The following is a 72089-nucleotide window of genomic DNA, read 5'->3' on the forward strand; positions in this document are numbered from 1 at the left end:
AAGTGCAAAACACTTTCAAGCAAAAACTTAAAGCACAAAACAATGTTTTCCATCACGTCCGCGTGATGGAAAATTTCAGTCCTTTTTCAGGCATTAAGGTGCAACAATACAAAAATAATTGGACAACAATATGTCATGGCATGTAGAAAAACTAGATAACAAATAACAAAATGCGTCTCATACACTCATGGTACAAAGATACAAAGCATTTAGACACTTTATTATTTTTAACACACAAATATTTTGGACATGATTCAAAAGTATACATAGACAGGATTAGTTAAGAAAACAAACTATAGAAGATTTGACCTAGAGAGAACCGTCCATACACGAAAAAGGGGAAACAGTACAACAGAATACATATAAGCACACATCACATTGGACTAAAATGACTGGCAGAATCACTACTCAATATTAAAACAACAGGGAAAGGGAAGGAAAACTACCCTGGGACTTAAATAGTCCCCAGGGTGGATAGTACTCCCCTAGGTTCCAAGTAAGGAAGGATAGAAACCAGGCCCAATGCCAGCCAAGGCATAGGGAAGGGAGTACACCCGACCAAACTTTAATGGGATAATTTAAACTCTATCATATGATGAACAAAACTTAGAATAACCCTGACTAAATTTGTATCTTTATCCTTCGTGGAGACAAACAAACTTATAACACTTTATGGGTGGACAGGGATACACAAAGCACAAAACATCATTAGAAAACCAGGGTGTCACTTCAAAGTCTTAACCAGTTAAATGTGTTGGGATGAGACTAAGAGGTGTCAACATAGTAGAATCATCTACTCTAGTATCGTCAATGCTTTTATGTACGGACTTACCAATGTATGTCAGATCATCATAGACAATTATCCGGATCACCGGTACGAGCGTTTAGAAAAGAAGAATTTATGTGGAGAGACAAGGCTGTTTAGTACATTATATAGTACATGTATGACAGGCCAATTTTAAGCAACAATACGAGCCCTGTGACTTTAACTATATATTTCTGTTCAGGAAATGTATTTAAAATTATCATATGAAGCAGCAGGGGGGGCGAATCCTACAAAATACTTTTCCGAAATACCCCTTCCGCGGAAACTATTCCCGATAGAGGGCTTATTTCGACGAAATAACACTTTTATTCAGAAAACGAGACAAAAAAAATGTCCTTGAAAATGCTTTGTATTTCCGCTGATATAACGCGAGTTACTTCAATAAATCCGACTCGTATCCGACATAATTTCCACGGTGAGGTATCATCGAAAAATCAGGTGTAGTTTGCGCCCCCTGCTGCTCTACGAAGACGAAGATTTCCAAGGAAACATTTTTATGTTAACCATACAATGTATCAAGTCCGATACGGTATCGTGTCCGCGGGTCGTGTAAATTTATTGTCACAAATCCATGCGGGGTTCTTTGAGCGCGACTAAAGAAATTTTTGAATTTATTTATGTCCATATCACCGCTACACCATGTCTGATGAATGTTTCTCAGCGTGTGAACATCAACTCCATTAAACACCGCAAGAAGATTACAGTTGTCTCTAATTACTTTAGGAATTTGTGTATAACGCTGAGTAACATAAATCACATCAGTGTTTTTATGACGACCTCGTGAAAATATTCTTGCAGGATTTTTTTGCTTGTCCAGCATCACATCATCATACACTACTAGGTTATTTATTTCCCCGTTAAGGTCTTCCACGGACGGAGCTTCTTCAATATCAGTTATAAATTCAACAACATCCTCGCCGTCTTCACTCAGCACTTTTGCACTCTCATTAAAATCTTTTATAACATCATAACAACGTTGATCATCCACAGACGGAGCTATCAAGTATAGTTTGTCCCATTTCATCCACTTCATTATCATGTTCAGCAACAGCTGTGTTTTACCTGATCCTGACGGTCCTATGATGATCATTCTGATAGAATTTGGTAGCGCGGAATTATGCTTGACTGGTTCTTTCCTTCGCGTCGCAGAAAAATCAGTGATCTCCATTTGTATATAAGGAATAATAATTATGGATCTATATTGTGTGAAGTGTAAGGCACAAACCCCTACGAATGATCTAACAACCATTACAACAAAAAATAACAGACAAGCACTTTCTGGTAAGTGTGCGCGATGTGGCACAAAAAAATTTAGATTTCAAAAAAAAAGCCTGACAAAGTCAGCGGAGGTGACATCGCAGCAACCCTCGGACGACTTCCAGGTACCCCTTGGGCTAAATATCCCGGAGAAAAACATCTCCCAGGATACAATTACTGCGGTCCAGGGACACGACTAGATATCAGACTTGATGAACAATCTAAACCAAAACCGGGAGAGTATCCGATAAACGCTATCGACGCAGCGTGTCACATGCATGATGTTGCTTATCGAAGTAAAGATCTGCAAGACAGGCATATCGCGGATGTGAAATTAATTCATGCACTAAGCGCCATAAAAAATAAATCATTTAAGGAGTCACTCGCTAATTGGTTAATAAGATCAGCGATGAAATCTAAATTAGCATTAGGCGCTGGATAATTAATAACAATGGAAGCGATTTATTATTCCCCGGCCGGATACTGGAGAGGTAATGCAGCAATTAATAAACTCGCCAACGCGGCATCAGTAACACGCGAGGTTGCCAAAAAATGGCTGTCAAAACAAGCAATATGGCAAATCTACTTACCACCACCTCGACAAATCAACTTTGCACATTTTGATGTTAGTACCCCCAATGAAGTTCATCAGGCTGACATACTATTCCTGCCTCATGATACTGTCCGCAGAAAAATATACAAATACGCGCTAACAGTAGTTGATGTTGCCAGTAGATACAAAGAAGCAGAACCGTTAGCGACTAAAACAGCCGCTGAAGTTGCTTCTGCGTTCAAACGAATTTATCAACGAGGACCTCTAAACTGGCCACGATTATTACAAGTTGATCCTGGCAAGGAATTTCAGGGCGCGGTGTCATCACTGACAAAGCAGCATAACGTTACCATACGACGAGGACATACTGAAATTCATCGGGATCAGGCAATTGTTGAGCGATTTAATAGAACACTCGCTGAGAGATTATTCGGATACCAGTACGCGAGGGAATTCATTTACGATACGAGATCTCGTGAATGGGTTGCAAGACTGCCAAACGTGATAGCCGCACTGAATAATGAAATTACCAGAACAACAAACATGAGACCTGTAAATGCAATCACAAAAAAATATATACCCCGCGTCAGTGAACGTGTTTCAACGCAGCCAACGACGCTAGCGTCCCCGTTGCTGGGTAATGTCACCGTTAGGTATTTATACGAACCCGGCGAACTCGAAGGAGGAAAAAAAAGGGCAACTGATCCTATATGGAGTGTTACCACACACAAGATATCCAGCATAACCAGATCAACTGGGAGAAACGCAATCTACAGATTAGATTCAACTGCTCCTCAGCGTGGATTCACACGCGAGCAACTTCAGGTGATTCCCACGGATACACAATTACCACCTCGATCGCTTAAATAACTGCAGCAACACCTCTGCGTCGATTACACTCAAGACAGGTCAGCATTACATTTTTACGCGTATGACCGAGATTGCTGTCTATTCTATCCACGGTAAATTGTCTTGGGTCGTTTTTCGAATACTGCCACAGCAATAAACAATTACAACTCGCACAGTGATTATTCTGACGCTCACGTAACGACAACACAGCGTTGATATCCAGGTTAAACTCTCTATTATTTTTCTTGTCGCTTTGTCGGTAACTGTCTAATTTTTTTCTTATTTGATCTTTTTGCGTTAACTCAACAACGGCTGACTTCGTTGACGTATCTAATACAATTCTTCGTAACTGAGCCATCTTTCTTACTCTGGACACGGCTAAATAAACTAAATTTGACCATTCGATGCGGTCATCAACGATCCAAACAGTTGTATCAGAAATAGTTAATCCTTGTGCTGAATGAATCGTCATAGCATATCCTAGTGTCCACGGTGATTTATTTATTGCTAATGCATCTTCGACCGCATCGACGTTAACTGTTACTATATCATTCAATACTAAATTTTGTTTCTCTGGTTTTCCGGGAATATCAACATCAATATTCTGCAATCGTGTATCATCTGGTCTATAACATAACGGCACTTCCAACGTTGGAAATTTCTGCCGCTGTAACTGAAATAGTCGCCGCTGAAGTGTATCTCTGACTGATTTTCTACTTGCAACAATTAAATCATCTGGTTTCCACGCCGTTAAAAAGTTATCAAATGAAGTCTCTGGAATTATTTCACGCATTATTTCACATTGGACTTTATTGGTTTGTAGCCTAATTAGTTTTTTAAACTCCTTTAATGTGTCATCAAGCGCTCTGATGTCATCACGCATTTCCTCGTAATAATCAACAAACCCTCGTAACCATTCGTGGGGAGATTCGCCGACAAATGGTGGTGGTTGACCATGATCGCCGCACATCACAACTGCGGTATTTTTCGTTAACAACCACGTCAGGAACCGTTGTAATGTATCCAGCGGCACAGTGTCTATTTCATCCCAGATGATTTTCTCCGGGATATACTTCGTTCCCATTCGCGTAGGAGTCCATGTACCGCCGCTGTATTTGAAAAAGCCGTGATAAGTGCAGGCCTTTACTCCGCGTTGTATCATTTCTCTGGCAAGTCTGTGTGTTGGTGTTAGCACGACCAAATCAGAACCGCGGAATAGTTCGATTGCACGAGTTGTCTTACCACAGCCTCCAGGTCCGTTCAAATAAACTGTTCTGTGTCTAGCAATTGGATCGTACACAGAAGGCAACGACAAAGTTGTCCACGACAAGGTTGTTGATTTACGATATTCATCTTTAATTTCAACATCAGCTGATTCACAGTACGCGTGCAACTCTTCCTTTTTTACTCGCCATGTTCCCCATTGATCATCCGATGTTGGTAAATCTAACGCTGTTAAATCGTCTTCGTTAATATAAAACGAATCTGTTGCAACCCTTACCGCGAAGGGAACTCTATTCACCATCGACAATAAATTTATAGAAACATAAGCCAGCATAGAGGATCTCAAATGAGTGTACTGAGCTGAATCGCCGTCGATATAACTAACAACTGTTCCTAATCGTTTTCCAGGCATCCCCGGCAATGATATTATTATATCCTCGCGGCTACAAAATGTATCTTTCGTAGTAGTATCAGCGATAATGAAATTTAATTCTTCTTCATCCATAATTAATCGACTGTGATGTCGTTTATGATCATATGCTCCACCTTGAGTAAATTTACCTATCAATCTTCGGCCGAGATCTTTACAGTTGCGCTCATCATGTTTATACGCCAGTGTGCGTAATTCTTCTTCAGACGCTGTAGGATAATTTAATTTTAAGTCAGAATAACACGCAGTATCAGTTGGAGTTGGTAACCAAACTGAGGTTTGTTTTGAGTAACAAATAATCCCCTCACTGACAACAACAGATGTTAGTATTGTTTTGTCAACCATAAACCGCAACAACGGAAACGGCACCCACTTCCTTTCGTGGAAATGTCTGCCAAACCAAGCATAATTAATAGGATGTAACCGTGTTGCAAATTCGAACGATTCCACGCGAGCAAATCCAGTCAGGTCAAAATCAGGTAAAGGTCCGTTAATAGCTACTCTTGTCATTAAATTTGTGGGATGTCCAAATCGTTTAAAGTATCCAGCGCATTCGCCATAGCCAAGAAAACTTCCTGGATAGCACGCAATCATATCCACCGATACCATATTATCACTAACAAATACACTATTCCATAAACCGCCGTGTCCGTATTCGATGCAACTCTGCTGAACATTCTCGAGAAAACTCTTCATGGTTGGTTTCCAATTATTTTTTTGTCGTGCTATATGTGCGGCAACACTTGGAACAGTAAAACAATTAGTTAGTAATTGATCAACTTGCTCAGTTGAATATTTTTCTGTGAGCGCTTTCATTTCATTTTGTAACTCCGCAGTTCTATATATTTCTCCGTTCGGGGTCACGAACTGGTCATAATCACCAACTTCAGAACTTCTAAACAACCATACCGATACCGGATCGGTTTTACTCATTTGATAAATACAATCAAACATACCCGCGGAATAATACCTTATAACACGATCGCGTGGAAATATTTTAACTGATTCCGTCCAGGCGTGGCTGTTATGATCAATAATTGTTATTGAAGCTCCACTACGGTTGTATTTCGATTTATACAATTCCTCGCCTGTTAGCGATAATACCGTTATAGGAAATCTTAATAATTTTTCTAGCGCGGCAACATCCTTAATTGTGGCCCCTACATCTTTGACTCGATTAGCCCATGTTGTTATTTTATTTTTTCTGATCTCAGTTAGACCATTTCCACGTGCTGCGTTTTTAAAATGTTCCATTACTCGCTCAGCTACACAATTTAACATTACTGATGTTTTCATTGGCGTGAGTTTATCTACACTTGGTTTCTTTATCGGATATATTCCGTAAACGACTGCAGTTACTGGATACGATCTGGCGTAATACGGTATATCAACCCCCGTCAACATTCCTGGTCTAGAATTATTGCTCAACAAAATAGTTTTCCTTTTAATGTCAAGGATAGGATCATTTTTATCACGGATAATCCACGTGTCATCGTCGTTTTCGTTGACCACTTTGACAATAAATTTTATCCGCATGAAATATCTTCTATCGTCGAGATACCCAATTATGTTACGCGCGATTGTATCGTTCATGGTAGTATCAATGATAACGCTCGCGTCGGGGATAATTTTATATGTCGACCACACATGTGCGGCGCCATCACGACGAAACTCTTCCTTGGCATTCTTGATAACACCAAGCAGTTCCTTTAACTCTCTTCGTCGACGATCAGTGGTTAACCGGTCAAGATCGAATCGACCGCCTGCGGGTTTTATTCTGGATAGTCTTTCAAAACTCATTATTATAATTAAGACAAGTATTTAAATAGACAAAAATATTATATATAATGAACGGAAACTCAAAGAGTTTCTCCGGCGATGCTAGCATCGCTCATGCAAAGCATTTCTCATGCAAGTGGATCAAACTAAATTCATCAGAGCCGTGTAACAGACGTTGCAGAGGCGAATACTGTGGACAACATGCTCAACAGGTCCGCGGTGGGAGTCTAGGACCGATACCGTGTATCAGATGCGGCATTGGAGTACGAGGAAAAACTCAATTATGTTCAGCGTGTGGGGGAAAACGCTATCGAGAACTAAAACGGTATTATGATAAAAAAAATCCAGACTCGAACACTCTCTCGGAGCGTGATTACATAAATAAGTTTTCAGGCAAATTATGAATTAGACAAATGATTTGCTTATAGTATAATGAATCAAGAATTTGTTCCACATCCAACTATTCCAAATTATGAGGCAAACCGAGATGGCACGGTGCGACACTGCACGCGAAGACGACCAGTTGGTACAGTTGATAATGCTGGTTATTTAAGATTTACTGCCACGTGCTCAAAGAGGTATTTATGTCATCGTTTCGTCTATGAGGTTTTTAACGGAGTTATCCCTAAGGGTTTTGTCATTGATCACATTAACGGTAACATACTTGATAACTCTATAAACAATCTTCGCGTGGTCACTCAGAGCAAGAACTGCCTACTGGGTAACACAGGGCGTTGTAAAACAGTTGCAAGAAGAGCTATTAAATCTATAAACGCAATTACAGGTGAAGAAATTGTATTCCAGTCAATAAACGCCGCCGGTAGGTATTTCGGTATTTGTTCACCTGTTGTACAGCATGTCGCAACCGGGATCTACAAAACAGCATTTTCAAAGAAGCTCAAACAGAAGATTTCATTCTGTTATATAACTCTTATCGCTGACACAAACGACGATAACTCCTCCGAGAGTGTGTAACGCTTTGCAGAGTTGTCGTTGGGTCAGAGGATTTGCTCCCCCTAAGAAAGCCACCTTGATAAAATATTTTATCGAGTTCATAACATGTAATCATTTATTTACCGTAGAATATATATTTTTTTACAAACAATATCCTCGTTTTACTGAATATATCCGACTGTTTTGCTCTTCTGTGCTTGTTATATGACCGCGCTTAAGAAAACATACAATTAAAATATTTTAAACAAGTCCCGCCCACTGCTAGAGCGAATTTCCAACTCGCAAGTAACAGTTGGGTTATATACGAAATCGCTCCCTAAGACCTTTGGGTCGATCGAAAGTCAGCACGCGCAAGCAAAACCATAAATTAAATCCGCCAATGGCGGGTGTTTTTACACCATCCAATGGTCGATTCAATGGATGGTTTTGCTCTGCTGCTGACCGTAGAAAATGACCCCCCTGTGTATGTTTGTGTCGTCATAGGATAAGTTAGGATAAGATTACATGTTCATTGTGCCTTTGCCTGCTATGACACTCGAATCAGAGGTTAAAGGTTGTTCTGTGTTGTATCGTCCCTCCCGAGCTTCTAGACCGTTATTTGACGATCTAGAAGTTCCTCATGGGGTGAGTGACCCCCAAAAATAAACAGATAGATGGATGCATAAAGCTCTACGTCACCTGGGTGCCCACCAATAGAAACATTCAGAAAGAGTGTTGGCCAAAAATAAACGGTAACATGAGGTGCCTAAGGGAAAAATCACAACACGAAGGTCTAATATAAGACCAAGAAAAAAAAATCCTAACAAAGGACTCATGAAAAAACCGTAGGCCGGTGAAGAGTACCCAGTAAGTGATAACCGCTCATCATCTATCTGTTTATTTTTGTTTTTGGTGATGCTAGCACGAGAAACTCTTCGAGTTTCCACGCTCATGCAAAGCATTTCTCTGGCGATGCTAGCATCGCTCATGCATTTAAAAATATAAAAATATATAATAATATGAATCACGAAAATATAAATACCATACTTGTTGAAATTAAAGAATTACAACAGCGAGGTTTTAATATTTTACTAGACACTGAAACAATTATGTCAGATTTTGAATCCTTGAATGAGCTATCACAATCGGGGAAGAACAATCTCCCCGCGTGTTATAGGTTCATTAAGGGTTTGCAAGATCGCATTTACAGATCACTTGCCACGATAACTGAAAATCAGGTATCTGAATTTATTCCACTGTGCCGTGCAGTTGAGAAGATTCGTCTTGTATTGTCAAGCGAGTATGAGACTCGAAAATTAATTAGCACCAGGGTGAGACGGTTAAAAGGTTATATAAAGAATCTAGACACGGAAATGCCTTGCATTTCTGACGAAAATACTAGTATTTGTGACTACGAGGCCGACAAGGAAGTATAAACCGCCGCGTGTGACTCACAGCACAAAGTGAAAGTAGAACCTGAGAAACGCTAGCCCCCCCCGGAAACTCTTTGAGTTTCTCGAGTGTAAAGCACATTTCCACGGTAAAAAAAAAGTGTATTATTTTTTTTGCCTGAGCGTGGAAACTCTTCGAGTTTCTCATGCTAGCATCGCCAGAAACTCAAAGCATTTCTCTGGAAGTCCAAAGGACTTCTCAAGGGCGTTTTCAGAGTGTGAAACTCAAAGAGTTTTCGAAATGTTTTACATGAGAAGTCCTTAGACTTCCAGGATTTGCTTAAGCGTTTCAACATCAATACAACAATGAGAATAGTTCATAATCTGTTCTCGTTGACACCAAGCTGTGATCATATGATTTTGCTGTAGCTGTGTTAATTGTGACGACGTCAACAAGAAGTCTTCGTCACCATACACGTCAACGATTATTTTAACGGGGAAATACTGTTCCGGGGGCTGACTCTTTGAGTTTCCAGAAACGCTAGCGTTTCCAAATGCGGTTTTTATTGCCTCGTGAAGAATTTGCTTATCATGAATATGAACTCGTGCGTGAATGTATTCACACATTATATACAACTGTTTTTTTTTAAATGCGTGAGCGATGCTAGCATCGCCAGAGAAACGCTATGCGTGGAAACTCTTCCAGAAATGCTTTGCATTTCCAATTTGGAAACTCGAAGAGTTTCAGGACTTCACCAGTAAGTTCACGGAGACAGTCTCGCCACGCAGGTCCAACAAATCCCCCCGTTGGTCGACGAGTTTGAAATTTATCGTTGACAACCACGGATTATTACACCGCAGATAGACCACATTGATTGGTTCTTGCACAATCAGAAAACCGGGGGGGGGTCTTTTGGTGTGAACGTATACAGGATAAACCCCTGTTGGGCCGTCGTTGTGTCAGCGCTAGCGCTGTAGCTACCGTCGATGACGTCACATACAAGATTGACCGCAATAACATCTGTGATATTTACGATCCCGGGTGAGATGTGTCTGCCATCGGATGCTGTACTGTTGTCGTGTCTTAAAATAACAGGTTGTGGTTTTGTTCGCGTGTACGTGGCAGAAATATCTTCGAAAGATTCCGCGATGAGATCCTGGACTGATTTTCTCAGCGTGTGCGCGTTATATCCAGGAAGTTTAAAATCTGAAATCTTCTCCACGGGAATACCAAATTGGGATGCGAACTTGGATCTTTTTTCGTTTCCGTAATCGCCCTTGAGATTCAGTAGATGCTGAATTATTTTTTGATTTATAATTTCCATCGAGGATGCGAGTTTGTTTAGTTTTTCTGTGGTCGTGATAATTTTATCGCGAGAACTGCTTGTAGAAACGCTAGCGTTTCCAGTTCCAGGACTTGTTAAATCAGAAATATAATCTTGAAAATATACTCGCAACAGTTCTAGCTGTTGTTTATGTGCTTGTTTGATCGGATTAAAAAAATGAGCTTCTATATCTTCTGGAAGGTAAGGATGGTATTTCCCGCCTTCGAAAGCTGCCCCTATTATATCTACGGGAATTCTAGGTGATGTTGAAAACCAGGCTTCTCCTGATTGTAATTGATCTGAAAATAATAAATAATCCCCGACGAGGTCGTGTGGGTCTTGCTTAACGGTCTCGAAATCTGATTTTTGGGGTGGTGGTGGACCCGGTTCGACCTCGGGTCGTTTTTGTGGCCATCCTAATACTGTTCGAAGAGAGCTGCTATAAATATCCACGGCGTATCCCGGTGTTGAGATTTCAATGACCGCAGACAGCGTTGGTTCATGAGCTGTTATAGATATTTTGGCTTCCTTGCCGGTGATTCGTTTTATTTGGTGTTGTATCTCATTATTGATTTCTTCGATCTGATAACTCCCAGTGGGTAGCGTAATTGTATCCCAGTCGAATTCGTCAGAGTCGGCTTTGGTTTTCCACGAAAACACAAACGAATTATTTGGCTGCAGATCACCAAATGATGCCGCTCTGACATTAGGCCAGCTGTGATACGCACTGAGCTTCGACAACGCGATTTCATTCACACGAATTGGAGTTCGAAAATTAATGCTGAATTCTGGTGTCGTCGAGGACACTGAGATCATTGTGGTCCTTACCGGTGTTGTGTTTGTGACTATTTGCTGAAGCAGTTCCTGTGGCGTTGCCATCAGTGACATTATTTATTTGTTTAGTTTTCAAATAGTCATTGTACGCATCTGACATTAGTTTGAATTCAGAATCTGATATCAACGCGGCGTCGCTGGATTGCGCGTCTAACGATGATGATATCAGCGATGATAATTTCTGATATGCGGTCGTGGCTGTATTTAATTTTGTCGTGTAATCGTGTAATTTTGTGTTAGCACACGAGGATATTTTTTTTGCTATGATGCCGAAAACTCCTGCCGTGGTTGTGGTCGCACAAACAGAGATCGTGGCGGCGACTGCAATTACCGGAGTGACCGCTGATAGTATTACTCCCGCGGATGCAACAACGGCAGATACTGAATAAACCGCGATGTCTAACACTGTTATGCGGCGCTTGTATTTTTTTACTTTTTGACTGGTTACTTCGATGACAGTTTTTAACTCAGATTGCCACTCACGGACTTGATTGTATCGATATTGTTGAGCATCTGGCGTCGTTGACATTTATTTAAAAATCGCTGCCGATTTTCAATTACGCGGTAACCAATTGAGGTGTTGAAGCGACGAATTCCAAACAAAACCAGTAAGATGTTGCTGTTAAACTATCGTCCTCGGCTTCAAGCATAAATGTTTCCTCGGTTCCGCTGTTTAGTATTACAGTGCAAACCCCGGAATACTTATCGGTGGAATGTCTCCAAGGATATGTTGTGAAGATTTCAAATTTAGCGGCTGAAAACACAGACAACCTGTAAACACCGGTGGCTGTTGCTGTATATTTGATAGTGCTATTTTGTCGTGACCATGTTGCGAATCCCGATGATACCGTGAATACGATGTTGGTGATATGCCCGGGAGTAACTCCAGTGGGGACTTTAATCAGACTGGTTTTGTTAACGATCTCAGGAATACCCGATACGATATTCTGCTGTGTTTGTTTGATCGTGTCAATGTTGGTTTTGATTTCAGAAAGCTTCATATCGACGACTGGAGGAGGCCCAAAGAACTTATCCACGGTTTCACTAGTTTTTTGAAGGTTTCTTTGGAGTCTTTTAAACCCGTTCACGTGAACATCATACTCTGACCGCAACGTGGCTAGTTTATCATCAACGGTGTCTACGTATTGTTTATTTGCGGCATCTTCGAGACCTTCCGGATTTTTTAGAACGGTTATTTTGTTTCCATTCATGCTAAGTTCGCCTGTCATCGTGTCACCGGCTTTTTTCACACATTTATCAACACCTTTATCAATACTGTCTTTGATGCTTGCGATTGATATGTTCGAGTCCTTGATCCGGCCGCCATCACTAAATGCAACGAAGTTATCCTTGGTAGCTCCAAGAACTTTGCGAATTATATCATTCCACTTAATGTTGCTCGTTCTTAGTTTTCCCTGCTTGTCCTGAAAAATAGCAACTTCATCTGGGTCAACTCCAGCTATATTCAAAAGATTATCGACTTCATCTCGGGTCGCATATTTTGAGAGATCAGCATCTGTGCTTGGTTTGACTTTTCTTGTGAAAGGTCTTCCGTAAATATCCACCATTATTCTTATTGCTGTTTTTCAAATGCGAGCATGAAAATGCTAAGCATTTCTCGATGCGGTATATTCATACACTACTCGATGCGGAGGAGTTGCTGGATTTCTTGAGATTGCATCAAGAACATTTAAAACCTCGTTTCCACAAATGGGCGGATCAACTAATGTTTGTGTTGGTAGCGTCGACTGCCACACTGGAATATTAAAAAATCTGCTGTTGAGAGTGCGAGGCACTCCGCGGACATACCTGAGAAACTCAGTTGGCGGTGCTAAACCGTACGAATCGAAATAGATAATTCCACGTGGATCGATCGCGTAAGCAACCCAGTGAGTTCCAGGACCATCTTTGTTGTCGAGATTGATAATGCCAGTTTCTGGATTATTCGGCCGCGTCGGTAATTGATCTCGCATAAATACTCCTCTGAAATGTTTTATACGCAATTTTTTAACAGCATCGAGTAAATCAAAATTGCTCAACGGCGTTAGAATTTTTTTGGATACCATGATGGTGGAGTTCCTGGTAGTCTTAGCCCTGATCCGCGAGCGGATCTCCCCTTTTTTTTCTTATACCCGTTTCCGGTTGCCTTCTTTAGTGCCATTCCAGCTGCGGTTCCAACTGCACCTAACGCTGCAGCTTTTGCCGCTGCGCCAAGTAATCCTGGAATTGCAGCAGCTAGTATTGGGATGAGGGGAAATATTCCACCGGTTTTAGTCATGTCCTTGATAGCTGCAGCAGAGAAATCAAGGCGGATACCGGTTTTTGCTGTTAGTGCCTTATTAAAATGTTTAATCTGAGTATTAGTCAACGACAGCTTGTTTGGACCACCAGTAATCTGATCTCGTTTTAGTGTTATTGATGTCCCGCACGTGCTTGCGTTCTTTGATTGCAATTTCTTCGTTTGACCGGAAGTCAAGGTGACATTAACATGACTGTATGACATTATATCCTAAGTTTGATTTTAATTGCGTTACATATTCTCGATTGGAGCGTCGATGACCCTCATTCGTCCGCCAACACCTTCAAGCAGCATTGCTTTATCGGAGAGTATGACAGCGATCGCTCTAAAACCAGCAGGCGGGCCGAGGGGAAACTCACCTACACGAGCTTTGAAGTGTATATCAACGACAGATTGTTTTGTTAGATCCAAATGTTCCAGCGAAAAGTAATAAATCGGATACAGCGTTGTAAAATCCAGTTGTGATATCTGCAACCCGGTATCAATATTTTGATCACGTCCCATAAATGTCATCAAACGATGATACGCCCGTGCAACTTCATTTCGCTCATAATCTATCAGTATATCCTCGGATGGTTCCTGATGCCCGTTTATTCGCAGCGAAACCTCAGAGACACCAAGTTTGTCAAATATCATATTACTCTGTAGTTGGGAAGACAACCTCGCATTTTGCTGGAGTGCAACAAAAATATGTCGCGGCGCTGATATTCCCTGTTGTGATGCTATGTGCCACGTGAACTGCCCAGCACCGGCACCTTGAATGGAATCTGTTGATGTTGTTAACCACGATATCAGTGATTTACCACCTGTGTCCATGAAAGAGAGTAATCGTTGCTCTTCAGTGATCGATGGGGACATCACTGGCATCCACAAAGCAAGCTTGAATAATATTACTTTACCGCCAGCAACACCGTCTTCTCGCCAGATAGCGTCAACGTCATCACTTTTTCGGTTAAGTACAACTGTATGATTGGCTCCAAAAATAACCTTTCTGACATGTCTGCAAAATCCAAAGATGTGAGACAGTGGAATTGCGCATGAAAATCTCCTACGTTCACCTGATAACATTAATTTACGCGTAGCAAAACCTAAATTGTAATCTGGACTAGGCCTTAATATTGAAAAATTATCACCTGGCCTGGCCGCAAATCCAGCCGGTTGTGGGTCTAAAGCAGTGCCTCGTGCTGTTTGTACTTGAATAGTAGATCTGTGTTCAGGATGATCAGAATTATCCTTAGCGAACATCATAGTCGGACCAGCTGATCTAGTGTAATCATCTGAGTATCTCGCTAATCCCAGGATTGTTGTAGCAACGTCAACATTATCCTGAATTATTTCAATTTCTCTTCCGTCAATGCTGTATGAAGCACTTTTGAACAGCGCCATGATACCGTTGTTAACAAAACCAACTCGAACATTAGCTCCGTATTCTGTATTAGCGACAACATCTGTTACAAGTTCACCCGTGACTTCAAGAAATGCTTCAGCGGGCAGGAAATATCTACTTGTATCCTGGACTCGTAATTCAATTCGTCCGCGTTGATTAGGTACTGTTGCCTCATAAGAATAATACTGATAATCGCGCACGGACTCATCTTTTAGTGTTGGTGCATCCATGTCGAACGCTGGATCAGATATAGGTTTAAACATTTTATATAAAATTATTGTCTTCTAAAACGAAATCCGCTTCCTGATATCAGGCTTGTATTTATTTGTTCGGGTGTTTGGGTTACAAGCTCTGCAAGTTTTTGATTGGCAGCCTGATTTATTACTTTATTGACGTCCGCGAGCATAAGTTCAGTACTGGCCAGTTTCACCGGTGGCGGTTTTTTTGATCTACGAGTTAACCGTAACAGTCTATCCTTGATTGACGCGAATGCCTTCCCGGCGAGATCACCAACAGATCCAAGGGCTTTATCCTTGACAACATCAATAGCTTTCATCGACAATTGTTTTGCAATCGGTAACACCTTAGGGGCTATTCTTGAAAACAAACCAGTAACTGTATCACCGAGACCATCTCCGTAGGTTGCTCTGTAAACTGGTAATCGCGAGTTCACTACGCGGACTGGTAACACGCTAGCGTGTCTAGGTTGAGAATTGTGCACGATCATTTTATTTAATTATTGTTTCTCTAACTAAATTTGCTAGTCGCTGTGGTAACCGTCTGCGAGTTCATCAATGAGTCCCCGGTAAACGCCGATATCCATGATGCCACGCTGAAATAGTCTCTGACAGATATTTGCGGCCTCGTTTATAATTTCCGGAGAGTTGTTTCCGGCACGTCTTCCTCCGATGAGAACTTCTAGCCGTGATACATCATTGATGATATTATCAGGACAAATAAAATTATTTCCCAGACCACTACCAGTAGCGGCTGGTGCGTCGTGAAATTCTTCCTCTGGAGATTGCGGCCGAAGTTGTGGCTGAGATGATGAAGGTTGTTTTTTCTGCTGCCGAGTTTGTTTCTGCTGCCGAGAAGAAGGTTGCTGTTGTTGCTGTTGTTGCAGAGGTGGAGGAAGTTGATACCCGGCGGGTTGTTTTTGTTCTATTTGTTTTTGTTTTGCTTGTTCTTCTTTTGCTTGTTTTACTAGTATCTTATGAAGGTTTGTTAAATCTTCATGAAAATTTATAAAATCTGGATCATCATCTCTAGCTTGCTTTTTGTTTGTATATATTCGATATATCCATTTGATAATATTAGCATCAGCTGCTTTTTCATGGGTGGGGGTTAAAATTTTAGTTTTATTATATAAACCGTGTAATACTTTTTTAGGTAATTCTTCCCTTTTAGTATTTTTAATTTCTTCGATAAAATCTTCCTTAAATCTTTTAATCAATTCTGCGGTTTCTTTTACTGATTTTGGTTTTTCTTCCCCGGCGGCGACGTCAGTACCTTCAGGTGGAGGTTGAGCCGCAGCTATACCAGTTGGAAGATCTCGTAAAATCTTCTTTGTCTGTTTAGTTCTTCTTGCTATTTTTTCAGCCTGCGTCGCAGTTTGTTTTGATACCGGAAGAAGATCTTCTTTGATGACAGTTGTAACCCGTTCAGTAGCTGCAGTGACGGGTTTAAATAATTCCTCCGCGGATTCTGCAAATACTTCCCGTGCTTGCTGTCTTAATTGTAATTTTTGTCTGACACTATCACGGACAGGAAGAAATTTCTGAATTGCTTCGAGACGTTCTCGAGCTAATCTAGTAGTAAGTGCTTCTCCGATATTTGCCATTATTTATTTGTCAATGATTTAATTCCGCTAACATAAAAATGTTTTTCCTTGGAAATCTTCGACTTCTCACAGCAGCAGGGGGGCGCAAACTACACCTGATTTTTCGATGATACCTCACCGTGGAAATTATGTCGGATACGAGTCGGATTTATTGAAGTAACTCGCGTTATATCAGCGGAAATACAAAGCATTTTCAAGGACATTTTTTTTTTGTCTCGTTTTCTGAATAAAAGTGTTATTTCGTCGAAATAAGCCCTCTATCGGGAATAGTTTCCGCGGAAGGGGTATTTCGGAAAAGTATTTTGTAGGATTCGCCCTCCCTGCTGCTTATGATACAATCTGAAATAAAAGGCAAGTTAAACTTTCTTCCAAAGTATTATTCATCTCATGGCAGAAGTGGCTGCTTCCGCCTGATGGTTTTCTATACAGATTATTTTGTTACAGTAATGGTGAAAATAAGGGTTAATTAGCTGGATTAGATTCATGCGAAGGTCAACCGAGAGTTGTGCGTTGCGTTGGTACGTTACTCTATTTTGAATTGATATGTTCTCAATCTTTTGGCGATTCTGAAGTTATAAAAAACGCGTGACAAAAGTCAAATCGAACGGAGGCTGGGCTCACGCTTGCACTCCTTGTCTTAATTTATAGTAGGGTTACATGGTCATATTCCGACCAGAAGGATAATTTCGACCGTGGATGTACGTCCTGCTATTTACGACAAAGATAAGCAAATTACTTGCTGTGTTCTTTGTTCTTATTTGTGCACATGCGTATGCAAATTAGTAAAGATATTTCCAGACGAAGAGGACATAACGTGGCAAAATGACGTAATCGTCTCAGTATTATCTCTTCCGCGCGATTTCAGAAGCGGCATTCATTAACTTTTTTTTAATTCAGTGCCTTAGTCAGGCATCAATCATCAAAAATTTGTAAAGCTTTCAATAATGTATTAATTATGTTATCGTAGCTTTAAAATAATGATTGGTCTCGCAAAAAAGTAAAAATTGCACCAGTTTTACAACCAGTTAAGACGGCAATTCCAACCAAGAACAGAAGATTAAAGAAAATGAAGAATTATGATTAGTTTGTATTGATCTTTGATGATGAAAAAAAAACATAGGAAAAAATATATAATTAAAAACAATACAAAATTAAAGGTATAAATCTAAATAAAAACGTTAATTCTTTCCAGTTATCTCTTTAACAACATCCACAATTATATATAGCAATATCGCTTTCTACCTGCTATCCCTCTATCTGAAGAAAAGTAAAAACAATTAAATGCTTTTAAATCTGTCAAGATAAACAAATTCTTTTGTATTTTACAGATAAAACATGTGTATGTACAATACATCAGAGGTTGGAATAAGCCACAACACGGTCAGATTTACCCCTGCATATATAGTCATAATAAAATCACTTTTTCAGTAAGATCTCGGATTATATGCCTTTTGAATAGTGAAACTTGTCGATCTCATGTGAATTATCTCAGAGGTCTTAAGATGATCAGATTACCCCACCGATAACGAGATTTCGTGTTGTCCGAGATTTCGTACCTTACAGAAAAAACGTCAGACTCCTGCGCACAGACTTCACAGATCTTTGAAGGTATTTTAGATTAATATAAGATTTGTATTGATTGTCACACAGTGGAAAGTTCAGTACTGATAAACAAATTTAGAGAATATATAGTAAAATTATTTGTGTTTAGGATCTATTTCATTGAACCCTCCATACCATAAGCGACCTCAAGTAGGTCATGTGACTGGTCAGTCTTTGCTACTAATGACAATGTTTGTAGTTCTCCATTATTTCAGGGTACATTGCGTCCTTAATGCAGTTATGATGCTGGGGAAAAGGCTCCAAAACAATCCTGTGTAAGAATCATCATTTAACTCTGAATCGCTTGGATCCAAGAATCAGACTTCAGAATGGAATCAAGACATAAATCTCTGCAAGTCAAAGCAAGAAACGATCAAGGTGAGTCAATCATTGATTGTGCTTGTTGTTGTTTATACAGGTAAATCGCCGATTTTCCAGGACCCTTGGTTCCAAAGCCTTGCCGGACCAACCAAGGTCACGCATCGCCAATATAATGCAGTTTCATCTGCATTATACACCTGCTCTGGACTGGGGTGCTCGTCAACTACACGTTTCTGAAATTTGGCCACATCAGACCGTTTTTCTCCCCACACTTTATGCATGGAAATGCCATGACGTAACCTTTGAAGCCATCCTTCACTATAGTTACACTCGTGTTCTACTCTTTAAGTTCTTTATGAAACAACTGAGCCTGGTCCATTTCTATCCTGCCAGACAAATCCACTCCATCACTCCGACGTCGTCAAAACCATTCCATCATTACTCAGTCATGCTCAGTAATCTTACCATCTTCATAGTTTTTCTAATGTTTATTCACTTCTTGGAATCACTGTCTGAATAGAATTTCTTGTCCCTCTGCTTCTTTATATTGTATTAAGTTGATGAACCAATACTATATGTGTCCCAGTTTTAGCACGGAAACACCACGGTCCAGTTTTTTAATTGTTCTGATTTATCTTCTATTGATATTGACAGGTGCTTACACTTGACACCACCACTGACACCTTAATTTTTCCTAGAAGCCATAGCTAGGGTTAAATGTAAGTAAAATAAGCAAAGAACAGCACAAAATACAAGTATCACCACCAACAACTGCAGTGTAAATAATCCAACTGAGTGGACGCCCAGTGAACTAATTTGGCTCTGTCGAGAATTTCAAGTGCCATCTCGTAATTTTGTCCAGACTAAAAAAGGTGCCAGACTATACATTGCTGGAAAATCAGTGGTGTACCTGTATGATCATATATAATCCCGGTCAAGCACTGAGAACATTTTGTGGACCTGAGTTCTTGAACACTTCTCTTATTTTAAATGTTAACCATTCAGTTATTACACTTACACATCACTAAAAAGCAAATTCATTGTAAATTCAACGAATTTGGTAGTTTAGAAAGCCACTCCATCCCCTACTGCCCTTCCAAAGAAGGAATTTGTGAACCTTATGTAAAATCAAGTCATCAGTTACATAGAATATATGCAAGTAAATGGCTGATTATAAGTTCTGACCTTAAAGGAACCCCATACATTTCCATTTAAAAGGTGTGAAACGCTTCCAACACATTAGCTTCCAGCAGTGAAAATCCATCATCATTAAGTAGATTTGACCAACAAGTTAGTAGTACTTGTAGTGCCAACAGTATTGTCAGAAAATAAACCCAAAAGAGATCCACTTGTTGGTCTAGAAGTAGGTCCTACAACCAAATTTGAAAGCAGGTTTTGACTGATCTGCTGCAATGTAGTTCCTTTTAGAATCGATGGCCATTTTACTTAAGCCAAGTTCAATTGTCAAAATGTTAACTCTGGGTATCAGTATACATGAAGCTGTTAAGCATAAAACCAAACCACAGTTGAATATAGTTCAGCATAACATAATTCCATGCAAGCAGACTGTCATTGATTTAAATTCCAGAAACAGACAAGGAACTGTGGCCACATCTATATTATATTATCATTTCTCCAGAAAAAATTTTGTGCTCACAATTTTTGGCATTGAAACTTCTTTTTGATGTCAAAATGTTTTTCAGCTTCCAACATTAAATTATTTTCAATGATCTCATTGGTAAGTACACATTTGAATGTTGGATGCAAAATTATATTGTTTTAAATGAAATTATAGAAAACACTTTATTGTTGGATGCTGAAAATGTCTTTGTTTATTAGTTGTGTCTTCAATGTTTGATTGTATACGCTCAGTCATGTCCCCATTTTGAATTTTACACACGTAACCACAGGCATGCAATCCTGCACACAAGTGTTGCTTTATTCTAGCTGTGATGTGTAAGATTGATGCTTTGGGGATGGCTTTCTTAAACCTTAAAATCTTTTAACTAAAACATGATGAAATGTTTTTGTTCTGGATAAAACTCACTGAAATTTATAAATCTGGTTGGAAGTTATACATTTAGGTGAAAAAGTGATTGTAGCACCTTTGTTGAACTTGGATTGTATTTTGCAGTAAACCTTTAACATGAAACTATTTTGTAGTAAATGGTTAGTCAAAACTGACATTGTCCATGCAGTTATGATTCACTTGTACTCATCTGTAAAAGGCTTAATGAGGTAGTCATAAATAATAATAGTTTCTGATTTCATTATTTGTTTAACTTTAAGGTAATACATTTTTATTCCTGTTGTCTTCCTTTTCTGATTATTTGTCTGGCTTTATAATTGCCTAGAAGACATTTCCTTTCAATTAATATTGGAAGCAGGTTGTGAGTTTGCTGTTAAAAGGTTAAGTTTATGACAGAAATGAATTCTTTCACTGAATCATAATGCATTTAAAATCAGATGATCATAATTTTTATTCACCAGAGTTTTCATTTATTTCACTACAATTTTTGTGTGCTTAAACTATTCCAAATTTATTTGTAACTATTTTTTTAAACTTTTCAAATTTGTTTCTTCTGAATTTAACTGCCATTTTTTAGTTTTCTAACTGTTCTTGACATGTTTTGTAATTCTTTCAAGAACTATATGTATGGTTTAATTTACTATTTTTCATTGTAGTAGCACTTCTTAATATGTTTATAAACTCATTCAAAAACAGTTCTTGGTCTCTTGTCGTGTTTAAGCTTTTCATGAACTGTTTAAGAACTGTAGTTGAGGAACAGTAACAAAATAAATGCCAAGAACATTTCATATTCAGTTCAACAATCGTCCTGAATAGTCAGTAAAGTTCATGAACAGCTATTATTAATTTGAAGAACTCTATTTTACAGGAGAAGCCCAGTCATTAACTTCCGATCAGGATGAACAAGTTGAAGAAAAGCATGATGAAAACTATCTGGATATAGCGTTAGAGGATCTTCTTATATGGCCTGACAGTCATGATCCTGCTACATGTTCAAGAAATGGCAGAACTTCTGCTAATAACTGTGGATATAACAGGAATGGTAGTAATTCTTTGTGTGGCGTTTATCCTAACCTCAACCCAAGTAAACCTGTGTCAATAGAAACAACCAATCAGCCAACAAAATTTTCAGAAGAATTTACAGATTACATTTCCAGTGATCCAAAAGTCTGTAATTCTGAGAGTGACTTACGTCTGGATAATGCAAACCTTGATTACCAGTATAGTAGTGATTGTGCTAATTCTATTCAAGTAGAGCAGTCTGGAGCATTTTCACTATTTTCTAACAAGTACAATAGTATCAACAAACAAACAGAATCATTATGCATCGATACAAGTAACACTGAGTCAGTACACAGTCACATATCAGGAAAACTGGTAGAGTCTAGACATTTTGAATCTGTTCCATTTAACTCTGAAATAAGCTTGCATTATTCAGCAGAATCCCATTCAGTTCATTCGGAAATATCCAGTGAGTCTGTGTATGCCTCAGTGTATGGATCATCATTGTTGAATGGGGATGGAGAGTCTATAACGTCAGCACAGACACTGTTCAAGTCATTCAGGTCCAACAGTCTTGAAGACACATTTTATTCAGCACAGTCTGAAGTACAAGAAGTCTTACTGCAAAATCAGAGCAAGGCTATGCAAATCGTCCTACCTGAGTCTGAGCCATCCTCATGTTTTTTTCCAGAAGAGTTTGATGCAGTCCTTTCTTATGGCTGTTGCAAGTCTCAGTTTTCATCACAGTCAGAGTCTTCTGATTCTGACATGATACAACAGGGTCCCAATTCAGTCAAGTTAACTTCATCCCCTATCGAATGCACAGAGGAATCCGAATTAGCCATCACCGAAGGTCAAAGAAAATCCAGTTTTTCAACACGCTTGGAATCATGCCAGTCCGACAGTCTAAGAAAGTACCATTCTTTACCAGATTCTGAGGAATGTGGGTTTTATGATCTAGGAGAATTCACTGATTCAACCCAGCCCGATGCTTCCTTGTATGAAAGATCAGAGAAAGCTTTATCTTTCATGCCAAAAGTATTGGTCCAGTCGGACAAAGAAATGGAGTTAATCTCTTTCAGTCATTGTTTATCACCATATAATCAAAGGCAGTCTGAGATTCAGCGAATGATTTCACACCAGGTGTCTAATAAATCAGATAAATCACATGACTTTGCATTCTTTAAAATCACATATACAAATTTATTGCTTAAGGCTAGAGTGACTTGTAATGAGAATGCATCTGATATTGGTAATGAGACCTGCAGATTTAATATGGCCACCACTGAACTTAATGTTGATAAAAAACATTTAATGAGACCAGAGGTATTGTACAAAGGAATACAAAGGCACTTTAATGTGCAGAAAAGAACTCACTATTGGTGTCAAGTGATGCAGTTATATTTTACCTTTATGACAGCTTTATCATTTGGTGTATCATTAAAATGGTTGTTTCAGTTGCGACCTGTAATGTTACAAGCTCTGCACAGATCACAATCCATTCTGATATATCCATTTACCACTTTGAATGAGTTTTTTAACTGTGAAAACAGAGACTGTCCTCCTAGTGCTGAGGAATGCATGTCAGTAGAATGGATGCGATTACAGACTTTCAAGAACTATCCTTGTTCAGCCAAGGGCAGTCCTAGCCGTATTGCCAGAGAAGGATTCTTTTATACAGGACAGGGTACACAGACCAGATGCTTTTCCTGTGGGGTGTCACATGGAGACTGGAATTATTTTGACAATCCCCATGAAGTCCATCGGAGATTGTCTCCCAATTGCCCCTTTTTAAATGGGAGACAAGAAGGGCATAGAAACATCCCCATGAAAACTGGTGGAAGTGGAGATGTTGATGGAGCAGATTGTAACTTAAGTCTGCCCTCATCTGGGTCAGATGCAAGACAGAGTCAGACTGTAGGAAGCAGATCTGAATCTGGAGATTTGTCAAGAGCTTCAAACATTATTGATGAGGATGACACTTTTGGGGTAAGCTCAGGCTTTAAGGTTTTCAATAAAGAATCATAGTATACGAAGAAAATTATTAATTTTTAAAAAACTTCTGTATGTTTATATTTGCATAGAATGCTCTTTGTCCCTAAATTTCTGAAGGTCAGATTTTTACATGACTGCAAGTCATGAAAATATGACCACATGGAAATTTTCTGTCATCATGTGCATGATGGGAGCAATATATGTTAACCTTGAAATGAGTTGATTTGGTTAATAAAAACTTCCAAATACAGAATAAAATGGTATGTTTTTAATTTTAACTCTTGGCAGTAAAGCCAAGCGAGTTTATGGTATGGCTATGTGTCCAGAATGTGTTGTGTGTCATGCAACTTGTAGATCAACATTTGCTATTTTATTAAAAGGAATCCACTGGACTGTATTTCCAACACATTTGATGGAGTCTGTGCATCCTGGCATCAACTTTTAAATTTGAACAGATGATGCTGATTCTTTGTAAAATAAGGCTACTAAGAATGATGTCACAAAAAACACTGTTCATCATTTGACCAAATTTGATAAAAGCGTTCTGGCATTAAGGGCTTTTAAATTTGAACAGATGATGCGGATGCTTTGTAAAATATGGCTATTTAGAATGATGTCACAAAAAACACTCTTTGTCATTTGACCAAATTTGATATAAACATTCTGGCATTAAGGGCTTTTAAATTTGAACAGATGATGCAGATTCTTTGTAAAATATGGCTACTAAGAATGATGTCACAAAAAACCATTCTTCATCATTTGACCAAATTTGATAAAAGCATTCTGGCATTAAGGGCTTTTAAATTTGAACAGATGCTGATTCTTTGTAAAATATGGCTAATTAGAATGGTGTCACAAAAAACACTCTTCGTCATTTGACCAAATTTGATATAAACATTCTGGCATTAAGGGCTTTTAAATTTGAACAGATGATGCAGAGTCTTTGTAAAATATGGCTAATTAGAATGATGTCACAAAAAGCACTCTTTGTCATTGACCAAATTTGATAAAAGCATTCTGGCATTAAGGGCTTTTAAATTTGAACAGATGATGCAGATTCTTTGTAAAATATGGCTATTTAGAATGAAGTCACAGAACACTCTTCATCATTTGACCAAATTTGTTTAAAAGCATTCTGACATTAAGGGCTTTTAAATTTGAACAGATGATGCAGATTCTTTGTAAAATATGGCTATTTAGAATGATGTCACAGAACACTCTTCGTCATTTGACCAAATTTGATAAAAACATTGTGGCATTAAGGGCTTTTAAATTTGAACAGGTGATGTTGATCCTTCATCCAATACATGCATGGATGCTGTTTTCAAATAATAAAGCCCTTCAGTACAATCCAAGGTCATTTAACTGAACTTGTACTACCTCCATGTTGGTTTTGTTTCTTTGATAATGGTTTCTGATTTTGATAAATACAGGCTTCCACCAATGGGAAAGCAGTCTTTCATTTTGAAACCTTGTCTTCAGTATGCCATTCAATGTAAGACCTTCTTCAGGACCCCATCAGTCCATTTAAGTTTTGCCTGCAATGTACAGAGCCAGTCAGAAGATGGATATCTTGCTTGCTCTTGTCATTCATAAAGAGAAGAACAATATTTCTGCTTAGGCTCTGTGGAAAGGATGGGTTATCAACTCAGTCTACAATGAATTAACCATTAGACCATATACGTTTCTTGCACATATTAGCACATGAAGTCAGAACAGCTGCCTAAGCCTGTTTTGCATTAATTTATTTGCCGACTGACATTAGTCAAGTTCCTGAAAGATCTTTCATCTCAAAGGGCTCAGTTTGACATGGTAGGGTCTGTATCAGCATTTTAACAGACTACCCTTCCCAGGTCACTCGGCAGCTTCATAATCCAGGTTGCTAAACAAATTGTCCATCTTTCTTTTTATTAGTCTGTGTGTTTTAGCCTGTATGTCATACAAGAATTGAAAATGCTATAGACACCAGTGCAAGGGCCATGTTCTACCTCTTACCTATTTTCCTTACCAGTCATCATCTGGTAATGTGTGATTGTGATTTTTATCGTAGCTTTAACAATTTGAGTCATATTGTTATGATGTCTGCAGTGTGGCAGTTTATATTGGTGTGGCAGCACATTTAGCATCATATCCAAAGCAGTCACATTGTCCTGACACCAGGTCCTAACACTAATTCTGTTTGCTTTACCAGATGACAACAGGAAATATGATTTTTTGCACATGGTTGACATGGTTGACTCCTCCAAGTAGGTATCAGAATTTTGGTAAATATTAACACCTGGCATAAATAACAGTTGGCAGATCCATAGGTTGCCATACAATTTGAGTTTTTCGTAAAAGTAATTAGATTCATTATAAGCAGTAGTCATCAAACTCTAGTTGCCCATCTGCGCCGTGACTGATATACTAATGATTGCCAAAACTAAAGTTTGGTTGATTCTAGCTGGCAGGCAATGGTTTTGTCTGCCCCAGATATATCTAGCTAGCTCACAAAGTTGGATGACATAATATTACTTATTTCACTGTACATGATTTCAGAATCTTCTTATTGTGCATCCTTATTGATGACATACATGGGAAAATATTTTTTATTTATTTCTAGTATTAACAAAATTGACCAGTCATTTAAGACTATCACTGGTGATGACTTTATGTAGCTACATTAAAAAAGATGGAAAAATGAAAACCTGGTTGGACATTTTAAAAAAATGGGTGGCCATGGTGAGAGGTCACATTATATTTCCACTAGTCATTCCTACTTGGTTCTCACTGTTGATATTGCAGCAACAACACAAGTCAGGATCAGGGGAGACAACTCCAAGAGTGCAGTCCCATCCAGTGGAGGAATCAGCACAATCAGAAGCAGATAACAGGCCCAAGTTTCCAGAACATGCCTCACTTCCCGGTCGGATTGCAACTTTTAGTCATGGGTGGCCTCCATATCTGGATCAGACTCCACAGCAAATGGCTGAAGCAGGATTCTTTTTCACTGGTTATTTAAATTTGCCTTTCTGTCAACTATTTTGCCCACAAAGATTGAAAGATACATTGGTATCAGTTTTCTGAAGCATTTCTGTGGTCAAATTTCTAGCAAAAGTATATAGGTTACTGTGACACACTTATTAAACTCAAGTGATTGCATTGGTCCTGTATTAACCATATTTGCCTGACACTGATGCATTTATGATTATGAAGCTTAATGGTAAGGCTGTTATCTTCAGAAATTTATTCTTTAGAAAAAATAGGTCGCATGCATTTTACAATATCTTGCACTTGTGACTATGTTTCATATTTAGTTCCCCTGGCCTTTAAGACAAATGAGAATGTGGTATCTTCCTGCATCTGTCATCTGTTGTCCATAATCCATTCTGTTCTGTTTGACTTTGTCTTTCTTTGTTGCAATGATGCAGTCAGGTTTGAAAAAAGAATCTTACCAGATTCTTCAAAAGATCGGCATGGAGTTTTAGGTGCAAATGTGGTAAATTCTGACAAGACAGGGAATGATTTTTCAATTTTGACAGAATGTCTGGTAACAGTCACAATGATATTTGTGTTCTCAGTGCATTCTTCAAGTTCATGTTGACAAATATCCTCCGTACTTTACCCAGAACCTATAGGCTGAGTCAGCCTTTTTGTACATATCCCTTGAAACTTCCTCAGTTTGCTTTCTGGATCTTTTATTTAGGATAAAAATATGAATGGTTCACAGTTTGATACTGCAAAGTGATCATTGCATATCTGACTCTTCTTTTTGAACCTTCACTGTCTGCTCTTTTTCTCTTTTGTGAATCCATTTTCTTCCTTTATTTCTTCATTCACTTCATTTCACTAAAAGATCAATTAATAACAGTTGTTACATCTTATGTGTATACATGATGAATTATTATTTATTTTTTCAGTCTACAAGCTGCAAAGTAACAAACTCTTAAAAACTAAATATTACTGCTAACGCTAAATCTGCTACATTCTTAAAAGATAATTATATGCAGGTATGTTAACAGTTGATTAATAATGATGTGGGCATGCCATACCCAGTAGTAATTCTTATCAAATATGATAATATCATTTTATTGCTCAAAATGTGGCATTTTTTCTTTCTTTTTTCAGTTGAATACCATTGCACCAATAGCAGCCCCAATAACCTACAAAATGACTAAAACTAATTCTAAGCATCTTCTTTCTCATAGTCTAATGCAAAATATTGCAAACAAAATGCATAAAGTGTGTGAACTTTCTTAAGTTTTCTAAGGTTCCAGTCCATTGGATTAGACACTCATATTTCTGATTTTATCAAGTATTTTGAATTGCAGAGACCAGTATCTCACATATGCTGAGATGGAATCTCTTGTTTTATACGCTTTGCCAAAAACCCTTATGAACCATGAAGTGAAAATTCCCTTGAGAACCTTACACTTAAAACTGTCCTACTCCCCAAACACATATCTTCACTCGAGTGCTTGATGAACTGGAACAGATTGAACAATTAACATCCCGGAATTTGGTCTTTTCAAGTTTGTGAAAATAATGCTGCACTATTGCTATACTATAGCCACTATTGTTAGTGAATTATAAAAATGCCTTTTCATAAACATTTAATTTAAAAAGTGTTGTCCATCTCATGATCTGGGCTTTGACTTTGAGTCACTTGGTTGCTCAGCTTTATTCCAGGCTTCTGAGTGATGAATTTTTATACCCCTGCAACTGAAGGCAATTATCAAACTTCAAATAAAATGAATCACTCCTGACAATAGGGGAGGGTCAAATAATATTAGTACACAAGATATCAGTGTTGCTGATCTCAGTGTTGCTTCAAAATGACAAGATGGATACTAATATATAACCATCATTCCCAAACTGTCTGTCTAGAGCAGTGGCTCTTATCTGTTTTGGTTAATGACGCAGATTAGGTTTGTGGTGTTAAACTTGCAACCCATCACCTTCCACCCATCAGACACTAAAAAACCATTTGGGTAGGAAATTTCAAATTAAAAGGGTTGATCTCAGCAACCCACTTAAAACAGCAGGGTGACCCAGTTTGGGGCCGAAAGCCATTGGTTAAGAACCACTGGTCTAGATGGGTGTCATCGTTTATAGCATAGGCATTATAATCTTTTTCTTTCATCAAAATTATTGTAAATAAAATCATAACAAAAACTAATTCACTTGTAGATTTGATAAAATTTTATGCTTGCCAATATTTTGTGATTTTAAATATATACACAATGTGTACAACTTCCCAGCTGACTTTGCTTTACATGTAAAATGTTATTGTACAGGTAATCAAGACTACACTAGATGTTTCCAGTGTGGTGGTGGCCTTCGAAACTGGGAGCCAGGTGATAATCCCTGGATTGAACACTGTAGATGGTATCCTACATGTCCTCATGTTGAAAAAGGCAAAGGCCAGAGATTTATCAATGCTGTATTAAAAAAACAGGCTGAACTGGTATGAAAGCACGTTCATTTCTCTTAGGTTGAACATTAAGAATAACAGTATTAAACTATTGCAGAATTAAATGTATGACAGAAATGGAAGTCCACAATGCATTACATTGTAATTGCACAAGTCAACATAAATAACTTACAATAGTCTAAATTGTCTCCTTTTAACTTGCTTATCACATCAGCACAGTCCTGAACATTTACATGAAGATCCATTTCATTCCTGCAGTACGTTTATACCAGTACTATATGGTACTTAAATTATTATTATTTAATTAGGGTTCAACTCTGGAGTTTTGCATTTCTGCAAAGGGTTCACAATTCAAAGAAAAGGTATTTGTCTGATTTTCCACAAGGGTTATCTTTGTTACTAAACAAAAAGAAATGATTGTACATTCTCGAGTAGGTAGAAAGAACCTACAAGTTTCTTGCCAGCATAAATATCCTACATTCTTAAACGCTCTGAATAACAACAATAAAGCAATCAATTTACAGATTCTTATGTTAGCCATTGTGTAATGAGTCATGATCAGATACAGTTCCAGTCGCCAAAAGGCTGGTTCTGACTAGTTTCTGTAATGTGTGAATAGAATGCACAAAAATAGTTTTTACCCAAAACCCTCATTTTGTCAACCTTCTCAATTCAAAAGTGGTAGATTTCTACTATAAAATTGTATGCATGGTAGACATCTTTTAAAATTGTATATTTGTCCTACCGCTGATAGGATCACATGTATGGAAAGTTCTACATCTATAGCAGTATTCGCAGGTGAAGTTATCCATTCCCATTAATTAAAAGATAATTATAAGAAGCATGTTTAAACCAAATAAAGGCCTTTGAATCAGCAAGGCTTAATTCATGTATAAGAATAATTGTTGCATGAAAATTTCTATATTCAGATTCTGATTGTTAAAACTGACATTTCTGTATCAGTTAGGTAATATGTTGGCATTTCTGTATCAGTTAGGTAATAAGTTGACATTTCTGTGTCAGTTAGGTAATAGGTTGGCATTTCTGTATCAGTTAGGTAATAGGTTGGCATTTGTGACTTGTTCCTGGTAAACTTAGAGATAAACTGTGAGAAATTGAGTTGGCTTTTTATTTAACTTGGTTTTCTTTCTTTTCTTCTAGCTATCAACCCAGCGTGCAGAGAGCAGAAGGAAAGCACAGTATGGTATGCATGATAATTTTTTACCCTAGTAATGGAGACATCAAGCATTTGGCTTGTCCAATTGTTGATGTGCATGTTTGTGTGTACATACACATTTTTCCAGTGTTTCCATCTCAGCAGGTCCTTACTAGATTCACCTAACATTTCTAATGTAGTAGCATCACATACTCCCTTTCTATCAATACTGCTGTTGACCCTAGTTGGGCCATGGTTTCAAGATTTATATTGGAACAGGTTTTTGTTAAAAGATTTTTTATCACTACTTGATTTACTTCAAATTTAAATATATTGTCATCACTTACTCTCCTTCTGTCAGTACTATACCTCCCACTTGGTGGGGGGACAAGAGGTCATGCATTATAATGGGGGATGCATTTAAGATTTAGTTAAAATTTTGTTTCACCACCAACATTTACACCTTCATGAATTCACTTCATGTTTGGATCATAACAGTATCATTTACTCCCCCTTTTCTTAGTACCATTCCTCCACCTGGGTTTTATCTTAGTAGGGCCATGGGGTCAAAATTTACATTGGGGACACATTTTAATTCAAGGTTTGGTTCAAAAAAAAAAATATATATATATATATATATATATATTTCCATCAACCCATCCCTAGTACACTCCATGATTGTAGTATAGTATCAACACATACTCATCTTCTCTTAATATTACTCTGAACTCTGGGGGTCCTGAGTGGACCAGTGGTCTAGAGCACTCGCAGTTCTGGATCACTGCTATCTCATCACTGCCTGTGTGTGTTCAAGTCTCCGGCTCCGTTAATGTCGGTATGTGAGAAAGCTTGCCAGTAGCTTCTCGTGGGTTGATAGTTCTTCATGCAGTTTTCCAGGGTTCTTCCTCCACCAGTTATACTGGCCGTCATGTATAGCCCATGTTGTGCTGAAAAATGCGTTAAACACTACAACAGCATCAACTCTGAACTCTGGGTTCTGCCCTCATTTGGTGCAATACGGTTGGCAAGTACACTGGTGACTCAGTTTATTCAAGTTCTTGGTTCAAGTTTTATTCAGCACTTGTTATCTCTGCAAGTCATAGTCCAAGAGAGCTTACTGGTTGGTCTGTTTTCCATCATCGATAGTCTGTTCATCATCCAAGGTTTGTCCATCATCCATGGTCTGACCATCATCTATGGTTCTATTCATCATCCATTGTCTGTCCATCATCCGTGGTCTGTCCCTCTTCTGTGGTCTATTTATCATCTAATGTCTGTTCATCATCCATGATTTGTTGTCCATCATCCATGGTCTATTCATCATCTTTGGTCTGTTGTCCATCACTTCTGGTCTGTTGTCCATCATCCATGGTTTGTCTGTCATTCATGGTCTTTTCATTTTCCATGGTTTGTTGTCTATCATCCATGGCCTGTTGCCCATCATCTATGGTCTGTTGTCCAACATCCATGATCTGTCATTTATCCATGGTCTGTTATCCATCATCCATGGTCTGTCCATCATCCATCAGACCAGTTATTACTAATCCTCTTAAACTACTTGTAGGATTGCCATGAAAATTTACACACATATTCACCCCATGGTCTAACTGGTTCAAAATGAGAATGTTGCCGCTAGAACATTCAATATTGACAATCTTGATATGAGACTACTTATCCAGAATGAATGGTTATATGAAATTGGGATGTTCATTAAAAGGCTTTTTATGATGTCTGGTTGATGAAAATGGTGTTATTTGGACAGCCAATATGACCACCATGACAACCATCTTGAAAATTGTGTTCTCACTAATCTTGAGTGGATGGTCATATCACCTTGGAATTTTTATTAAAAACGTCTTATCATGTCTGGTTGGTCCTAAATGAAAAACATCAGTGCTAAGACATCCAATATGGTCACCACAGGACAAGCTTATGAGCCAGGGCTGTTTCTATAAATGATGCCTTTCATCTCTGAATACATTCCCTATCACATTAATATTACATAGGCATAGCTGCCAACCCTCAGGATTTTGGCGTGAATTTCATGAATTCTCAAATTCTCAAATATTTTAAATCTTTAATAAAATAACCGATTTCCTGTTACGCGCTTGTCGTGATTTTGGCAGTTGCCGAAATGGTCCGGTACTGCTGGCCACGAATTTAGTAAAACTACAGCCGATTGGTACAGTTGGCCCGGTAGCAAGCATTTTAGCCTATTTTAATCTATATGTATAAGAGTAGTTTTACAAATGATTTTGAGAGAAACTGGGACCTAACTGGAATTTTGCTCCATGCATGCTTCATCAACACTGATTTGAATTACTGTTCAGCATCACATCTAAGATCTTGAGAATGGCTTCACCACCAAGGAAAAAGAAATGTATTTCTCAAAACGTAAAGTTCAAATTGGAATATACCTAAAATTGGCAGTGCATTTGCCCATCAAACATTGATATATGTCATGCTTTTTGCACACAGTGTGCCACAAATTTTAGGATTCGGCATGGTGGCAGAGACGATGTGATGAAGCACATCGGTTACAAAAAACACGTAGAGGCTGGGAAAATTAGGAATTCACAGATTTCAGCTGTGGAATATTTTAAGCCATTGACAGAAGACATGCAAGCTACCAACGCTGAAGCATTATTTAATTATTTTTGAGTTTTCTTGTTGAACATAATCTATCTTTATCAGCTGGAGACCATGCTAAACATTTGTTCCTACCAATGTTCCTGGACTCCAGGATTGCTTCCAAATTTTCCTGTGGAAGAACCAAAAGTGCTGAAGCTCCTGTGCATTCCTCACAGCAACAATGACAGTGAAAGAGTATTTTCTCTAGTGAGGAAAACTAAAATATACTTTAGGGCCTCCTTAAGTGCAGAAAAATTTTCTCAAGTCTGCCACAGTATGAAGTCTTGATAAGTAACCACAAGAAAAAGTGAAGTTTATGAATACCATAATAAATAGAAATGCAGATATATTTCTGCAAATATGTAGTGTTTTAGTTTTATTTTGCGATCTTGAGATACTGTAGTATTGATGCTCAGAATAGATGGAGTTATTATCATGGTATTTTTCACAAATTCATGTCCAAATTCACTAATTTTTATCATTATTTTCACTAATTGCGAGACCGCTCAGGTGGCCTAGTGGTTAGAGCGTCCACCTCGGATGCGTGAGGTCGTGGGTTCGATCCCCGACCGAGTCATACCAGAGACTTTCAAAAATGGTACTAACAGCTGCCTCGCTTGGCATTCAGCATTAAGGGGTTAGTGTTACAACTGGTCGGCCTGGTGTCAGGATAATGTGACTGGGTGGGACATCATGCTACATGTCTGCGGTGTGATGCCCCAGTGCTAGACATCACTATAAACTGGTACAGTGCAGACATCGTAGCGATATGACTGAAAAATTGTTAAAGCTACGTTAAAAATCAAAATCACATCACATAACACATCACTAATTGCGAGCCTGGAAGGTTGGCAGCTATGCATAGGTCACATAGGCAAAGGGAAGAAACTCTTACCCATTACTTCCCCATGACCACTGTTAGGTGTAGCAGTTTTATGCTTTCATTTAGTACTATCATGTACCATCCCTCCCATCCCTTCTCCCAGCAGGTGGAATTCACTTGAAGGATGAAGTGTTTCATGTTTTATTTGATTCCCACCAATAGTTTCAGTTATGGTTTGCTGTTGGTTAACTGTCTAATTACAGAAGAAAGGGAAGACTTATTGGCACTATCTGTCTATTTGTTTGTTTGTTTTAAAATTGTGATTATCATGGTTTGTTTGCAAAGATATATTTTAATTTTTAAATCTCTTCCAGTATGAGTAGTGTTATTTTACAGGTTTTATTATGATACTGTTGAAGCAGTTACTTATATATTTTGAGATTTACCTATTGATATCTTTTCAGATGTTTGAAGAGAAGATTATATCACTAATAAGGCAGTTGAAAACTACATCCAAAACCTATTCAGATAACATATGAGTGAAAGTTTTCAGATAGATAAAAACAATTTGTGTAACTTTTGGATAGTGTGGTGAATGTAACACTTTACATTGGTCATCATTATTATTTGCCCAGAGGGTGTGTGGAATGAAATTAAACGTTGTGTAATTTTCTTTTATTGTTGTGGATAATTATTTTTTTTAAATTAGAAACTAGAAACTTATTCAGAAAATAAGAGAATTTTCAAGCATTTCAGTCTGACTTGCACATCAAAGTGGTCATCTTCAAAGTCTTGTTATTGCTACTCTTCCTCTTAAAAAACAGTAATATTGGCCTTAGGGTTTTCACCAACCAAAAGGATTCTTATTATGCCTAGTTTGGTCCAAAATGAAATCAGTGCCACCAGAGCAGACATCTTGAAATATTTATTTTTATACTTGGTACAGACACCCAATATGGCTACCACCAGGCCCATCTTAAAATTCTTGTTTTCTGTATTCCTGGGTGAATGCTTGGTCTTTTCAGTGTTATATTTTCACCAAAATATTTTTTATGATATCTAATTTGTCCTAAGTTGAAATGGCACCAATTTGATATCCAATATAGCCGCCATGGCAGTCAATTGAAAAATCTTGTTATTGCCTGAAGACTCATTATGATGTTTTGTTGGACCTGAAGGATGTTTTATTGGTTGTAAATGAAAATGGTGCCTATCTGACATCCACAGTGGCTAATTTAAAAATGTTGTTATTGGTGAAGAATATCAGATTCAACACCCAGCAGTTAAAAGGAAGAAATGATCTTTTCAGCCAGTACAGTTTCAGTTCCATTGATGGACTTTTATTTAATATGAAACAAAAATGCTCACATGGTGTACATTATGTGATTCATGCAAAATGTGTATACATTCACACATTTGGAAAGTAGTGAAGCACATGAGCTCCTACAAATTAGTTGAAAGTAACATATGAAAATATACTCTATGCAATACACAGTTTTATTTAGCTGTTCACTCTTAAAGTGCTTGTTACAACATAAGACAAGCTGGTAGAAATGGTGAAGAGCTTGTCATAATTTGTATTTTTTCATGAAGAGCTTGTCATAATTTGTATTTTTTCATAACTGATTGGACATCTGGTTTCTTCAGCTTGACATGAGTGGCTGTTAAACTAAATTTCATTGACCCCATAACAAGCATTCTGTGATAAGTTGAACCTTGCATCAGTGAAGTGTTACAAAATGTATATTTATAATATGGCTTATATAGAAGACCACAAATGACTGATTCTCAGCATGGTTCATATTTAGAAGATGATTTTGTTCAGCAGTTACTGACTGATCATAGTGATGAAGGTAATTATATTTCAAGTTAGAAATATATCAGATTATTGGAGATACCAGTGTTGATTTTGAACCCCAAAATGGTGTTAAATTCACATCTGATGTACATGCTGCATGGACGAAAACAAATGGCAAGCTGGTCAACACCTTATTTCTGTGGTATTTTGAAATGAAACGTAGAAAATGCAAACAAACAATAGAAATTAAAATACAGACATTTTAAAAGTAGAGGGTAATTTTTGTTTCTTTTCTCGTCACAATTTTGCATGAGAGATTGTGTGCTACAGAAACCATGTGGTCCTGGCATAAAGATTACAGTAAATCTAATATATAAGAAATTAAAAAGTAAAGATATTTATTTGTCCAAAATAACTCTGAACAAGTAGTCTAGTGCATTAATGGAACAGTAAATCTGGCTATGTCCTAGAATGCTTATTCAGTAAAAATAAACTTTGGCAGAGCTTTCGTTTTCTTCATGATGTTTATATTTTCCAGCTCTTCTAAACAATAAGTATATCAATGTCATTGCAACCTATCAGGAAAGGAAATTCTTTGCTCCTAAAATGCTTCCCTAGTTTTTAAAACTTATATACACTGTAACTTATAAACACATAATTGTGAATTGTTCATTCTCTACACAGTATCATTTATACATTGTTTCCACATCTGTGATACTGTACCAGTGAGATGCATGATGGATCAAATGTCAGTTGCATTCTTGTATATTTTCCTTGGATTGCAATATGGCAACATGGATTGCAATATGGTATGATGGATCAGATGTCAGTTTCACTCTTGTGTAGGGGCCCCAAGTGGCCAAGTGGTCTAAAGAGCTTTCCGTTATGGATTACTGCCATCTCACCTCTTTCTGCATGGGTTCGAGTCTAGGATTCAGCCAATGTGGGTAGGTGAGAAAGCTTGCCAGTAATTTCTCATCTGTCACTGGTTCTTCCCGGGTTCTTCCTCCACTATTAATACTGGCTGCCGTGCATAGCCTATCATGTGCTTAAAAATGTTGTTAAACCCAACAACCACAACAACACTCTTGTATATTGGGGCCCCAAGTGGAAAAGTGGTTAAAAGTCCTCTCCATTATGGATCACTGCCATCTCACCTCTGTCTGCATGGGTTTGGGTATCGGATTTGGCCAGTGTGGGTGAAAAAGCTTGCCAGTAGCTTCTCATGGGTTGGTGGTTCTTTCTGGGGTTTTCCCAGGTTCTTCCTCCACCATTAACACTGAAAAATGGTGTCAAACCCCACAACAACAACAGCAACACTCTTGTATATTTTCCTTGGATTGCTATATGGCAACAGTCAGTAGGCCATAGTAGCTCACTTGGTAGAGCATTGTCTTTATAATTCATTGGTTGCTGATTTGATAACTGTCCATGCCAACATGGATGGCTACATCAGTCTTCCTAAGGTGTCTTTCAGACCAACCAAATATAATAAGACAACACTTTCAGATCACTTTGTGATGAGTATTTGTTAACCTACTGTACTCTCGTACAATCATCTTTCTTATTTGATTATAATCCTATATGTATGGTCTAAAACAGATGATAAGCAAAACCAGCATTAATAGACAATGAAAATGACGTAGCTAAGTAACCAACCTTTTCTTTCCACTTTGCAGCTTTAGTAAGCCTGTAAATTTGCAATCATATCCTAACATTCCACATGAACAACACCAGGCCCACTTGGGCATCTTGTTTTTTTGTGCCCCTACCAGATCAGTGGAAAGGGCACATAATGCTATTCAGGATGGATATTTGGTGATAAATGTTTAAAACTATTCAACACAAAGAGACCCGAAAACTTTTGTCATTCAGCCTTAGTGATGGCTTTGTGTTTATAGCATCTTAGAATCACAAACAGAATGGTGCAACTTCAGATTCTATGATTTGGTTAATACTAATTCAGCTGCGGTGTCCCTGTACAAGGTACTTGATGCTACTCGCATAGATAACTTAATTTACTATATAAAATATTTTTAAAAAAAACAACAATCTGCCCTCTCTTCCCATCCCAGCCATTGCTTGTTTCAAATCTGTTTAACAACTTTCAAAGGACTCAGTACACTGAAGCCAAACTTTTTATATGAGGCTTAACATAAAGAACACCTTGTCAACAAATCTTGGATGGAAATTTGGCTCCTGTTTAACTTGCAACTTCACTTTTTGAATGTATCATTTTTGTAGGGCATCAGGTCATATAGAACTGTTTCTAGTCATACAGATATGTAACAAGATTGAAAGCAATTGGATGTTTGGATTGAATGATAACGCAATGCAATGTGAGGGTATGAAAGTTTATGAAACAAATAAAAGACGAATAAAGAAATGTTCACTATAACACATTTACGAATTGATTCACACAATCACCCACTACATATAATACACTACTACTATACTAAACATGTTACAGATACACGTATGTGTATGAAGAATATGAGTATGGTTCTTACATTCACAACATGCACAATGATAAGAATATTTATCAAATCATACAAGACAAAGGAACAGACACGAGTATGATTCACAGAATAGTGTGATGCAAAACTAAAACAAGTATGGTTCACACAACCATATGATACCAATGAAAAATAAGTGGTTCACACAACCCTATGATACCAATGAAAAATATGTGGTTCACACAACCATATGATACCAATGAAAAATACGTGGTTCACACAACCATATGATACCAATGAAAAATAAGTGGTTCACACAACCATATGATTCCAGTTAAAAACAAGTGGTTCAGACATCCATATGATACCAATGAAAAATAAGTGGTTCACACAACCAACCATATGATACCAATGAAAATTAAATGGTTCACACAACCATATGATAACAATGAAAAATAAATATGGTTCACACAACCAAATGTCACAAAGTAAAGTATGTATGGTTCAAATAACCATGTGTTACAAAGAAAATTAAGTATGGTTCAAATAACAACCTGTTACAAAGCAAATTAAATATGATTCACAACCACATGTCCTTGTATACATTTCATAACATAATGGTCCTTATCCGGGAGTCGAGAATTCACATCATAATTCCTCATCCTTCTCCAGAATTATAATTCAATATTTAACAATTCCCACCATGAAACAGATACAATGTCGGTTGAAATGGCTTCACTGCCACATTTCAGATAATAGCCTCACCATACTGGTTCTTATAGTCAATCAATCTCTCTATCCATCCATACATACAGACAGACAGCTATAAATAAATAAATTTGGTCATAACAAAGAATAAACAGAATACAGAGGAGAGATCTAGAAATATATGTCACTGAATTGTTTAATGTCACATAAAGCTTTTAATGATAAATTGTAACATACAAAATGTTTTTCTAGTGTATTAACCCTGCAGAATGACAAATAAAGGCAGTAAATTGAAGAAAGGCATTTAAACTATAAAAATACATTTACAAACTGGATTTGTATAATGTTGAACACTTACCCCTATGGTTGTAGTTTGAAGTAAGAGTATCGACACTCTCTGACAAGATCCAAGAGATCACTGTATTGCATAGAACATTAAGCCTCCTATAAATGCATGAGAAAGAAAATGCACATGACCAAGGGTAAAGTACCCATGCATACTGTGCTATACGAGTATCTTGCTGCAAGCGACCTATGATGGGGTGCATGTATTGTTTAGTCATACAAAACAAAAACAAATGAACCACCCTAGGTAACACTGTATGCCTCAATGAAGTTAATAAACCAAATTGTTCTTAGGCATACCAAATTATTTTTTTGCCTTATTCCGTGACAGAATAGGTTTATCTTTGGTTTGAATCAGACTTGAAACACAAGGAGTCACGGACAATTCCTAGTGATTCTTGAGTCAAAATGCACAGATAAAATATCTTTTTTGTGTATGCCAAAATTAGCCATTGCAAGGATCTCAGTTTAAAAGTGTTTCCTCTATGCTTTACGTCATTGCCATATTTTACGTCATTGCCATATTATATGGAGCGGTGTAGAGTGCTAACCATGTCTCTTATACATATGCTTATATTCCACACAATTTTTGTCAGGAATTTCATTTTCAATCAATGACTTCAATGACATCATCAATTTGTTCAAAGCAAGTTTGGTATAAGGTTTAATATTTTAAAATCCTACATCAAGTTTGATTTTCACCTTTATCAGTTAAAATTTGAGTTATATCACCTTAGTGACTTGGAAATTTCCTTGCATCATAAGTCTTGTTTCTACTAAAGAATTTTTGAAGGATATTGTGGAACAAAACACACTTTGGTACAACGCTTATTATTCTAAATACCTTATACAAGTTACATTTCTTTGTACCTTGAAATTTAGATTGAGTTATGGCCCATGCCAAAGTTTTAACTTAGCACAAAGTTTCTTGTTTCCCAAATTTGTTATTTATCATATAGAAATATTGGTATGTATGTTATGTGAACACATTGGTATGTATATGAACACATTGGTATGTGTATCATGAACACATTGATATGTGTGTCATGAACACATTGGTATGTGTGTCATATGAACACATTGGTATGTGGGATATTTGAACACATTGGTATGTGTGTCATATGAACAAATTGGTATGTTTGTCATATTGACATATTTGTATCTGTGTTGTTATCAACATATTTTTAGAACTGAACAGAAATTTACACCAGATAAAATATTCATTACATAATGTTGTATGAAAACCAAGCATCTATGAAAAATTGTCACTAATTGGTGATAATTAAGGGAATTTATTGCACAAGATTTTCTAGCAACATCTATCAGTTTTCATCAAAGAGTAATATGTATTAGACATTTTGTTCTTATTAGAAATATGGCAGTGTGTAAGAAAAAAATTGCTTCTTCATTTTAGAAACAAGCTCTGACTTGTGAAGATTTGTTTTGAAACACATCATCCACATTAATTTTTAGCTTATCTGGTCATAAGCCCTAGTGAGCTCATGTTACTGGCCACTCCTCCTGTGTGTGGTGTGCACCATCTCTAGATTCATTTCAGTTAAGCTTGGCACAGATATAGCATCCTAGCATGAAGGTCTTTCAAGCTTGCACAAATAATGCTGATCTACCAGCAAATATGACCACATTAATAAATACGGAAACCTTTATATGACTTCAGACACTGCTAACAGTTCAAATTTTAGAGAAAGCATCCTAGCATGAAGAATTTCAAGTTTATACAAATGATACCAATCCACCATAAAATATGGCTACCATTGTTAAAAATATAAAACCTGTCAAACTACTACATCTTCAAAACTCCTGAATATAATTTGACCCAATTTGAAAGTAACTCCTGGCATAAAAGCCTTTGTACAAATTAAGCTATTCTGCTGTCTGATATGGCAACTGATTTTAAATGACTTCTTCACTGAAACCAATTAACAAAATCTGATGAAGTTTTAAAGTGTGTTCTGGTATGTATGATTTTTCAGTTTATATGAATTATTACTATCTACTATCAAACATGGCTGCTGTTACTAAAATTGTAATAACTTTGAACAGAATTTAATAGAAGGTCTCCTAGATTAGGTGCCTTCCAGAATTATATCAATGATAACATTCCATCATCAAAGATGTCTGCCATTACTATGAGTAGAAATGCTTTAAAAACACACAGCAGAATTTAACCAGTTGGACACACAGAATCCTGGGATACAGGACATTTCAGTATTATACAAATTATTGTGATGTGTGTTAGATATATATGGAAAATGTAAGAACTAGACAAACTTTAAGTAAATGTTTTCAAAACATATGCAGTCAGTAACATTGGAGTAATTTCAGCAGTGTGCACTGAGTCAGGTGAGATTTTATTATGCCCACTTGGACCTCTTGCTGTGTTTTTATATCCTATTGCAAATTTTGTATGCTTCACTTAGGCATAATACTGATTTTACATATTTAATAAAATAATGGAATTTTGGTCTATTGTTTTGTCATTCATGCAATTTGTTCAAATACAGCATGCCACTGCAGCTTCATATGCTTATATTTGACTCATTTATAAGTTTAAAGCCAAGTAAAAACTTGGCTAAAGAAATGTTTTGTTCTGTTTTTAAGTTCTTCTTTATAATTCCTTCATATTTAGCAGTGTGATAATGACTTGTTATAAATCTGTTATAAACTTTGTGAGCCACACTGTTTCATAACACTTTTGGCTTCTGTTGCAGGGATTGACAGCACTGACCCATTGGAGACACTTGCAGCTATCACACTCCTGGAGATGGGATATCCACGAGACACAGTCCGCAACTCCATTCTCATCCTCCGTCGACAGAGAGGTTAGATTACGTTATTGATGAAATTTTGTTTTCTCCAGGCTCTACTTTCAATGAACCTTTTGAGTACATACTCGACTCTAAATTTTATTTCAGTTGAAACTTCTTTCAGAGTCAAGGTTAAATCATACTATGTCAGTTCTAAATTAAAATTTGCCATCTTCAAAACAGGTTTATTGTAATTATTCTTTTGCAGTTTACACATAATAATAACACAAAATATGGGCAGTGATTGTAATAAAGGTTGAGACATTTTATCCTGGATTGATGCATTCAAAATTTGTTCACTACCCAGCAGGGCTAGTGTAAGTTCGTAAAATACATCTGCAAAAGCATTTTTTAAAAACCCATCTTCACAAACCTAGTTCTTGAAATACATGTTACATCGTAGTTAGATACTTCTCCATTGCAATGGATTAATCTGATTTTCTATTTTTAAAATGGGCTAAGAATTAAAACTTTTTTGGATTAATAATTTGGGTTACAGTGTAAAATTAATTAAATAATTAACCCATTTTGTAATTTGTCATGTTGTGTAACTAATAATAATCATGTAACATTATACCAATTATGTGACAGTCTCATGATTAAAACTTCCAAAATATTCTGAATGAGCAAAAATCATGTCTAATTGGTTGCTTGAATTTGCTGGAACAGTTGATATCTACAAATGTAATCAGATAATTCAAACTGGTGATGAGTGCAAGGGCTGTTTGATTCCGTATGACTTTACAAGGTTTTTACATAGTATTTGATTTGGAAAGCTGATGCACAGATTGCCAGAAGGCCATCCATCTCATCATAACCATAACTGACCATAATTCAAATGTGTTAAATTCCATTAAGTGTCTAAAAAGTGTTGATAGTGCACTTACTTGCTGACGACAAAACTGTATGCAGGTAATTACAGTGTTTTATGAATAGGTGAGATGATACACCAAACCAAAAGCATACCAATACATTTTTGAATGTTTGTGGAGTGGGCTGATTTCTTGGATTCATTTACACTGTTCAGTTGAGATCGCCTATTGAATAAACAGAACAGACACTGATCTGCAGGCCAGTGATGCAGCTGCTTTTGGGGTCGAGTGTGTTCACATTTTGATATACAGTAGTATGAACACATTATATCACTTGAATTGGCTTCATATCACATTATAGGAATTTAGAATTCAGATTGCAGTGCAACATGCTGTAGTGCTGTCTAACATTTGCAGTGAGTATTGTCTTCAATAGATCCACAAATTCCTTCTCATTAGACATGAATAATAAAATACTGTCTCAAAAGAATCAACAAACTCCTCATTAGACATGAAATACACAGTAATATATCAAAAGTGGTGGATCATACAGTGTCATGTACTAGTGAGATAAACAGTTTTTTCATCAGTATAAAAGAAGTCTGCATTGCGTAATGAACCACATTAGAGGGCTTGACAATAAATTCTTTATGCGGAATATGTTGAGTTCTACCATGTAATGTATGGTAATATAATATTTTCACTTTCAGAACCTGGTGCTGAGATTACTGCACTGGAAGTCCTTGAATTCATCTGGAAAGAGGAAGACATTGACAGACAACGACAAGAAGAGGAAGCCAGCCGACCCCATCATCCTGATGATGTACAGCCACTAGCTCTACCTACTTTAATGGAGCGTCTTAACTTAGGTGGCTCACCTGCAGTTACCCAGGCTGCTGTCCAGCAATCAGCATCAATTATGACTTCAGCATCCTCCCTAAATTCATCAGCTGCCATGATGATGACCTCAGTTACTATGGCAACCAGCTCCACAACAGTTAGTATTTATGATGCTTCTCTGTATCTTTGCTACTGATTTTTGTTTGACAGTACTGTTCTATTTCTAGACATTGTATTTCTATTGACATTACTGTTATATTTCTAGACAGCATATTTATATTGACAGTACTGTTCTGTTTCTAGACAGTGTATTTCTATTGATGGTACTGCTCTATTTCTAGACAGTGTATTTCTGTTGATGGTACTTTTATATTTCTAGACAGCATATTGATATTTACAGTACTAAAATTGTTGTGTAATTCTGTCTGCCAGGAATTAAAATATTTAATTGCATTGTACCTCTTCCTCACAGGGAAGCTCTAGCATAACATCTGTTTCAACCCCAGCCTCAGGAAAAACACAGATTACCAGTGGTTCAGGTCAAACACAGAGGCAAGATGAGGGTCGAGGACACAATACCATTGCTGGAGGAAATGGAAATAAGAGTGATGTGTCAAGGACAAGAGATGGTTAGACTTTACATGAAACTGTTTAAAGCTTCAAAAATTTGTTTCACCCAAATAAGCTTTTTGAGATGTACTTATCTCTTTTTCAGTAGTAACGGTTGAAGCTCTCTTTCTAAAGAATTTGTAAGTCAGCTGTGGGGGATACATAATTACATGAATACAGGTGAGACAGCAGGTTCTGTGTAACAGTTGTTTTCTGTGTTTTCTCTGTAGCTCATGGGAGATAACTGGAATAACAAAGCACAGTGTGTTCCATTCACTTTACTAATCAAGCATTATGGAGTGTGGGGGTCAATACATAATTGCACGGATATAGGTGAGAAGGTGGTTCCATGTAACAGTTGTTTTCTTTGTTGCCGCTGTGGTTCATAAGAGATAAATCTGCACTAATAAAATACAAGGGAAAACGTAGGCTATAAACAAACAGAATGAATTTCAGATAATTACTGAGAACTTGATCTGCACTTTAGAATAGTGACTAAAACATATAAGTGAGGTGTCTTGAGTCCCACATGTACAGTAATTAATAATTAGTACACTGCTTACCCCAGACATCCCTCTCATCTTCATGGGTGAAAGTTCTCAATTATGTGATGGAAATTCCATCTTTAGAATGTCCCCACAGGTCGATCTTCCAAATTGTGCAAATCTGATGAGCTTTGGGGAGAGGCTATGTGTAGGGGATTAAAGTGGTTGAAAAGCATTCAGTAGCTAAAAGATCAATGCTTAAGGATACTAGATTTTAAACTCATTTACTGTTGAGTGAACAAATGGAAGTTTTCAATTCACGAGGCTCCTCAGATGTGTTCTGCTGAATCATGAAGTTCAAACTTCACTCTTTAATTCTGTGCACTCTATGGAAACCCAAAAGACTCAGTCATTACATTGTTTCCAAATAACTTAGTCATTATATTACACTACTATTCATATCCTACATTTGCCTCAATGGAATGATAGTGGATAGAGGGCACTGATGTATTTGAGTGAGACACCTCAGCTGATTCTTTACCTCCGTGTATGTCATTCTACTGTTGTTTTCTCTATTCCACCCCCACCCCACCCCTTTGCTTCATAGACAGATTAATGTTTTAAATAAAATAATTATCTTCGCTTGGCAGCCGCCAGTCAGGACAATTGGAATTTTTCCCATGCTAAATTCACAGACAATAACTGTTAAAAAAAAATTATACTCTCCACATCATTAGAGTTGCAAATGTATAAAAGAACTGTACGCTCCTTTTTCCTGAATTAAAACTTCAAAGCATAACCATGTTCTTGTGACTCCTGGTCCTATATGGAGCGAAATGTGTTGTCTATTTCAGCAGCTTTATACAGTGTATATATGCTGACCAACCTTCATGGTGAGGACAGGAGAATTACTTTGAAACATTAAAGGCAATCAGCATATAAAAGTAGTGAATCCTAACAGATTTAAGACTGAGAAAATATTATTTGTTGACTAAGTGAATGAATTTGTTTAATATCAGCATTTTAGAATAAGCCAGTGTTATGGTTATTTGTTATCTGAAAGAGACTTAAGGATTTGAAGCAAAATCCTGATTTATAATGTATCAAATATTTCCATTTGAATTTTATGTTCAGCCCCTGAATTTTCACATTTATGGAATAATGACGGAAAAATTGTGTTCAGATCAAGGAAGCATTTTTTCCCCCAAATGTACAGTGAGAAATTTATGTATTAATGATTCATTGGATGTATGCATCATATTAAAGAATTAGAATTTTGGATTATTCAGTTACAATTTTCATGCAGAAATGTAGTATCAAAATTACTCCCTTTTGCTTCAGGGAGGGTTAGCCCACCTTGACCTCACACCAGGGCTTTGCCCTGGACCCACAAGGGGGCCTAGGCAGCCCCCTTGTTCCATTGCTTACTTCTCAGTACTGTGGTTTTTCCCAACTTTCACCCATGCATCTTGTCTTGATTGGCAATTCACCTCATACATAGTACAAATATCAGAAAATAAAACAAATATAAATATATTTATCTGTTAGAAAAAAGATAGTATGATCCAATCTTCTTAAAGTTTGATCATAAGATTTTCCATTATTTGACCTCTTATACCATATATCTTTTGTCTCAAGTGCATATTACCTTTGCTGGAGAAGTTTGTCTATTATACTGGAATTTTAGCATGGTGTTTGCCATTATTAAATTTGCTACCTTACTCTTGTTTGGCACTTTATTGCCAAGATTGTGCTGATGTGTCATAAAATCTATAGATACACACATACATACATACATACATACTCATTTTGTAATTATTTTGTCATGAATAATGAACACACACTGTTAATATGCTTTAAGTCGTAACAAGATTACTCAGGAATTTATTTACATTCCTTACTAAAGGAAACTGCTGAAGTACCAGTACAGTGAAAAAGTATCATGGTATGTACCACTGAATAAAAATACTGCAGTATACCAGCATACCATGAACTCTAATGGTTACCACAGCAATTATCTTGAATGTCATGTTTTATAAGCTACCTCTTCAGAATGGCTGGTCATATCAACATGGACTCTTACTTCAAGACTTATTATGTTTTGTTGGTGCTAATTTGACAACTGATAACGCCAACATGTTAGCCATCCTGAAAATCTCGTCACCAGTTTTCATTACTGGAAAATCATTTTGACTTGGGGTTTTCATGATAAAACTACTTAGTATGTGGTGTTTTAGTGAGGACATGACCTTCTGGCATTTGCACAAAAGTAAATGCCAAATCAACAAAAAAAATATACTGATGTGCTAAAAGGGGTGCAGAAAAAAAATGAATAAGGTACATCTTTTGTTACCTTTCATCTGACAGATGTGCCAACCAACAGTTACTTACAGTAACTGTCAATCATTGTCTTTTGAAAATGAACATAAAGCATTCATTTCCAGTTGCACATGTTGCTATGCTCAGGCTATTTGTTCCCCCTCCTCCATATGGTAGAACATTGCTGAATCCCTCTGTTGATTATCTGATTAAAGGTCAAGGTTACTGTGACTGAAAGAAACATGGTTTATACGCAATGACTTGAGTTTGTTGCCATCTACAGGACAGCCGAGACCCAGTGGGGCAGAGGGAGGTCAGTCAGAGGGGACAGGGGCCCATGCTATACCAGGTTATCAAGCAATAAAATGAAAACAATAATCATAACCATCATCATTAGCATCATCACTACCATCATCACCACCATCATCATCACCACCATCATCATCACTGACATCATCATCACCACCATCATCATCACTGACATCATCATCACCACCATCATCATCACCACCATCATCATCACTGACATCATCATCACCATCATCATCATCACCACCATCATCACCATCATCATCACTGACATCATCATCACCACCATCATCATCACTGATATCATCATCACCACCATCATCATCACTGATATCATCATCACCACCATCATCATCACTGACATCATCATCACCACCATCATCATCACTGACATCATCATCACTGACATCATCATCACCACCATCATCATCACCACCATCATCATCACTACCATCATCACCACCATCATCATCACTGATATCATCACCACCATCATCATCACTGAAATCATATCCCAGTTACTTACAGTAACATATTAAGCACATGTTCATCCATGTGAACTTCAAAGAAAATATAAGAAACACCAAATTAATGATGACATGAATATAAACAATACCCATATCTGAACACAATACTACATGTACAGTATATTCACATACAAGAACATATATGGTAGATGATTTGTGTAAGTGGACAAATAAGCATATAACTAAGATTAATATACGATGAAAATTGGTTTTAGTAAACCTTATGTGACCTACTTCAGCACTGTCGGTGCAGTGTTTCTTTGTTCTGTCTTTTTCATGTCAGTGTCGGTGGTGGCAGCTTGACAGTGAAATTCAAATTGCATCGTAGTGAATGATGTTGTTTGCTGTCGTATGGTTGTTTGCCCAGTTTAGCCTCATTTTTGTAATACATGAATGATAGCAAGGATCTAGTTGAGAATGGTCCATAGAAAACATCAGATGTGAAGGTATGGGATGGGAAATCCCACCCAAAAGTCGAATTTTTAGGACAGAAATAAGGCCTTGCCATGTTCATGCCTTCAGATTCTTAGGCCAAGATGTGTATCTGACGTGAATGCACAATGACTGTTGGAAAAAGATGATGGTATATCATGAATCTACTCACAGAAATAAAAAGACTTCAGGTTATTAAAAGGTGCATGAGAAATTCAGTTTATGACAAGGAATTTATTATTAAAACAATTCTTAAAGAGACAGAAATTGCAGACATCAATGATGTCATAAGTACAATGATGTGTTCTAAAGTGTCACTTAGTGCAAGTTTATGGGATAGGTGGATCTCATATGGCTTTCTCAAATTGGAATGTGAGATAGATATCACTTGTACAGCAGTATGAACATTAGCATTGTTAGTGTAGAGATGTTTTTGAAGATTTTGTGAAACATTTTCAAGTTATATGCAACTGAGAGTGCATTATAATTCAGTTTTGGAGATGAGACATATTTTTCCAAATTTTTTAATGTATTTTCTTTGGAAAAGAAGTGCAGATATACACATGGAACACAGAATGAGAAGACTACCACAAAAGTCTCAGAAACAATATTACTGTAATTGTTTACAAAAAAAACACCATTCAGCAAGATGCTATGGTGTTTTTAATATGCATGCCTTTGAGTGGAGGACATTATGCTATGATGCTGCTGGTTTGTCTGTCCATCAGTATTTTCTTTTCTATTTGTTAACTTCAGTTCTACAGCAACTAAATTTGCCAGACATTACAAGTTCTTTTTAATGAAAGAAAGAAGTTGATTTTGGAGTTTAAAACTTAAAAGGTCAAGGTCACTATGACTGACGAAGAATAATAGTGTCCATTACAGACCCAGATCAAGACTTGTAGAAACTTGCACTTGAGGTAAGAAAACAGTCTAGTGTTAATAGTCAAAGGTCAAGATCGCTCACTGAAAGAACCAAAATGCTTTCTACACAATGACATTTGTTCCCCATTACAGATATAGATAGTTTTATTTGACATGTACTTTGGGTAAATTAGAAACCAGTTGATTTTGAGGGTAAAAGAATAAAACAAAGATAGCTCAGAGTCATTGGGATTGAAAGTTTAAAAATGGTGTTTGCACAATAATTTCAGATTTTTACCCTGGACCTTCAACAAAGTTGGTGGATGACTTACGTGTTGGGTAAGAAAAAAGCCACTTGATTTTGGTGACATAGGTCAAAATTATTATGACTGAAAGAATACAGATTATTGTAGTTGTATAATAACTTTAATTCTAGACCTTGACTTAAGTATATAGAGAGCTTTTACCTAAAGTCCAGGTCAGACAGACTCGGTGCTTGATAATTTCCCCAGTGAACCATGCATATTATAGTGCCTTCATTGAGGACTAATAAATATGGGGCTGGCTGGTAATATTCTACCGATAGTACTCTTACTATGAAATTTACACATGGAAATAAAGCTTCTCATACGTTTAGGCTGATATAGCAATTTATTGGATATCCTATTTACTTTTAATTCATATTGTTTTAAAGGAAAACCTCAAAGAGACAGCATTTCAACATTTTCTGTGATTTTAGTGAAGATCAATGTAGGCATAGGGTAGAACAGTGGTTCAGGTTAGAAGATTGGCAACTAAAAAATTTTGTGATTGTGTGTGTGTGTGTGTGAACACTGTCCACCAGTCATTGTATGTATTAAGGTCTAATGGCATGTCAGCACAATACTGGCTATATGGCGCAGATTAAAAGTTAAGTTACAAAAATGTAAAAATAAACAATAGCAACAACAAAAATAATATTGGAAATTAAGCATTTTCAAAAAAACAAAAATGCCACTCCTACCAGTTTAAAATATAAATACCAGATTTAAATATTGGAATTTGAACATAAAAAAGGAATATAAGGTTTTATCCAGCAATTTATTGTAAGCATTCAACCTTAATATTTCTGGTTTTTTGTTGATCTGAATGCCATGTGACATGATGAAGTCAGTTGAAACAAGGCTGCAGAGTTCTTGTACTCCTGCAATATTAATGCTTTCCGTCACATTCATTTTTAATATTTTTAACGCACATTGCTTTGTTTTCATCTTATTATAATCCTTATTGGTTACCTTACATTTCGACATCTTACTTAAAGTTTCTCATTTTGAAAGCTGATTTGATTTCAGAGGAGCTGATATTCAATTACTTTTTGTGACAGAAGCACTTGGGTACACATTAACAAAAAATAGAGACATTACAAGCATTTCAGTGATCTAGATACACCAGTGTTTAAGTTGTGGTTTGGCTTCAAAAAAATTGCGTCTGATCAGCAAATAAGTCAGAACCTGGCATTCGTGGTTGTAATTATGTATTCTGAGGTTAAAAATAGGAATGGTTCAACCAAAGCTAAAATGGTTGATGGTTCTGAAATAAAAGGTAAAATGTATAAAATTCTTAAAATATTGCCCATTGGTCATTGTCTGGTGTCCATTGGTCAATATCTGGTGACCATTTATCAACATCTGGGGAGCCTCGTTTGGCCGAGTGGTCTAAAGCAGCTAAAAGACATCATCACCACTTTTAATTTACAAATTCCATGATTTAATTAATATTCATGGTTTTGGGATTTGCAGTTGCTTCATACCACAGATTTATAGCTTACATGAAAAATGTTCCACCTTATACGATGACAGGTTCCAAAGGTACATCCATAAATATATTTATACATTAAAGGATTATTTTTCACAAAACCGTAAAAAGTGATTTCCATGTAATAAATTAACTTATTGTATATGTCATGTTTTGCACTAAAAATATTTGACACCTGTAATTTAATTCATTGTGTAATGCTTTTTCACATGTGAGATTGCTACTCCGAACATAATGTGGCCATCTTTACATGTGACAGGTATGGTTCATAGCCTATAAAAAACAACAGACAAATTTAAGATCAGTCACTAGTCTAATTTTTGAGCTATATGACCTTCAAATTTAAGCGTGGTTGATGGTACAGATCCAGAAGAATGCAAATATAGAAACAGATGGCAAAATATAATAGTAAACAGTCAGTTTAACTTGTAACAATAAATATAAACATTACTAAGGCTTTATGAATATAAACTGCCCTGAAAGTCAAGGTCATTTATAATCGAATATTAGGCCAGTCCCTACGGAGAATGATGGTTTAGTAAATCCCAAATGGTGAGTAAGATATCCCAGTCTGACCTATGGTTGAGGCAGATAAATATTGTTGACAGTTGTCCCAGACAAATATGTAACTGCTAAAAATTACCCTTTTTCATAATTAATATTTTCTTCTAAATTGCTCTAAGTAAAATATCCATTTTTTGGTAACTTTTGCCATTGTTTTTAAATTTCTATGGTAACCAAATTGGTCTTAGTAATATAAAATTTTGAAATGGCCCCCTTTTATTTAAATGGGTCATCATGGGCTTAGCATGATATGTATTTTAAACACAGTATAAGGTATCACAGTACCAATTGTTTTTCCATAGACCTTAATATTTGGTAAAATAAATTTGCTTTGTATCCTTCCTCAGCATGTATGTCACACACTGTCATAGAGAGTAATGTTAGATTGTTGACAAGGACAGAAATAGATGTTCCATTGCATTTAAGAGAGATAACTCTTCTGGGACTAAAATGGACTAAGAGTTATCTAGTTACAAAAGATGCATTTTCAAGATGTTATCACATCTTTTTTTAAATCATAAAAAATATAAAATATGATCTAGATATGAATTAACATAATTTCACATGTTGCCAAGAGACTGTTTTAAAGCATGACAGAAACTACAGCTCTTACATAATGCACCAATTACAGCTAGTGTTGTTGTTTATTTCTGAATACAATATTCCGTACACCTTAAGCTATGCCCACCTGGGGTTGTACATTTGGTACCATTATACCTATAGCCAACCTAAATTTTTCAATAATCTGTGATATAGCTCAGGACTGTACAGGTAACAAGTTTACTTAGTCTCGCTTGTCAAAAACAATTTTATGAGTACCAAGCTGTGTCTTATATTAATGTGTATGTAATGGTCATTGAACTGTTTCAACTGCTGTTTTCATATTTTTGCTTCACTACCAAACGACTCTTTTAGAATAAAATGAATTGTTTTAACTATACTTGTGCTTTATTTATATCAGCACTTATTGAACTTCACGTTGTATCTTATAATGTAATAACCAGGTCAAAGGTCAGGACTTTATATTTGTTTGGTAGCACAAAACTGTACATCAGAGACTGGTGGACATGACCAAATCTTACTATTTTAAAGTATAAAATTTGAACACTCTACACTGACTGTGGATACATAAGGTCACTAACCCTCAGTCCTTATGCAGGAAGCCAACCTGTAACTCAGTATAGTAGATCATAGCTTCTAAGCAGTTATGTTGGATTTTTGGTGAAATTTGGGGAATAAAATAAGAAAAAAGTAAGAAAAGAGGTAAACAGTAAGTATACCAAATCAAATGGAGATAAAAACAGGAAAGTGTGGGGATGTGGCATTTGATAAAGGAATCAAAATAGACAAAAGCAACAATGAGAAAAAGGAGAAGATAAAGTTTGATGACTGTACCATAGACAAATATTTGTTGGTAGTACCTCTTGGGTCCAAGAAGAGTCTGAAGGCACCTGTATATTAACATTCCATGCAAGCATAACATTTTTAGGTGATGCAGTGTACATTCCCATCGTAAGTAAAAGGGTGAATAATTTGGATAATATACCTTATTTGCTGATAAAATTTTCCAGAGTACAAAATATGTGTAAAAACATATTTCAGTTTGGGGAAGAGATCATGTATGAAAAAATATAGGACTCCACATTGAGGATTTAAAACAATTATGTGATCCTCAATGTTAAAAATAACTTATATCAGATGTAATTGTGCTAAAGCAGCATGCATAAGTAATATATCTTGGTTGTAATATAAGTTGTTTAAATTTGATATGGGTGCATTAGAATTGACAAGTTAGAAGATGAATAACCATGACAGAGACAGATATTGCATCACAATTTTCTTATTGCACCTCATGATCAAATAAAAATTATGCCCCATTATGAGAGAGAGAGAGAGATGTATTTACGATTGTACGGTAATCTTTTATTGTTCACTTACTTGATAACTGTGATCATACTCGTGTACAAAAGTGCAGTACCATATTCCATTATCAATTAATCCCACTAGGTAAGCAATTCCTTCTAGTTGTAGTTGTCACTTAAATTGTTCAAGAATTACATGGCTTTGTAGTGGTATGTACATGTTAATTAAATATGCTACAGCTGTAATCAGGTTTTCCAAAGTTAACACCTGTTTGAGGTCAAGATTTGGCAGACCAGATCAGATTAGTCAGGCTACCAATAAGGAAGTGAAGCTAACCATGGGTATTATGAATATGGTACCATTTAAGGAAAAGAAATGCCAGATATTACTTGTGTAAATTTCTCAACCAGTGACATCTTTGGAATATATAGGACTGACAGCAATTTAAAGGAACATATCATGAGCAAAGATTAAAAACAATTGCCGCCTAAGTACAGGAAGAGTACATGCACTTTAAAAAAACATAGTAAAATAATCATATTTTTGGGGAATAGAGAGGTCGTTACACCTGCAAAGAAAATTAGACATAATGGGAAATGGTCATTCTTGGGATTTAACCTAGTAAATGGAGTCTATATGGATAGAACTATTGTGAATATTCAAACCTGAAAGGAGTATGGTATATATTTTCATAGTTTACATTTGCTATTTAATTTATTAATTTTTTCTTTCTTAGACAAAAGCTTCAGCTGAACAGGGGCAATAAGGTGAAGAAAAAAAACACAAAGACCTGGAATATCTCTCTCTCTCTCTGTCCTTCATGTATATCGGGTCATAATTTATTTTGAGTGCAATAAGAAATATGCGAGGTAATAAATATGCATCTCTCTCTGTATCTCCCCCCCCCCAACAACAACAACAAAAATGTCGAAAAAGCAATTTAGCATGAATGATGCAATTTCCTTATTGCTGGTAATCAGAAATAGAATACATTGTTACTTTAATATTTTTTAATCTGTAAGTTATTATAGTTTGATTCCACATAGCATCACGAATTGTGTCCTATTTTTAACTCAATAAATTTTCAGGTCAGCATCCTTATATGTAGCTAAAAGTACTTAATGCATTTAAAATACATCCAATGAAACAAATTAGGTACTTTGAGTTATATTTATTGATCCAGACCAGAAAGGTTACTGAGTTGCAGATAGGAAAAAATTTGCAATGCTGTGAGGAACAAAGGGAAAAAGATGAAGCCACAGTATTGATCTGGCCTTGTCTTATATTCAGCATCGACTTATAAATGGATGAAAAATGGAAAATTTGCTAAATTTGCTCATTCAACTTATACTCTGCATTTACTTATAGGTGGCAAATACATATGGTGTAAGGGAGATAGCTGAATGGTATACATGAGGTGTCTTTTTTTTCTTTCTTTCTCCTCTAATATATTATCCATGCAATAGAAATTAATTCATGAAAACATGTATTAACTTGCATGCAATGAAATTATCAAAAAATGAATTGATAAATTAAGTGAGAACCTAAACTTTAGGCTTTTTTATGTAGTGAAGACCTTAAGAGTGATTAATTTTTGAGGAGGTTGTTTTATATCACATAGTTCACATTCCCTACAAATCTGGCATGTGGAGTGCAGCATTCCGTAAATAAGGCAGATATGCTCCCAAGCTATTTTAGATTCTTGCAATGGAATGCAAAGTTTGAAGAAGAGTGTGGACTTGAATGGGAAGAATTTGCAATATGTGACTAATGTGGTTATCATTCAAAAATGTTTGACCTTATATGAAAAATCCAACAGAACAATTGGACAGAAATAAATAGAATGGATTGAAAGTCAATAGTAGATGATAATTAGGTTATGCAAATGTATATGGGAAAAACTGACTTAATGAACTACTCTTGTCTGGTGGTATTCCTGGTACTTCTAAAAAAGGGAAGGCAAAACAACGTATCTAAATAAACTGCATGAAGAATTTTAAGATAAGATATTGTACAGATTTGGACAATTATTGCAGGACAGTTAAAAAGAAAAGTGGGAAGGAATGCCCTATATTTGTTAAGTTACTTCTACCAGAATATTCTATATGATACAAAGTGATCTGCAACTGTTACAACTGAACCTACAGTGTTCTCTATCCTGGTGTATGGCATGCCTTACAAGAACAAGCTAGACTGAACCTACAGTGTTGTCTATCCTTGTGTATGGCATGCCTTACAAAAACAAGCTAGTTGCTTTTATACATGATTTATCATCTTTTGCAGGTAAAATAGTCAATATTTGGCCAAAGTCATATATATCATGTTTAAATAACTTATTTTGTTGGATGTATGCCAATCTTGTAGTTGACTCCACTGACATAAAGCCATCAGGCAATACAAGTCTCTGTCTGCCATAGCTATATTTATCAACAGCCCCCCTCCAAAGCCAACATGTGTTATTTTCTGAAGATTTCATACACTTTCTTGTTAAAAGACTGGACCAAAAATGTTAGCATCCATTTGTTTTTCTACATCAAACTAGTACAGTTTTTAAAAGGCTCCCACATATGTGTATTATATGGATACAATGCAAGACTGTTCTTCCCTATATAGGTATCACAGTACCAACAGTTTTTCTATAGACCTCAGTGCTGATGTTTGGTGAACTAAATATACTCTCTATCCTGGGGTTGTACAGTTGGCACCGTTATACCAGAAAGAATATTAGTTATACAAAGACTCTCAGAAAATGGTTCCTGTATCTTGGATTTCATGGAAAGATTTCTGTCATTTACCATTAGTTCTTTTCTAAAATGTTGTCCTAGCTAAAATAATTCAGTTTTGTTGCTTTTAACTTAAGAATGTTTTACAATGATAATATTAGTTATGCATCAGTTTTCAAGATTAAAGATGAAATATGCTTTGTATTTTTCATCAAAAAGGATGAATATTTATGTCATTAAATACTTCTTAACTAGCAGAGACAGTAGAACATTAGCTGTTGATGAACTTATTATGCCATATCATAATTTTGCCATTAACTCACATTTCCCATTTGTTTCCATTACTTGGCCCTATTTAGCTAGGAGAGACAAAACACTTTGTTCAAAACATGAAGTCCAGTATGACCTCTGTTCAGAATAAGTTGAGGGTGTTTATCACTTTAATTGCATTTTCTTCTTTAAGTTTGTGGATATTTTCAATTAAAAATGTATCATTGTGCTGGGTGCTTTTTTAAAATGTGTCTTTCAGTGCCACTATCTTATTTTTGGAGTAACTCTTACGAATTAGTATTTTTAATTTGATGGTTTATTTTTGGGGAAAATGGAGGCTGGTTCAACATTACACACTTGCATTTCACTATAATACAAATTTGTACAAAACATATTACAGTTATCACGAAACCTTGATTTTTATCATATCTTATTGTTTTCCCAAGTTACATGCGGAGTGTTTTCTCACGAAAACAGAACAAAATTCTTAGACTTTTCAAATTGTGTAATTTCTTTCAGACTATGGCGATTTGGAAGAGGAAAACAAACGGCTGAAAGAGCAGACGACATGTAAAATCTGCATGGAGAATCCAGTTAGAGTAATTTTTCTTCCATGTGGCCATTTAGTCTGTTGTGAACTATGTGCACCAGCATTTCAAAAATGTCCAATATGTCGCAAACATATTCAGCAGTCTGTCAAAACTTTTCTCTAAAGATAGTAACTTCACAGAAAGCTTAGTGAGAGGTATAAACTTTATTATGTATATAATGAGAAAACAGATTTTAGATTTTCCAGCTTGGACATGTCTGCAAATTTGGCTCCTCTGTGATAAAACCTTACTTGATTCCAGAACTTACACAGAAATTTTCTGACCAATCAAAAGTCTTCATTTGTATGTTTGAGAGTAAGATATCCCAGTCTGGACTAGCATTTAGTACTCAAAACACCAAGTAAAGATTTATGGCATAAGGTACAGATACATTTGGATCTTGAAAAGACAAGATTCAGACTACATACATCTCTGTTCGAGTGGGTTTGAGTCTCAAGCTCGGCAAGTGTGAATATACGAGAAAGCTTGCCATTAACTTCCCATGGTTTGGTGGATCTTATCAGAGTTTTCGCAGGTTCTTCCTCCACTAGTCATATTGGCTGCCAATTACAGCCTCTCTTGTGCTGAAAAAATGGTGTTAAACCCACAACAACGACAATTTACAACCTTGATAGCATAGCCTAGCATTATCTTCATCATCATCAACATCCCTTGCTTAAAGGACATCACCAGCTATTTCTTTTGTTTCATTGTGTTACCTATTTTTGTTAGTCTTAAAATCATAAATAGTTCAGTTTAGTAGTACAGAAAATATCTTTAAATGTAACCATTGTGAAGCTAAAAGATAATAGTTGTGGAGTAAAATAGAGCCGTATCCTCAGACTTCTGATTGTTCATTCAGTTTATAAATTCAGTTTCCTCCTCTGTGCAGATAACGCTACACATCTTAGGTAAAATCAAACCTGAACTAATCTGTAAATAATTTACATGATGCTCTAAACAGACTTGAAGTATGGAGCAGGAAAAATAGTATTGATTATAAATATAGAAAAAGTAGCAGCCCTGCTAGTTACAACAAAACAAAAAAGAGCAAGGCTAAATAGAGACAAATTACAAGTTCTATTTGACAGTGTTAGACAAATTACAAGTTCTATTTGACAATGTTAGACAAATTGCAAGTTCTATTTGACAATGTTAGACAAATTACAAGTTCTATTTGACAATGTTAGACAAATTACAAGTTCTATTTGACAATGTTAGACAAATTACAAGTTCTGTTTGACAATGTTAGACAAATTGCAAGTTCTATTTGACAATGTTAACTTTAATGTGACCAATCATCATAAAAGTCTTGGTGATAATAATCTAACATGGGCTGTTCACATTAAGCACATTTTAGAAAAAGGCAAATCATTATAGGCCACTTAATAAAATCGGAACCTTCATTTCTTTTCTGTAAAGGGTCTTTTATGAAAGTTATATTTAGCCATGTTTGGGCTATTGTAATGTAATTTGGGGTAATGCCTTGAATTTGAAAAAAACAACTTTAAAGGCTTTAAAAGAGGGTGTGTCATTTAATTTCACTATGCTATGAATTATATTTTTACCAATATATGCAAGAATATTCTTTAGAAAAAGCCAACTTTTTATACAAAATGTCCTGGAAAGCTATTCCTGTCTATGTAATATCTTTTACCAAACAGGTGCTGATGGTACTCAAAATTTAAGGTCTATTACAAGTAAAACTTACATTATTCCAAAGACAAAGAAGGAATTGTTTGAAAAGAGGTTTCAATGTACTTGTCCGCTGGTATGAAACATTATTCCTACTGACAAGGCAAGATCATGGCATTTCTTCTTTTCACAATCAATGATTAAATTTATAAATCTTATGACAGTCCAGCAGTTCTAAGTATGAATATGTTCAGCTATTCTCAGGGTACATTTTTTTACAAAAGCATTTTTCAATGTGGTGTGGTATTTTATATATTTTTAGATGCTCACCGATGGTTTTGCATGGACTTGATTTCCAGGTGAACTCAGTTCTTTAGTGTTAAGCCAAACATCACACACACACACACACACACACACACATATATATATATATATATATATATATATATATATATATATATATATATATATATATATATATATATATAGGTCCCAAGGCATATTTGATATTGTACCTAATTAAGTTGCCTTCTTTAAATAAGTTATTATATTATTATTTTTGTGGGTTTAATCTTTTTATTCTAGAGTTAGATTTCTTTTAATTATTAGTTTGTAGTCCAGTTGTTCTATATTGTATATTCTCCATTTACATAGTGGACATGGTGGTAGTTTTCTCTAGATATGTTGTTAAAGGGTGATTCATCAGTCAATCATACAGCATGTAAATATTCATTCATCATGCTTTGTATTCCCATAGTCTTTATTTGTGCCCATTCTTTCCAAAACTGAAAACCATTTTATATAGATGTTACTAAATTTAACTCTTGTCCAAGTTCTTTTATTAAATGCTTTTAATTGAGTTTATTTTTTAATCTTCCTTTTCCTTTCATATTTTTATTGTGTCACTATTTAATTGACTTGTGTTGAAAGACCATGCCATCTGCCAAAATATTTTGGTCTCTCAAGACAGGTGGTCTCTTATTAGATGAAAATACTATATAATCAATCTGTGATTTGAAAACCAGGTCTCTGAAGATAGTTGGTCTCTCATAGCAGTGATCTTCCAAGAAAGGCTTACTGTACTTAAGTACTTTTTAAAATGTTTCTTTTTTCTGGGCAATTTTATTAGTTTCAAAAGTCTGTTATTTATGTATATTTGGGAAGCTTTTTTAAAATACAACTTAACTATTATGTATATATTGTGTGCCAGTTGAAGTTCTTTCTCTTTACCAAATTTCTTATGTTTATTTGATTCTCGTTTGATTTTAAGGTGTGGATTGCTTAGTCCCTACCCCACCAAATCCTCATCTTTATGTATTTACAAGCATTTCGTTGAAGGTAGTGCATTTTCCCTTACCATATAAAATGTAATTTTCAATTTTATCAAGGATACTATAATCAAAGTTTGTTGTTTTTATAACATACAATATTCCGCTAAATATATACATTTGTGCTGTATTGTTTAAGCTGTATTTAATTAAAGATTAAGACCATATTTTTATCTTATTTTATACTTTCTCAAATGTTGGTTTGAAGTTAGATATTAGTGCCTTTTCCCAAACCTTTTCCTAAAGGTTTTATGTTTTTTGTACGTTATGGACCAGGGTGGTTCCCATTCCAGTTTCCAGTTAGTAATATTTTTAATCTTGCATGGTTGACCTTTGATCCTGATACTTTTCTGAAGTCACATTATTCTTTTTCTAAATGTTTAAATGAGTAGTCATCTCTTAGAAAATTTGTTCAGTAATCTGCATGCTGGTAATCATTTGTTGTTTTTAACCAGAACTTTAAAGTATAGTTATCATATATATTTATTGGTTTGTGTGTGATGCAGCACGAGTTTTAATATAGTAAATACTTCTTTTACCAAATAGTTTTAGCATTAAATTGAGATGCAGCACTATGGTATGGCGCTGCACTACACCACTCCCATGATAAATTGCACCTGGACAACTTGTGAACCTGCTTATAGTATGGGTCCCATTTCTTTTCTCATGAATATTCCAATGAATTGGCTCCACTTTGTTGAACATGAAGAAATTCGTGATCAAAACTAGTCAGTGAAACTTTGATATATCACTCACTTTGTTTTCAAAACTTAGTGCCCAGAAATCTGATTGAACATCATGAAATTCACAATGTTTAATAAGGAGTAATATATTTTGTTAAGTTTTCTATACTAAACATTTTCAGTACACTGTAAATATAACAGGATAGACCTGAATGGATGCTTGGACTAAATGACAACAACACAAAGAGACAAAAGTTTATGAAATGAATTAATAAAAATATGTATATACTCTACAAATACAGTGATTCTTTCACGCCCTAAATATATGACTCATTTAGTTACTTGACACAAATATTCACAAATACAAAAACAAAAATATGATTCATATATTCTCATGTAATGAAGGTGAGATTCATATCTCATGTAATGAAGGTGAGATTCATATCTCATGTAACGAAATTAAGATTTAAATAATCTCATGTAATAAAAGTGAGGTTCAAATCTCGTGTAATAAGATTCAAATAATCTCAGGTAAAGAAAGTGACTCAATTGAAACAACATAATCAGTTGAAACAAACATGACTCGTGTCATTTGTACAGCCCGTATGATTCACAACCACGTATGACTCATAAATACTTGTATAAACATGTAAATTGAAACATTTGGACCTGGTTTACATGTCCATTGTCAAACTACACTGTTCTCCTGAATTCTTGGGTTGGCCACACAGCCTTCGTGGATCCACCATGTGCACAAATTTACAAATCAGCAGTTCCGTCCCTGTATGGATTTGATGGTTGCACCAGATTCCATCCCCATACAGACATACAGATGGCGAGACCAACAGCCTGATATACCTGCACACATATACACACAGCTACAATAAAACCAAACTGATCATAATAACGGGTAAAGAATTAAAATATATAGATACATGCTACTGAATTAAACTCCTAACAGCAACTTGTAACAATTCAAAAGTTCACAATGTTTCAAATCCGCGTAGTGGTAAAGGCAACATTTCATGCTACGACACTAAAAACTGAATATGCTTCACATATCAGATAAAATAAAAAAGTAACACCACTATGGCTGTAGAATAAAAATGGAGAATATACACTCCTTGACAAGATCTAAAAGATCACTGTGTCAATTAGACAAGAAACTTGCCTTAAATCTACAGGAGATTAAGTTTTAGTAAGGGTAAAATACCCGTGCATACCATGCTTTTTGTGTCTCTTGCCACAAGTGATCGACGACATACATGTTAGTTCTGTAGCTTACCTAGAAAAACAATTATCCACCTCGGTAACGTTCTATGCATGTACGACTAAAATGATCAAATCATTCTAAGGCGAAACCAAATTATGTCTTGCCTTATTCGTTGACAGCTAATAACAAAATATTGTGAATAATGTTGATCTTTGAAAATGTCAGTAATTCCTACTGGTGGTATCATTTTAAGAAATACCACTTAAAATATTTTTGTGAAGTGAAATTATTGTTTATGTTCTATCTTTAATTCAGTTTCAATGTAATCATTATAAATGTTATATGCCCTCTCGTGTTTATGTGAAAAGTGTAATTTTACCATCACGTCTATGTGTGTGAGCATTTCTGAGAAACTAATTTAGTGTCAACTGTGTTTTGTTCTCTGACTGCAAAAGTTTTTACTGTATTGGTACAGTCCTACCCGGGGCCCCGAGTGGCCGAGTGGTCTAAAGCGCTCACCGTTACAGATCACTACCATCTCACCTCTGTCTGCGTGGGTTCGAGTTCAAGGCTCGGCTAGCATGGGTACGTGAGAAAGCCTGCCAGTAGCTTCTTGTTGGTCGGTGGTTCTTCCCTGGGTTTTCCAGGTTCTTCCTCCACCATTAATACTGGCCGCCATGTATAGCCTATCTTGTGCTGAAAAATGGCGTTAAACCCTAGAACAACAACAACAACAACAACAGTCCTACCCACATAAAGGCTAGCGGTCATTGTAGAGTTAGTTCAAGACATATCAGTTGAGCAGTTGAACACAAGTATAAATATTAATATATTGGTAAGATAAAGTATCTTACAATAATCAGACCTCTGTCTGCGTGGGTTCGAGTCCAGGATTCGGCAAATGTGGATATGTGAGAAAGCATGCCAGTAGCTTCTCGTGGGTCGGTGGTTCTTCCCGGGGTTTTGTCGGGTTCTTCCTCCACCATTAATACTGGCCGCCATGCATAGCCTATCGTGTGCTGAAAAATGGCGTTAAACCCCACAACAACAACAACTACAGTAATCAGTGGTTTATCCTGTTAATTCACAAATTTCATCAATGATAGCAAGGTAAGAAAGCAAAATGAGTAATTGGTGCAGTAAATCCATATGCAGTTCATTATGTAGAAACGTGTTTCAAAAGTTATAGTGAACTTAAGCATACTGAATTGGCACTAAGAGGATTCCTCAAGGATTAAATGTTACTATTACTTGCAAGGAAATTGCGGCATCAGAATTTACTAGTAGAACAGTGTTTTTAAAAAATTGAGTTTTGTTTTTGACAGTTGTTGTTTCATGAATTAAAATATACCTATCAAATTAAAATATACAAATCGACTACATCCACATTCACTTGAAATACATAGTGACCAAATGCACATTGTTTTCGTACTTATACATGTGATTTGTCTTGAAACTTCTTGGATAAATATTTTTGATGATCTTTCATAGGTTGGTTATCTTGAACATAACAGTATTTATACAGAAAGGCGAACATATTAGAAAGACCATTCTATTGCATTGTCCAAGATGATTATAAAATGAATATGAAACCATGGAAATTCTAGTTGATAAATAACCGAACAGATTGATTCATCCTTTGGATCAGTTTTCCTCCTCGCTCGTTTCAAGATGAGACTTATCTATCGAAGTATGTTCTATGTTACTGTACCCATAAAAACGTTTTTCAAAAATGTCAACCCAGTTTCAGGTTTTATTTTGAGTTAGATACTTCCTCACTAAAGTCTTCAGATTTCTACTTTGTAATTCCAATGAATAATTCTTTAATAAATGATTCCTCTCTAATTAGAAATGAACTTTCATTAGAAAGGAATCAATTCCGTTTATCAGAACCTTGTGTAAAAATCTAAGACACAATAAGACGACCAGGATGTGTTTCATTTTCTCTTCAAATTCGTGGACTAGTTCTATTCTAGAACATTCTAAGGCTAGGCCTTGAACTCAGATATCAGCAAAGAACTTATTTATAACTTATAAACTTAAAAGAATAGGATAGAAAGCAGTTGAGCCTTCTAGAGCTTTCTAAGGTCAAAAGGTCATGTCAACATGTTTACATTATCTTAATGTATAATCTTCAAACATGGACAAAAGCTAAGTACACAATATAGGTATGGACAAAAGTTAAGAATACAATACAAAATAGTATGTATGTGATACAACTGGGTTTCAGAATAGTAAATACTTGTTAAATGGGTTTACAATATCATGGTTCCTATGGTGGTAAGCGGAGAAGCAGGTCTAAAGAACTGAGTTTCAGAATAGTAAATACTTGTTAAATTGGTTTACAATATCATGGTTCCTATGGTGGTAAGCGGAGAAGCAGGTCTAAAGAACTGTGTTTCAGAATAGTAAATACTTGTTAAATTGGTTTACAATATCATGGTTCCTATGGTGGTAAGCGGAGATGCAGGTCTAAAGAACTGAGCTTCAGCTTGTTAAATAGGTTTGCAATATCATGGTTCCTATGGTAGTAAGCGGAGATGCAGGTCTATGGTACAATGATGCAGTACACTCACATCTAGATAATTTATGAACCTGCTTATAACATAGTGTCAGGCATGTGGCTCATTTCTTTTCTGTATAATATATCAACATAATTGACCACAATTTGTTTAACGTGAAGTAATCATGATCAAAAATAGTAAATGAGCCTTTGACATATTACTCCGTTTGTTGTCAAAAACGTCATCTTATTGCCCAGAAATTGTGTAAAATAACGTGCAATTTACAACGATTAATAAGACGTTATATATTTTGTTTAGTGTCCTATACGAAAACATTCTCAGTACACTGTAAATAACAATATTCTAACAAATTTTGTTCTATGAAAATGTCATTAATGTCTACAAGTGGTAGCACTTTATGAAACAAATGCAATTAAATCAGGTTTGTGAAGTGCAATTATTTGTGAAATGTAATAATTATGTTCTATCCTTTAATTCAGTTTCAAAGTATTCATCATAAATGTTATGTACCGTCTTGTATTTAAATGTGAAAAGTGTAATTATACCAAGACAGCTACACCTGCTAGCGTTTCGGAGACCCTAATTAAGTGCCATCTGTGTTCTGATTTCTGTTTGCTGTATTGTTACAATCAATTAAGCGTAGATTCACAATGCATTATCACCTTAATTATGTCTTTTGTATCAGATCAAGGTAATTAAAAATAAGGTTACAAGACATGCCAATCCTACCCATACCATAGCCAGCAGTCACGATAGTGACGAGAGTCCAACACACTCCAATTGACCATTTGACCACTGTTATAATGTTAGTCTGTATGTAATACAATTAAAAGTATCTAACCTTGAGCAGTGGTTTATCCTACTAATTTGCAAATTTGATAAATGATAGCAAGAGAAACAAGTAAAAGAATACTTGGTGCAGGAAATGCTTGATTTCACAAATACAGTTCATCACTGAGAACGAGTTCCAAAGGTTGCAGTGAACGTAAACATCCTGAATTGGCACAAATAAGTTTCCTCAAGGATAAGAAGAAATTTCATTATTACTTGCAATAAAATTGCGGCATCAGTATATTCATATCGGTACCATTTGTTTACAAATCGAGATTCAGTGTTAACGGTTGTCTCATGAATTAAATGTACTGAGTTTTTGAAGAAAGGACATCTTGATTTTTTTGTGAACGTGTACAATAAGTATAATAACACGAAAATGTATCCACATTCACTGGCAAACACAGGTAGTATACTATGTTTACAAATATGTGTACATCGAAACCTCTTAGGGTAAGGTTTTAAACGATCGTTCAGAGGTTGGGTATGAAAATTAAGGAATTCAACCAGAAAAGCAACAACTTCATTAGAAAACGCATTTTATAGCAAGCACAACCAAAATTATAAAATGAATTTGAGACCAATTGCATCTGTTGTTGACAAGTAATGACATAAACTGATTTCATCGCTTGAAAATGTTTCTGACTTACTCGTTACGAAGAGAAGTCCTGTCTATCCACAAAAAGATGAAAACGTCAATCCATTTTCTGGTTTCATTTTGAGTGAAATACGTCGACATTTTAGTCTTCAGGGTTATAGTAAACCTCTCCAGAACATCTATAGTTTCATAAACTCAAATAATGCACCGTGCCTTTCTTTTCCAATAAATCCTTAATCAGTCTGTAGCAAAACTATTGTCCATCATCAGACTATTTTTGGCCCTTTGATCGTTTCAAGATTTTTTGGAAGGCATAGTTTATTTTATTTCATCTCTTATTTTGTTTAACTTTCTTAGCCTAAGAGTTTTGTGAGAAAACGATTGTCACTGTCAAAATGTATTTGTGTCCATCGTTTGATTTGTATGTGCTGGCACGTCAACAATATCTGCCTGCTACTGATCACCCACGATAAAAATATAAACCCTTCTTAAAGGGGACCAACATGCAAAACTGAAATTCGCGCAAACTTCATATATAATTTGCTATATGTATAAGGTTCATTTTCTGAAAAATTTTACCTTTTATTCTTACTCCTTACTAAGAAATTTATGAAAAAACGATCATCTCTCCCGGTCCGTCTTGAATAGAACAACGCGCTTCCCTCCCCCTGTAAAAATAGCGGGTGTGACGTCATTTGAGACACTGTGTACACACTGGCATTGTTGATCATGAATTATGGAGAACTCGCCCTGGTTGTTAAGGCTTTATTTATTGTTGTTTTTCTCCAACTAAATAACTTATTAAGTCTATCAAATTTACAGCTTTTCAACTTTTCCATTTGATCAACTCCGCTTCTGTATTTAACAAAAAAAAGAAGTGGCATCTACCCATTTTGCTCTGCTCTTCAAATCATTAAATGCATTTCAATTGGAAAAAAAATAGAGCGGGTGTAAGCATGATGTGACATCTGCAGTTTTATACATGAAATTGCTCCAACCTAATAACTAAAGTCATCCTGAGACGACCTTATGGCATGGACCTCTGTAACCCGAAATCGACTGAATTCTTGCCGTCAGTAATCCAAATGGTTATAGTACCATCTCTCTAGCTGAACAATTTAATCTGATTGTTCATTGAGATTTGCTAACCATTGACGAATGATACTTGAGCTGGATAAAAAGCATCATTGACGCCTACTCAAGAAATCCGGTCGCTATTGAGTTCAACATCATGGCTAATGCACAGAATTCGGACGGTTTCTAAAAGCTATCATGTACTACGCCCATCTTTTAATTTATTTCTTCTTTTTTTTTGGCAGTGTTCGTAATTTTATTATTTCTCAATAAAACAAACTATTTAAAATTGAACGAGAAGTTTAAAAAATGTTTCACTGCTAAATTGCCGATGCACAATAAACATGATTACGTTATTTTATTATATATAACAATACCATGATCACGCGTACTAACGGGATTTTGTTACTTTAAATGCATATTTGAACTGCTCAACGTACTTTGGACATAATGAGAAGATCATCTTTAAAAATAAATTTAAATGTCACATTTAAATCCTGGACTAAACTGAATAACATTTCACATGGTCTGAATCAGCTTGGAAGTTTGGAGAATCAGCCAGATATATGGGCCGAATCAGTCAGCGATTTGTACCGAATCAGCCTGCTCCGAGTTTGAGAGTAATTACCACATTAATCTGCGCTTGTGTATTTAGTTTGGAATGCGGCATACATTCATTTACGTTGTTTCTTGTAGTGTATTTTGTTTATATAATTAAACCTTAGGTAAAATAAAAAAATGAGCATATAATAAAAAGGTTACTGCATTTGTATGGGAAAATATGAACTCGTTTTGTCGAAAGGATATACTGTACTCCCAAGGTCGTGCAGTATTCCATCCCAAAACTCGTTCATATTTTCCCATACAAATGCAGTAACCTATAAATACTATTTTATTATTGTTAGAAACACTGTTTTATCGATCATAATACGAATTTCTGCCAATAATATTGCTGTACAAAAACATGTTCATTTTCTGCTTTAGAATTGAATAATAAATACAAAGTGGTCTCTTAATTTGAGTGAATTTTGTTTAATATAAAACATAAGTAACCTTGCAGTCTGGTTTAATACAATAGTCTTCTCGCAGTCTGGTTTAAATACAATAGTCGTCTCGAAGTATGGTTTAATACAATAGTCTTCTCGCATTCAGGTTGAATACAGTAGTCTTCTCGCAGAATGGTTTAATACAACAGTCATATGGCGGTGTGGTTTAATGAAACAATTTTCTCGCAGTCTGGTTTATAAAACCGTGTTCTCGCAATCTGGTTTAATACAACAGTGTTCTTATAGTCTGGTTTAATACAGTAGTGTTAGGACTTGTTTCTTGTACAAAAATCCATAACAGTCAGTGTAAAATATAAGAGAGTAATAACAGGCGGGATATAGGCAAATTATGGTGATATATAGCGGGAGGAATACAGTGTTCAACTAGCTGGCTGTGGAGTGCATTCTGGAATTTCCAAACTTCAAAAAAGCATTTGGCCAATATTTTTTTTTTTAAATTGTAAAATTTATACTGGGGTCCATTTGAAATATAATACTATTGCGTATCTATATACAGTAGTTTAGGACACATTATAAAAATTGTGAATCAATGATTCTTTTCAAATATCAATATTTCATTATCAACACTTAGGTCTGTGCTAGAGAGAACATATAACGATGATCCAGTTACTCCAAAACCCAGGATACAATGTGCAAAGAATCCAAAACCCAGGCCTCAGTGTGTATAATAGTATCCTTGCTCATGGGCTCTTCGGTGCATTCGCCCACAGGCACTATTAGAAACTTTAGTGCACGGCTTTATCATACCGATAGGATATCGATGTTTTTTTGCAAAAAAGTTAGAGTACACCAATAGTTCCAATATTACATTCCCGTTTTAGAAGATCCAGTATAAATTTCGCGACCTTATTGGGGTTTGAATTGCATAAATTTTAATCCCAGTCGATAAAAAGATTTGAATTTTTTTATATTGAAGAATGTTCAGCCCCAAACAAGTGTACATGTTTGTATATCACGCTAAACGTATCTCAAAGAACATTGGTTGGGATATCCGCTGTTGTAACGTTTTGTTTGGTTTTACATCCTTGTCTGATACTATTAACAGACTACATGGATCTGCTGACGTATTGCTCCAGTTTTAGGACATAGGTGTTATTATTATACATGTGATTTATCATATTAAAGACTTTTACACTGTGATTCTATGTTTTATCGTCTTATGAAACATATTCATTCTCCAAACTGAATCAAATGTTTTCACAAAATCCGCAAAGCATTAAAAGTTTCCGTTTTTAATATTTGTGTTTATTTTAATGGAGGCTTTATACATGAAAACAGTAACTGTTTTTCAGCAATTTAGCTGAAATTCAAACTGAAACTTGTTCATCAAGTTGTGATTCTTGTAATTTTTTATTTAAAGGAAGCATTTGCTTCAGCTGCCAGATAGTGCAATACTGCGTTGGTTATTTACATCGGATTTGCACCATCTCTGAGTCCTAACCAGTAATACATGATGGGATGGGGCAAAGAGGTTCCTACATATAAACTATTTGTTTTATATCTCTCTACCATATAATTAGGGTGGCCGATTGGTCTAAGGTTTGTTAACTTGAATACAAAAGTATTTATACAGAAAGGCGAACATATTCCAAAGACCATTCTATTCCGTTCTGAATGACTGCCATCTCACCTCTGTCTGCGCGAGTTCGAGTCTGAGATTCGGCTAATGTGGGTACGTGAGAAAGCTTGCCGATAGCTTCTCGTGGGTTGGTGGTTCTTCCCCGGGTTTTCCAAGGTTCTTCCTCCACCACTTATACAGGCCGATATGTATAGCCTATCTTGTGCTGAAATTGGCGTCAAACCCTACAACAACAACAATCTACAATATGATTGGTTATTTCGAGGAATATGTATGAAATAGTGTTATCTTTTTAAAAAAATATTAGAGCTTGAAATTGATTATGCCAAGTTTCTAAAGAGACGTTTGCATAATTGTTCAGTGTTCTCTTCTGTCCGAGTTAACAATTTCCAATGTCGAGTTTTGTAGAGGTCATTGTTGTTAGACTGGTTGATTCTTGAGAAGAGTCGAATAACTGCATAAAAAGTTGAGAGCGACATAGTAGGTTTATGGGTTGTCTAAAATGTTAGCAAAGTGACGGTGACTCTTCTGTCCAAACATAGCTTACATAACCGTCGTTTCGTTTCTTTAATGTTTACCTTGTGGCGCTGACTTATGGGTAAATCAATAAAAGCGGATATAGGGCAATGGCTAGATAAATATGTTTAAGAGCGTAGGTTAATTTAATGTAAATAAGACGTAACCGATCGGCAATAAAAAGTCGATAGTGCTAAATCCAGTATATGTATAACACGTAATGCTGCCTTATATATCGCCGACATTCTTTTCGTTTACAATTGAAATATCAATATTAACGCGTATCAATGAAAGACACTTGCAGAAGAGATTAGTACTTGGGTCTGAATTATTTCTCACCTGACAAATAAGAGCCATCTTTGTTAAATAATAAGAGTGATAAGAGGTAATTTGTCCGAGTCATTGTTGTTTTTATCATGTCACTGAGTTGGTCCTTCTTTCTTTTAAATCGCCACTGACTATAAAATGTATTCGAGAACATTGAATAAAGCTTGCGTTTCAATGTATGTGCCCTTCCACCCTTTTCTTTCATGTGAGGGTCCCTATGAGTTATGCTCCAGTGAAGGGGACATACATAATACGAATCACGGGATCTTTCTTTTGTACACTTTGTTAAATTCTTCCCGCAAAAGGTAAAAAAACATACAAAGCACCACATATGTATTTATTTATTTATTTATTTATTTAGGATTTACTTTGTTTGTCCAATTGTTTGTACTGTGTCATTCTGCCCTCGTTACTCGAGGTGGAACTTCTTTTTATATTGACACCAAATTTGCACTCTACGTGTTTTTTTAACATGTTCATTTGCTGCGCACTATAGTTAGGTCTCCAAGACCTACTTTCAAGGTTTTATTAGTGATTTGTTTCTTAATAATATATGAACTCTGATTCCATTAACTGTTTAAATATTGTCAACAAACTGACACTGAGACGTGCATCTCAGGATGGACATGTCTTGAGCACCAAAACAAGATAGACGTGACCTACTTTCAAAGAGTTTTACTTTTGTTAAAAAGTTAACATCCATGCAATAATTGAAATATATGTTTGCATGTTTCCTTCAAACTGAAACTAAGGGATTTAGCTTTAGGATGGATACATGTTGCACACCAAAACTGGGCAATACATTACGAGATTTTGTTATAAACAGTTTAAAAATTTTGAACAGCCTTCCTGTCCAGACTGCAGCCTTTATATTACGTTATCAATTACAATTTAGCTTTGTGTGCATCTCAGGAGTAACAAATATCGTACATCAAAATGTTATCAATGTGACATACTTTTCAGAATTTAACAAAAAGGGCAATAATTATGTTTTGGTTCTAAGTCAAATACCTTTTTATTTGCCAAACACACTACCTGTGCATCTTATTATAAAATCAGTTCCCATATCAAAACTGGGTCTTGGTGGCCTCATTATATTATTTTGAACATTACTTAAAGATGGCGCCTGAGTTGTAATTTAAGCACCGTTTTATACCAAGTGTGCATTATGAGCACATCTGGATATTAAAGCTGACCAAATATCAAAACTGGGTTGCTGTGACCTCCTTTCCGTCGTCACTTCAACACATTCGAAGATACTGACTGGTACCATGGACGTGAGGGTATCCTTTTAACTCAGGCAACTCAAATGTATTTATTGTTAAAGCAAGTAAACCTATCTTCTCACAGTCATTTAACTGGTTCTCTTATCGTCTTTTCACTAGAAAAACTGTTGGAACGTGTCAACTAACCATCAGAGTGCTAGAATACTACTTGTAATATCTGTGTTGCCTCTACTGTGTAGCCTTTAATTATCTCACAACGTCGTACTAATGTATGACATGACACTCGTATCTTCTATTTTCACTCTCTGCCTCAACGTGTAGGATAAAATTAAATTCATTTTTTATCTGTTTGCAATTTTTTTAATTTTTTTTTTTTACCTTACCCAAAATTCAAATGCTATTTTGATAAATTGATAGACTGATAGATAGGCAGACATATAAATTGATTGAGT

The 72089-nt window shown here is 36.1% G+C and overlaps 1 protein-coding gene across 2 annotated transcripts; it reads left to right on the forward strand.

Annotated features, from left to right (window-relative positions):
* Positions 1-17261: 17261 nt before the first annotated feature.
* Positions 17262-60165, forward strand: LOC149797175 (uncharacterized). Of its 2 annotated transcripts, XM_089961860.1 has the most exons (11): positions 17262-18535; positions 18745-18907; positions 21748-23870; positions 26661-26868; positions 29153-29322; positions 30451-30493; positions 41939-42049; positions 43557-43843; positions 44159-44315; positions 54189-54219; positions 56965-57103. In XM_089961860.1, exons 2-10 carry the CDS (start codon positions 18859-18861, stop codon positions 54203-54205), a joined length of 3165 nt encoding a protein of 1054 aa, XP_089817986.1. In that variant the 5' UTR covers positions 17262-18535; positions 18745-18858; the 3' UTR covers positions 54206-54219; positions 56965-57103. The 2 variants fall into 2 exon arrangements, with proteins under 2 accessions (XP_089817986.1, XP_089817985.1); XM_089961859.1 differs by lacking the exon at positions 54189-54219 and having other exon boundaries at positions 56965-60165.
* The last annotated feature ends 11924 nt before the right edge of the window (positions 60166-72089 follow it).

Source organism: Sinohyriopsis cumingii, chromosome 6 (assembly GCF_028554795.1).
Source record: "Sinohyriopsis cumingii isolate HCF-2022 chromosome 6, ASM2855479v2, whole genome shotgun sequence".
NCBI lineage: Eukaryota > Metazoa > Mollusca > Bivalvia > Unionida > Unionidae > Sinohyriopsis > Sinohyriopsis cumingii.

What these genes read in the sequence shown, in the direction of transcription:
- LOC149797175 (XM_089961859.1), top strand. Translation starts at nt 18,859, where the DNA reads ATGGAATCAAGACATAAATCTCTGCAAGTCAAAGCAAGAAACGATCAA. An exon ending in CAAAGCAAGAAACGATCAAG is followed by an intron (nt 18,908 to 21,747) that starts GTGAGTCAATCA and finishes TCTATTTTACAG; the next exon opens with GAGAAGCCCAGTCATTAACT. An exon ending in TAAAAAAACAGGCTGAACTG is followed by an intron (nt 29,323 to 30,450) that starts GTATGAAAGCAC and finishes CTTTTCTTCTAG; the next exon opens with CTATCAACCCAGCGTGCAGA.